Genomic DNA, 72089 nt, shown 5'->3' on the forward strand with positions numbered 1-72089 from the left:
GTTACTAGCCATGGTGATAAGGATAATCGGAGGTGAAAACTGAAATTTACCATTATGGAAGTGGAGATTTTGGTACAAGCAATGCTTGTAACACATGAAGTACTCCTCGGAATATCGTTCCATCTTTTCTTAATCTCCTCCACCGTTCTTATAATAATGCCTACACTCTAGAAGTAAAGGCTCTCGTTAGAACCTCGCCTTACCACTGTGGGGAGACCTTTTTAGGTGCATCTAAGAACCTTTTATTACATGGATTCTGTATTCTCTATTTGCAGACTTTCTTTTTTGTCATGTCATACAATTTGCAAACTGACTTTATCAGAAGGGTTAAAAAATGAGCTCTTTGCAAAATGTTTTTAAATGTTTCTTTGTCCTTGAAAACTATGTCTCCTTCTTGCTGCAGACAGGTCTCCCACACCACCTTGCCTTTTATACAGCCTACTGTCTGACTGCAGCAAATTAACTAGCTCTTAAAATAATCAAGCAAATATGAGGCCCACAATTACCAGCAGCTTTAAGAAATTAGACGGAATATTTAATAGACCTAATTTGCAAAATTTTAGCGGTTTCATTCAGAAACGCCCCTGAATTACATATGCATATACAGAATTACATATGCATTAAGTGCTAAAGAGCACAGACAATTTTTTTTTTTTTAAAGCAGGTGAGATCAATTACAATATAAACTTCAATATGGTACAAGTGATATCAAGAATTGGGTTTCTTTGTAATTTCTTATGGAAACACTGTGAAGCGCATACTGTGATTGGCTGCAAGATCCTTAGCAGTCTATAATAAAGCGTTCAATACTGCATATACTGGATGATTCATAAACAAAGCACCTTAGGTTTCAGTCATGGTAGGCAGGAGCATATGTGGGCTTAATTTGCAAGTCATAATGCAGCAGATGCTTTCCTTCAAAAGGAAGTATTACACAAGAGTATAGTTGCATAAATTTGTGTAAATTACTATGTGTCAAGCCAATGGCAAAGCTCATTTCAAGCTCTTGTTTCTGAATCACTGTGTACTATTTATACAGTAAACTATAAAGTTTTACATAGGGTTTGGCTAAATGTTTTTAAAGACATCAGCAACTTGATCTAATCATGAAACCTCTTCCCAAGGTACTGCAAGAAGAGATGAGACACGTGATCAAATGGCTGATGACAACCTACAGTACCACTTCTCACCGGGAACACTACTCTTTCTATTGACGAGCAATAGATTCAGACAATGTTCAGACTGTTGACATGCTTCCAGTATTCAATTCAAAGAGCTTGATTTGCAGCTGCACTGATTAAAGTCAATGTAGTGCTTAGCTTGTTTTAGGGGTGTTTTAACCTCGGGGTTGTGAGTGTACTCCAATCAACATTTTAATTGGATTTAGGTATTTATTGAAAAAGCTTCTATTTGCTTAAATCTTGCTTTGATGATAATCAGCACTACCAATAACTAATGCCAGACAGTTTTCAGCACACAATGATTCCAGGGGAGGTCCAAGCAGGAGTCTTAAAGTGTGTTGGCTCTGAATCTCTGAGGCTATTTTTTATATTGACTTTTTGATACCTGAATAACAACCACCCATTGGGAAATATGTAGGGGTACCTCATATTTTACATCCAATCCAATACGGGGTGACTGACAGCCATCTTGTGAATTTTCCCATTACCGCGATTTCCCCTTAGTCAATGGTTTCCCCCTTAGTCAATTATTACCCTTTGTATTGTGTAAGTGTGTGTTGAGTCGAGTTTGGAGAGAATCTGCTCAGAAATGTGTATCTAGTGACCCTTTTTAACTTATTAAAACAAATTAAAAAACAAAAAAGTAGGTGATTATTTTGTAGTGTGTATGTATGTGTATATATATGAGATATATGGTATGGCTTAATTTTTCATGTTTTGAATTGTCTCGTAAAATAAAGTCTTCGATTATTTAACTGCCATTGTCAGTAGCCGTAGCTGTAGTTTGTAGGCAAATAAATGAAAAATATTTTGAATGCATTTTTTTTTTCTTTTTTAACATGTATAGCGTGTGGTTGCATTAGACTGAACTCATATCATTTTAATGTGAGATGCTTATCTGGTGTTTCTGTTTCTCCATTTAAAATGATTTTGTTAAAATATTAGCTCCTTTTGCAAAACAAATTATAAAAACAATTGTTATTTGTGACAACAAAAAAAAGATTTAAATATTGCTTCATCAGAACCTGATCTTCTATAAAGCATGTGCACAGTAGGTTCATAACAGTTAAAATGTGATTGTTGAAAGCATAGCTCTAAATCAATTATCAGTAAGCTTTTAAAAGTGCCTTACCAAATGTTGGATAAATGAGGTTATTTTATTTGCAATGAATCTATGTTCAATAAATGGTGTTTTTCATTGTGTGGTCTGCCACACCCATGGCATGCATTCATTCTATCTGCATTTAGAATTGTTGTGAATTAATCAAAACTCCAAATCTTAAGTTGCACTGTTTGATGAAGTCCAGCTGAATCAGAACCTGCTTTTCTAGAAATAGCGAGACATCTTAACAAATAATATTTATGTATTTTAGCACATCAATGATATCAGAATGTTGTAAATCAACACACACTGTTATCTTGGGCAGGTGTTGTGATTCTTGGTCTCCCAGTCTGTGGCCTGTCATTGACAGAGTGTGTCTGGTTATATCGTTTCGCAAGGTTTGAAATTGCTGGCTGTGGGCACCCAAGATGGAGAGCCAGGGTATGCTGCCCTAGTCCAGCCTCCAACATGTGATTTTCTTTATTACTTTTATTCAAGCTTGCAATTCAACAGCTGAAATCACTCCATAACCTGTGTCCAATCAACTGTCTCACTAATTAGGTGATTAAGTGCATATACTTCAGTCATAGTCACTCAAGTTTGTCATGGTCAAGGATGAATGATCGAGTGTCCATCATTTATAACCTTTTTTTTCCGAAAAAATAAATGTGTTATAACAGTGATACGTTTCTTTTATACATATTACACACACACACACACACACACACACACACATACTGTATGTCTAATTTAACTTTTTTTACTTGTATATTTTAATTTAGTTCATTTAAAAACACAAACACGACAGGACATACAATTATCTTTGAACCTTAACCTTAATATTACAAGGATCTTATACACTGACTGTCAGAAAATGAATGGTGTCCTTCAGGTGATTGCTTGAGTGTTAACAGATTGTTCATGGTCTGGTTCTGAAGGTTTTTGTCATCTGGGCCACTGTCACACAGTGTTATTTATGTATTAATTTGGCTGTATTATCTTCAGGTTTCAGGATTTATCAAAGTGTCTGAAATGTGAATGTATCAATAAAGCATTTCATATCCTGTTAAGAACAGGTTCAACTCTATATCACTTAGTAGTGGGAGCTTTCGAGAATATTGCCCAAATAACATGTTATACATCACCCCTGGAAATTTGTGCCATCACAAATCTGTTAATTCTAACTGTGTCATCTCAGTTCTGGGTTTAAATTTATCACACTAGCTTGGCCTTTCACCCAGGGAAAAACATATTGTTCGAGTCATTGCCTTATGTTATCAGTGTCCTGCTCCCCCACCATGCACGCACACGCATATTTAACATATCTTAAAAGCATTTACTCCAATCTGTAACTAATATTTAAAAGGAGAAAAACACCTGCTAATTGTTTAAGACTGTAGCCAAACTATAATCTAATATAAGGTAATTGAGAACTGGAGTAAATTAACAAGTATGCCTTTTAGGGGTGTTGAGATCAGGGATAACACAGGTTTCTCCGAAATGCTTGGCAACCATACCTGATACCAGACCTAGCGGGACCACCATCTTGGGCAAGTTCAATCTTCTTGCCCATCCAGTCTTGTCATCACAATTATGCCAACTTGTGTCGTGGTTTTATATGAAACTTTAATACAATGAAGGACCTTGGGTAAAAGCCAAGACTGAACAGCATTTCTAGACTTACAAAGACATTCAGTTAGCCCTGTAAACTGCATTTACTCACTTTTTATTTAACAATTTAGAGCAGCTTTACCCAACAAGAGAAAAAATTGTATTCATTAGTAGGGCTGATGTACAAATAAATACACACACACACACACACACACACACACACAATAATGTGTATATCATTAAAATAGAATAAGTCAAAGGTACAGCAACAAGATCTGTGTGTTTTTTTTTTTTCACTGCTCACATTCATGTCTTGTATTCTTATTTCCAAATACAAATATGTTTAAAGGCAAGGGCTCTAATCTATGGATCTGTGATTCAATATAAATAACCCTTGACTGACACCCTGTGCAATGGAGTTTTGCTGGAAAGTTAAACACAGGGCCATGAGCTCATGTTATTGTAGCTTAGTAATAGCCTAAGTTACAATCAGCTATTTGAATCTCAATGTTCCTTACCAGACTGTGACACTTTTGTTGTTAGCTGTGACCATGCCCAGCTACACTAGATAAAGGTCAATGAAAATAACCTGCTTAAATAGTAGAGTAGGATAGGGTTACCTGTTGGCATGGGTTCACAGAAAACAGTAGTTCACAGAAAATAAGAGACTCAATAGATGGGGGTTGACATTGTACTTGTGCACACACATTAGTTTTTTCTAACACCTAAATATTAAAATGTTATATCTGAGTTGAATAGCATGTGTTGCCATTTAGAGTTAAAGTTTTCATTAAAAGATAATAAAAAGCAGGTTACAAGGAAACGTTGGCGTTGTTGATGTGGTTGTTATCTGCTAGAATCCCAAAGCCAAATAAAAGTTCCCAGGCCGGTGCTTTGTTTTTATTTTTTCTACTTTAATACCATGCACAAAACTGCCACTGCCTATTGTCAGAGTGAGGTTGAGACACACTTGCTCATATGTTTAATTCTAAAGCAGGAGTCTAGAGCTGCCCTATGTAAAAAGTGGGTGGATGTACAACAGCCTATAAATAGGTTTGTGCATAAAAAACTGTTGTAAATATTTGTATACTGTATATGGGGTTTTCACTGGCAGAAAAGTGACTAAAATTGTATGTTAATCTTCTACTCTCCCTCCTTTAACAACAGGTCCTAATTGGCAACATTCACAAAGAAGCCAGTTACACAACAGTAATGCAGTGTTGGAAGACCTGTGCTGAAACAACGAGGCTTCATGCACAGTGGGATGGAGTTATTTTATTTTCAAGTTGTGTGTGAATTACCAGTCAAAAAGAGTATAAAGCTGGAAGAGAGTAGTTCAAAACTGGAAGGGCTTGCTAACAAAGGCATTGTCCATGTGTAACAGGAAGACGCTTATTTTATTTGTTGCAGGGGCTTAAGTAAAATCTATATTGCCACTTTAGTATTGGGTTGTTAGAATGTCATTATGTGACGCACTTTAATTGTATACTTCTGAAATCAAGTCCAATGGGGTAATCAGCGGCTACAGGGATTGCCTCTTCAATTTGCTCCTCTTAATTTTAACCAGGTGTGCTGTTTTGTTAATTGCTGTGTTGTTTTTTTTTTTTTTTTATTTAATTCTTACGTTGTACTGCTTTATTGAAAATACATGTTTGTCCTTGTTAATCTCCTTGTTATTTCTCCCCTATTTAATTGTGGCAGAGACAGGAACAGCAAGGACGGGCTGAAGCGGAGCTTGCAGTATCTGTGTTAAGAAAGTGAGAATATTCATTCTTTTACTTTTGGGTAAATAGAGGTGTAGTTAAAGGGTACACAAGGACCTTTTTATTTTCTTGTGTTACATGTTCCCATGTGTTGCTACAACTGTTTACGTAAGGTGTGTGTTGTTTTATTTTTTGCATTCCCTGCCTCAAGATGGCTTCCCATATACCTGCATGGACCTCTCAGAACTACATTTCCCATCATCCTCCTGCTCACATATGTAACTGAGATGGATTTACCAGTGATCAGTGTAGTTCAAAGTTAATCTTTTTTGTAGTTATTTTGTGTGTTAGGGTTTATGCTGCGTCTCTAACCACCCACCCTTCTTGTTCCAGCTGAAATAAAGCCTGGGTTTTACATGTTTTTGTTCTTGTCTTGTTTTTTTTTTTTTTTTTTTATTGAGAGAATACTGTGACCCCACCTGATTGAATAAGGACCTGTGGTGTATTTTATAGAAGTATTTTTGACTGGGTTTGAACTCACAGTGACGTAGTTGGCTGCAATAACTTTTTATACAGTCCTAATTGGCCAGGTGTTACAACTTGCCGTAGTAGGCAGGATCAGGCTTAGGGTGTCACATTGCTGTTCTTTCAAAACCCAACAATGTTAGATTGTGCTCGTGATGGTAGTAATTCTGGGTCAAGGATATTTTTCCCTTGGATGGAGATTACAATTCTTCCAGCACGGGAAACAGTTGTGCTAAAGATGTCTTTATAAAGTTAAATGAGCTGTATGGAATCATGCCCCTGCTTCTGTTCGCTCCCTGTTATTTAATTGCAGGCAGAATCATTTGGATTTTGTTTCATTTTTCTGTCTTAAACAGCATGGCATGAAACTGAAGCCTGCCAAGTGCTGCTTGTTACAGAAATGACAACAGTATTTAGGTCATGTGATTTCAGAAAACGTCGTCTCTCTGGATCCAGAAAAGATAATGGCTGTACAGGAATGGAAGACTCCCACAGCTCTCAGAATTGCGGTCCTTCTTTGGTTTCATCGGCTATTACTGACGATTTATTCAGGCCTTTTCAAAAATTGCTGTGCCTTTACATCAGCTGCTTGGCAGGACCTCCCTCAAGGGAGCCAGTAGAAGACCTGTTTCCGTAAATGCTTGGAAAAGGATGGAAGAATGTGACTTAGTTGTTCAACAATTAATATAGGTACTCATAAATGCCTCTGTATTTGCATATGTTATTTATACAGATGCTAGTCACCAGGGGTTGGGGGCTGTCTTAGCTCTATTGCAAGATGGCCAAGGAAAAATAATTGCCTATGCAAGTTGGAGTCTTCAAGCAGCTGAGCGAAATGACTCTATAACTCTTTTACATTGGAGCTATTGGCGAAGTGGGCGATCACCGAGAAATTCCACGAGTAGCTGTAGGGTCCCAGTTTACGATCTTCATGGATAACAATCCCCTGGTACACCTGCAGATGGCTCACCTGGGAAGAGTGGAACAGAGTTGGGCAGCATGGTTAGCTGTTTATCAGTTTTAGGTGAAATATCGTCCCGGCTGCGCTAATGAGAATTCTGATGTCCCATGTGCCATTGAGTGAGGCTGGAGTTGAAGAGGATAGGGAGGCTTTGGAAGTCTCTGCTTTCAAGGACGTCCGGATAGAGGTGGTGCAGACTTGTCTCTCTGGGGTAGTCGGCCCAGGTAGGAGGAGGAGGCAATCCTGGATCAGAGTTTGGGCATGGAGGTGGGAATAGCTTGGTCAGCAGAGAGGTGGGTGGCTCTGCACCAGGAACACGGTTTTAAGACATGTCCATTTCTTTCTCCAGCCCAAAAAGCTTTGTCTCCAGAACGTCGCAGGGAAGACCCCATAGTGCTGCAGTTCTGGAAAGAGATAAAGCGACTCGTCCTAGTAGAATGACTGCCTTATTGATTATTTCAAGAGCCAAAGGAACAGCTTGCCCAATTTTGAAGCAGCAGTCATCTAACATGTGTGTGATCTATATGGGGCAAAAAGTCATACTACTCCTTACCACCCATCTAAGAAATATTGCCAAATTGAAAAGTATTCTTTCCTGACCAGATGCTGAGAAACTGATGCATGCTTTTGTATCTTTAAGGACTGTTGACTATTCTCTGGTACTTGTAGTCATGTTATTTCTCATCTGCAACTTGTACAAAATACTGCTGCTAGAGTTTTAACAGGGAGTAAGAGACAAAAACACATTGCTCCCATATTAGGATATTTGCACTGGCTTCCAGTCCAGTTTAGGATAGATTTTAAGGTGCTGCTTTTAACCTATAAAGCTTTAAATGGCCTTGCTCCATCTTATTAAATGATCTTCATAGCCCCTCTTATGTTCCTAGATGCTCACTGCGATAACAGGATGCCTTACTTACTTAATATTCCCCAAATTCTGAAAAAGAAACACAGGTACTAGAGCATTCAGCTATAAAGCCCCCAAATTATGAAAGGTCTTGATGTTTGCTGCCTTTTAAAACTGGGTTAAAAACAAATTTTTTATATTCTAGCTTATATATCTTAAAATGTTTTCTAACTCTTTCTTGCTTGTTTTATTGTTTTAATGTTTTATTGTTCAGTTTGTATTCTGTTCATTTTTACTGCTTATTGTAACATGTATTAATGTTTTTATCCTTGTAAAGTGCTTTGCGGTGTACTATTGTGAAAGGCACTAAAGTTTGATCAGAAACTATATTATTATTTTACAAAATAAAAATAAAATAAATAATAATTTTAAATTCTAGAAATAATTTTTACCAGGCATTAAGGACAGTGTTTCAAAATCATATTCATTACATGAATGTCTGGTAATGGCTGGTAATACACAACATGGACAAACTTGTATAGTTTATAATAAATATATCCAAGCAATTTCAAGCACAAAATGAGTAGCAAAGATAAAATAAATAAGGGAAGTCAGCTGAGACCTATAGATTCACATCAACAGGTTTATTTTTATTTAATTTGTTTGTAAAGTATGTCAGTTTAACAGACTACGCTCTTGTTCATAGTTCCTGCTTGCCACAGTGTGCTGAAGAATGTGCATGTTTGATGATAAGTTATTATATCTGTAAAGAGGGTAGGTTGAATGACTCCTTCCCTGAATGTTGCACTGTCTTGCTGTTGTGGCAGACCAGTGTTACTGGTATAGGGGCTCTAATTACTATGTTTCTTTAAAGGGTGCTGACAAGAAATTAATTAAAGGGAGATGAATCTTTTGTTGACATTACTTGTGGGTGAAAAGATAGGTCAGGCAGCCGAATGGATATCAGCAAGTTTGCACAGGGGAAAAAAGAGACCATACAATACTAAAACTGTCCATGGTTACTATATCTTTCATTAGGCAAAATGAAATACAATGAAATGCAAGACCTTCAACAGATGAGATAATGTGGTATGGAAGCTTGAGCTCATAATTAATCAACTTTTCCCCTCTTTACCAAAGAGATATGTCAGTATTCACTTAATCTCTAAATATAAGTTAGTAGTTTTAGCACCAGTAGAAGTCAACGCTTTTGCAGCGTTAATTGTGTCATCATACAAAGGGAGGGGTTAGGTTGGCCAGGGTGTCCTCGGCTCACTGCTCACCAGCGACCCCTGTAGACTGGCTGGGCGCCTGCGGACCAGCCTGTAAGCTGCCCGGAGCTGTGTGGTCCTCTGACACTGTAGCTCTGAGGTGGTTGCACAGGGGGCCTGCGAATGTTTATGTAGGATACTGTGTCTCAGTTCTTTCACTGCACTGTACTTGTCTTCACAGATACTACTTCAGGATTAGTTTAAAATAAATAAATTAATCAACACTAAAGGCATACAAGATCTTCATATGACCCACTTTTTTCAGTCTCAGTTAAATCATACATCAGAGCAATTAAGTTAGCTTACTTTGTTTGACAAAGAGTCACTTTTAAAGTTCACCAGATGTAGTACTGGGACTTCATGCATAATTATTTTTTGTCTGAAGAGGAGTTATGTAATTTCATGTCTTTGTATGTTTATTCGTATTTTTTATTTGTATAAAACTTTTTATTAACAATCATTTTGCATGTTGAGATTCTGTTCTCAACACAAATATACATCAGGCGATTTTGTTGTTCATATCAAAAAGATATTATGAAACCAGTACATTCCTTTCATTAATGAACAAATATGCTTTCTAAAATGCTTTGTGAGTGAATAGACCATTTGCTATCAACCTTTTGTTTACCTCACAAGACAAAGAGGTTAGCCACTTAACATCTACTGTATTATCACCAAGGGTTAATAAAAAGCATATTGATTTAGGTAATTATATCTATATCCAAGAATGAAATTCTGCCAGTATTATTATTATGGAGTAATTATTATTTTCTTTAGTGTGGTGGAGAAACTATCTGAATATTCGAAAGACCATTGCTGAACATGAATTTGAAGGCAAAAATCCTGGTCAGTGTTCACCATAAATTACATAGTTGATAAATATAAAAAAATTACTATGACAACGTATTTTGCCCCGCAATAATTTAAGGTAAATAATGCCAATACCAAGTTTCATGACAACTGGATAAGCAGTCCTCCAGATTTATGGAGAAATGTAAATTGGACATATCTACCTTCAGAAAAACCTACTTGGTATACAAGTTTTGTTTATTTTTATTTATTTTTTTTTTTTTTTGGGGGGGGGGGGGGTTCGATTTAATTTGCTTCTATGATATATAATATATATTAAATAATGTTCGGTATTTCAGATTGTAGTTGTTTACTGGTTATAAAAACTAAACATTAACCTTTAGTCCTATAAACAGTTGACCTATGGCAATTCTAACAAGATATGGGGGGGGTTCATATTTCCTAATGTACTTTATGTGCTTTTGAATGCTCACATCTAAATTACTTGCTTTGCTTTTATACTGTGCCTACGTACTGTACAACAAGCTTTACATTGTATAAAGGCACTCATTATAGTTCCCCTGTGGTATAAATGGTTACAGATCTATTCTATTATCCTTACTGGTAATGAGTTTGGTTTCTGGGGAGCTGTTTCACGGTTAGGTTTCTAAAAAGCTTGTAATTACCAATAATGAACACCTTATTCGGTACTGATACTTCCTCCCAATGGAGTTGGAGTTATCAACCCACAGTTTATCCTCCATTCACATTAAAACCTACCTTTTTTAAGAGCTGTCTTTCTCTGTTTTAGAAACAAGCAGCCAAAATAAAATCAAATAGCAGTATCTCACGTTTAAATTGCACCATTTGCCACCAAATTCTTAGAAATATCTGGGGCTGTAGTACCTTACAACAAAACAATCATTCACAATTAGGAAGACAAGCCTTTCATTAAATAAAACCAATTCTATATGCAATTATGTGGTTTGGAGTACAGTCAAATTGATCATTAAGAAGTGGAAGATATACCACAACACCCATAATCGGCTTAGAGCAGGCCGTCCTCCCAAATTGAGCAGCTGGGTAAGAAGGGCATTGGTCAGAGAAGCCACCAAGAGGCCAATGACAACTCTGAAAGACCTACAGCGTTCCATGGCTGAGATGGGAGAAACTGTCCATATATCAACACTAGCTGGGGTACTCCACAAATCTGGCCTGTATGGAAGAGTGGCAAGAAGGAAGCCATTTCTGAAAAAAGCCCATGTAAAATCCTGCTTGGTATTTGCAAAAAGTGACGTGGGAGACTCTGAAAAGATGTGGCAAAAGATTCTGTGGTCCGATGAAACAAAAATTGAACTATTTGGCCTAAATGCAAAGCGTTATGTCTGGTGCAAACCCAACACAGCACATCACCGAGGTAACACTATCCCTCTGTGAAGCATGGTGGTGAAGGTATCATGCTATGGGGATACTTTTCGTCGGCAGGGATGGTAAGAAGAATGGGCGAATATTGCACGATCCAGATGTGCAAACCTGGTAGAGACTTACCCCAAAAGACTCACAGCTGTAATTGCTGCCAAAGGTGGTTCTACCAAGTATTGACTTTGGGGGGGGAATACTTATCTAACATTAACTGTTGTTTCACAATGAAAATTCTCTTGTCTCTTCAAAGTGTTGAGTAGGTTGTATAAATCCAGGAAAAAAAAAAATTTAATGCATCAACATTTCAGGTTGTAATACAACAAACTGAAAATGTCTAAGGGGGTGAATACTTATTATAGGCACTGTATCTATCGATCCTTGCAGGCCCTTCACTTGTTCTGCATGCAGGATAGCTATCTTCTCCTCCACACTTCCTCTATTTCAGCTATTTGCTTAATAGGCTGTGGGTGTCATTTCCTTAAGGCTTGAGGATAAGTCGCACTCTGTATAGCTATATAACCTATACAAATATGCAAAGAATACAATACCTTCAGAAACCCTTGAGAGATAAATAATAAAAAAGTTTGAATATAGCATGCCTCCGGTCTAGAATAATGAGTAAGAGGTGAAGGGGGTTGGATAATAGCAATCCCTCACTTCTAAATATAGCACTACACCCCTGTTCATAATAATAAAAAATACTGATCAAATTCAAACATACATATTTTACTGTTTAGTAAATGTAGGTCTGGTAGTGTCAGAAGCCTGAAATGCTATGCTTGAGCAACACATGGATCATCAGTTTCAAATTCTATGTGAATTCCATTACATGCTACTTTAAAAGCTTTAACGTTATATAAGTTTTATACAGCTATTGGATGACACGGCCCAGGCTGGTTACCATCAAAAAAGAGACCCAGGAACAAAAACTGCAGTTCAAGCATTAAAGAGCACATGTATTTAACAAAACAAACACAAAAACAGTAACAAACAAACACAAGGGTCAAAATAAAGCGTCAAACAAAACAATATTGTATCCAAACACTGCCGTCAGGCTGCGCCTTCACCTTCATTGAAGTTACAAACAAAACAAGTCACACAAACAGACACACACACACAGGTTTGAATTCCCATATTTGTGGGTACTTCTCATTGACTCTCACTATATTTTTATTTACTATTTCAGTCAGACACAACTCCACACGGTGAAAGTCTGCAACAAACTAAATATTATTATTATTATTATTATTATTATTATTATTATTATTATTATTATTATTATTATTTATTATTTATTTATTTAAAATGCATATTTAGTTCTAAAAAGGCGTTTTACAAAGTGGGGATGTCCCCACAATATAGTTTTTTCGAGTTACTATCTTTGTGGGGACATTTTCTCAAATTTTGTCCGCACACGGATAGTACCCACCTACACCCACAATCAGTAATCAATATCTGAACAACAGGCAATTTGAAAATAGGAATCACGCAGTTTAATCAATAAACAGAAAATAAAAGGTTGCAAGACAAACAAGACACAGGACATGGCACTGGTAGTCAAAACAAAGAGATGAAACAAAACGGACTAACACTAAATAAACAGTGGACTAATAGACAAACAAACACGCTGAGTCAAGACAGGTCTAACTACATTATTTTACTTTGCTTATTCACCTTCTCCACACCAGTTCTCCACTCACCCAACACACAACCCCGAGTGAGTGAAAACATGCTGTTTTTATGCAGCTGTACCGAGACTCGATTGCTAATCAATCATTCAATTGGAGTCTTGGTACAACTGCACATGAATTAATAAATTGCAATTCTCCATGCTCGCATATTATTACATTTTATCTGCACGTGAAGTGCTGTGCAATCCTCGTGCCTAAATACAAATATACATTTTAAACACTTACGTTACACAGACCCATTTATATTCTGTGTACCAATGACTATACACTAATATTAACACACTACATGTAACCTACAACACAAATAAATAGCCCAGGGACGGGGCACTTTGCCACAACTAACAATAAAGAAGGCTGTGAATTTAGGCAAAGTGTAATTTATTCCTCCAGCCACAAGATGTAATTTTAAATGCACTGTTTGTTGTGTAATTACTGATTAAAATTACCCAGATTATTAGCAAATGTCTATGACTCATGCACACATATTTTACAAGGCTATGGGCACATATTGCATTATTGCTTTAACCTTACATCGCTGTGACACTGTTGGAAAACATGGATCGAGAATTGATTAGCAGTTTGCTACACATGTGGACTGGCAAAGCTATACTGGTGTTCTTTTCTGAAAAGAGACTAATATTGCAGATAGCAGACTGTTTGGTTCAAATTGCATGTACTGCTAACAATTGATAGAGACCTTGTGTCTACAAGCTTCTTGCCCAGCATTAACTGCAAGCTAACAAGATAACAATACTGTGGACCAGAAGGGGCCAGGTTCTAAGACTTTTGGAATGCAAAGCATAAAGGAGCTAAAAGGCTCCCAGGGACTGGCGTTGGACCCAAAGGTTCTCAAGGAGAATAAGAGATAACGTCACTGGACTCAAAGGGTCTCAGGCAAAACGGAAAGATATGAACAAGGAAGATGACAAAAACTAGATGTATGGACCTTTTGGGGCGCCAGGGGTCTGAAGAATGCACTGAGTTCAGAGGTTGTCACACAAGACTACACACACAGACACACACACACAAATAAATTAAATATATGGTAACAGAATAATGTGTTGTACCTTTGCTATTGGTTGTCAGAGAAAGAGAAGGTGGGCCATCTATACAGAAGGGTATTTAATGTCATGCAAACATTGTAATGATGAGTATTCTGTTTGTCCTGTACCTGGGACCAGACTCCCTGCATATTTCAATAAGCCTAACAACTGATTGAAGAAAAGGACTCTGTGAATTTTCTTTATTACGCGCCATCATTTTTTTTAAAGTTACATCAGACCCTATATCCGTTTAGATTTTTTTTAAATATAATTTCCTACAATTCAAAATGTTAACCATTGAATCTCCAAGGTCTCAAATATGTAATCCCATTCATTAGTCAAAAGACATGAATATTAACAAACATTGAAGTTTTTTCAATTGACCCAAACACAAAACTCTGCAGTACCAGTGTAGCACTCCTGCAAAATCTAATCTCAAACCAGCGTGAAAAATTAAAAATATATTAATATGACCAATAAAATACAGCAATGTCTAAAAGCTCTGAGAGGTGGCATTCAAAATATGCAAAGTGTTTCAAATCTGCAGTACAAAGTAAGTGTCTTGAATGGCTGTTATTACATTACTCTCGCAGTAAAATTATTGCCATCTCCAGCCTAGCCTTTATAAAAAAAATTTAAAAAGCGTGCTAGTAGAACCTACATAGCTTTAACAATTTCTGACAACACAACAGTGCAAGTCAGCAAAATGTATGATTTTTGGTTAGGCTCTTGGACGTGTTAGAAAAAATGTATTACTCTCGGGGTCTAGGTGGCACCCTTTCATATCTTGGAACCTCTGAATGCCTGTGTTTGAATCAAAATATTGAAATGTAGTGTTTGTGTTCTTGTCTACACATTTGAGACCTATATAATGAATGCATGTGCAGTGGAGAACATATGGAATTATTTGTTAACTACAATCAACAATCCACTGCAAACAGCTTGGCACATTCTGATTGAGAAACAGTTATATTTGGGAATGCAGGCTATATGTTATATTCATTATATTAATATTATTATTACGTTTGTATCCCTTGTAAGCACAGCTGAAAAAGTAAGAAAGTTTAAAGTCAATAACCACATTGACAATTACATTTTTAAGTACCTGGTAAGATAAGATAAAAGGAGTTTTCATGAAAGTGCTAAACAAAGGAACAGGGTTCAAGTGTATTCTGTGCTATTAGTGCTTCAGTGGTTATAGTAAAGTGTAGTAAACACAGAGAGCTCAGACCAAAATGCAACTGACAAGGCTGGATTACTCATATAGCGTTGGAAATCTCTGCCTCTTCAGTTTATTTCTTGCTGTGTTGCACTCCTGCTCTGAGGAAAGTGCTGACAACAAGTACTCTTGTCCTTGGAGTTCTCTGTTTATTTATTTTTTTCATCATTTGATTAGACAGGATGCCTGCATGGAAACAAGGTTAGAATGAAGAGAATAGAAAAAATGAATAGAATTATATTTAGGTAATAGTGTTAAAGTCTATCTATTTTTGTATATAACGAGAGAGGAGCTTGTCGAAAATCAGATTATCTACTGTTGTTCAACCAAGGCCTCAGACTATAATTCATGCCTTAGTTCCATATGGTTAAGACTGTTTCTATTTTGTATGGCAACATTCAATCAAATATTCAAGAGTGCCATGCGGTGTCTCTGTATGTTTGATATGTTTGATAACCTCAATAGATCTTGACAGAAAATTACTATTTAAGCTGAAATGTTGATTATGTTTGTTTATTCCAAAAATAAATGGGTAACACTTTCAAATAATGGCAACAAATTCATAATGAATTCCAACTAAATACTGCCAGAATCACACCTGAACATCTTATGCATTTCCATTCAGTTCTGAGGTATTTCATTTTGAATTGAGCCCTGTTAATTCCTGTGGCTTGAATTACCCATATTCGTTCCATGTTCCTTTGTAACAAATGTAACAAAAAATAAGGGCCATATTTTCAAAACGTTTACTCCTGACTAACTTTTTTAACAGAGAAATAAATCAATAATGTTACCAGGTGAGAAACAAACCACTTGTGGTTGCTTAGGAGACTTTGTGTTACATTATATAGTTGTTTGTTTCTAGCTTTGTTTCTAGGTGTTTTTCTCCATGCAAAAAATAGGAGTTAATTAAAGACTGGAGTAAATGCTTTGAAAATATAGCCCATTGTTTCTTATAGTTTTTCCTTATACTTTATGATGGAGTGTTTGATGTCATTGGCAGTTTCATATTGCAAATTATGGACTATGACAATTCAACCCCTCACAAGCAACACAGTGAAATCTGTATAAAACAAGGGACATTTATCAAGCATGAGCAGCCCTGCTTTCCATTGATGTTAGATCAACACAGGCAGAATAATAGACAGATGAAACCCTCAGAATGAGTCCATTACACCTGAGCTTACTATGCTCCACTTCTTTGCTGCTAGCAAAACCATTTTTATCACAGTGTTCAAGATGATATGATATGATATGACTCCACATATACCAGGACAGTTTAAGACAGTTCAGGCTTTTCAGTTCATATCACAATGCGTTTTACCTGTCTCAGATACCTTTCACAACAGGACAACACTTACAAGAATCCATTGGGGTGTGAGTTGAAAAGCCTGAATGTCCTAGTGTAAAGAGTTATGCCTTTCTGACCCGGAAACCAAAAAGTCACATGACCCCAGTATGACGGCCATCTTAGGTCAGAGGTCAACAACGTGAAGGGTACCATAATATATATATATATATATATATATATATATATATATATATATATATATATATATATATATATATATATTTATGGTTGCACTCATAATACATTTAAAACATAGATAGAAAATATATTCCTGATTATATTGGGTTAATTTTATTTTTTTAAGTTTGTTATTTTACAATGTTTGTTTATTCTTATGGACATATTCTCATGAATGTTTTAATAACTTTTTTGTTAATGCTTTCTGTGTAGAGTTGATTGTTTTTTAGTGGAATATAAAGCTGATTAAACTTCTCATAGTCTCATAACCCCCCTGAGGATGAGATATCTTCTGCAGGGATTCAGGGTAGAATTCTTAATGGAGGTTTGGTCGTGAGTTACTTTCTACGAAGAAATGCGGTGCCAGGGTTTTTTTTTTTTTTTATGTATATAGTTAATAGTTTCAATTCCCTTGCCTACCCCGTTACCAGGTCCATTGTTATGGGACTCATTGTATTTTCTATGAAAATTCCAGCTATGTGTGTGATTGTGAACCAGTACATTGTTGCATACTGTTTTTCCTATCACATGGGTAATTTGTAGGTCGTTTTGCAGTATAAACGGAAATGCGTCTGTCTATAAAATGTACACTGTTCAGGAATAAGAATGTACTAACACTCAAATATCAAAAAAAGGGAAGCTGTTGTTGCTAGAGAAATTTGTAGAGTAAAACTAAAATAAACCCAGGCAAGTACCTCAATATTATGCCTTCATCTGTATTACTGTTTAACACTTGTGAAGGTTGTGAGTAATTGTTTATTTGTCTTCTAGTTTTACCTCTGTCCAAACTGAGTTTCTTTAGCTTGGAGTGCTTTGTTTTATACTGTTTTGACATTTGTTATCAGGTACAGAAGTCATTTACCTTTGTTGACTTATGGCAGTATTGTTAATATACAGGTTAGGTCCTTGTGAAAACAGTGAAGACCTCTAGGGAATGGCGTACCAGTAGTCTTGTTGTTATCTGGCTTGTTTGATTTGTTGTCAAGGTCAATAGAAACTAGTCTATCCTGAAGAGCTGATTTAAGTTTTTTTTTTTCTCTTTCAAATGAACCCAGGATTTTAATCTGTTTGGCACATCAAGTTGAAAGGGTTAGTAGTCATGTTTAAATACAATATGGGTGTGGAGGAAACAATTAAAGCTTAATCTTCAGCTCATGACGTGTTGTGGTTCTCATTGGCAATGTTTACAACTAAAACCTATGATAACAGCACTATTATTCCTAAAAATTAAATCCACTTGGCCCAGTCCCCCCTTTTTTTTTTTTTTTTTTTTTTTTTTAGTATGATTTCAGTGTCGTGCCAGTTGAACTTATTGTATGGAAATGAAGGATGGTTATGCTAATATTTTGAATGTCACGCATAATGTACTATTAAACGTGCACCATTTTATAAACAGTGTTACAATGACATCGTACAAGTTTAGAGTGATAGAACAGAGGCGTTCCGATTTCACGTACGTCAATCATGGTCACGCAGGGACAAAGGGGAATAAAGCAGGTAAAATATAGAAATAATCTTGCAACCAGGAGGTCCCTGGTTCAAAAACCAGCTCACTCATTGACTATATGACCCAGAACAAGTCACTTAACCTCCTTGTCCTCTGTCTTTCGGGTGAGATGCTGTTGGAAGTGACTCTGCAGCTGATGCTAGTTCACACACCCTCGTCTCTGTAAGTCACTATGGATAAAGGCTACTGCGAAATAAACAACTAATAATAACAATAATCAGAAAGTGTTTTCACCATGTCCTGAAGTGTCACTGTCCCTGCATTTCTCTCTCTTGCTGTCACTCCGGACATCTGAGAGTCCATGTAAACATCCACTGCACTGATCGCAACAGTTTTAGAAGAAAGGTTTAGCCTCCTCCTCCTCAGCCCACAATGTCGCTTCCTCTTGTACTGCTAAGAAAGTCATTTGAGGCTTCTCGCTCACCATTCTTTTTAAGGCTTTTCTCAGGGACATATCTCTACTCCCCTGCACAAACTGGTCAGGTAAAACATTTTATTCAAACAGCTCTTCTGTCGAGCATCTCTGTACACTACAAAGCAGCTGTGATAGTACATGCGAATACTCTGGTTTCACTAATTTGTTTAATTCCTTGACAGCCCTAATATAAACTAAATATTTGAATAAGCAATCAATCATTGGTTCACCAAATAGTATTCACTTAGTACAATAGTACATTCTCCAGACATTGCTCCACATCTGATTCTGTAGCTATACTGTAGCAACACTACATTTCATGGTTTAACTTGTTGAGATTAAAAAGACCTAAGCTTTTAGTACATTGTTTTGGCTTTTAATTCAGGGTTGGGAGGGGTTTGCTTTTTGTCTATAATGCCTTCTTTTCCTATAATCTAAAGCAAAACATGAATCCTCCTTGGGGGTACATGTAACAGTAAAAAGGTTCAGTAAAACAGTCCTCTGCACACATTACATTATCTATTTTTATTTTTTAAACAAACAAAAAAGCAAGTAACCTGTCTTCTTGCATTTGATTAATTTGCCTACCCATTCTATTACAAGACTCTACACCTTCATCAACATGTTGCTGTCCTCATTAAAGCAATACACAACTACTCTGTTTCTGTGTATGTCTGCAAAAAGACAAACAACTCAAGGGAGCAAGTCCAGGTAGTTTAAGCGTGGAAGGTGCTAAGAAGGAGCACATGGCTAATTAATTAGCCTTTCATGCTTTTCAACTCATATTCAGACCCCCAGGGGACACGAAACCAACACACAATGCATCAAAATTCTCTATCTGAGAGGTCTAAATGACAGCAGGTTTTTAGAATTCAATTGAGTGCATGCAACTTTAATGGATGATTTTTTTTTTTCTTTTCGTTAGTCATTATAAGTTGATAACTCAGAGGGAGCGTAGTTTTGGTTTGTTTTAATCATGGGAACTAGCATGATACCAAAAACAATCAAGTACTGTGCTCTCCCTCAGATAACCAATTAAATTGATACTTTCAGTCAAATCAGCCCTGCAGTGTAGAAACACTCAAAGTCTGGAACCAGTTAAAAATCAATGAAAGTATTATGCCTGGAAATGAAAAAAAAAAAGGGCTTTAAGGGATTAAAGCCTATGTAACATATTCTGACATGCAAGGCAGTTCTGAGAGGTGTTTCACAAAAGCTACTTTTTTACATAACCAAAATTTGTGAGAGAGAATTTGTGAAAACAAGGTCTGTCAATGCTTGTTTACATGCCTTCAAACACTCCAGTGGTCTTAAGATTTCCATGGAGGTTTAAAATGCACTGCACCATGTTCACATGTTACCCATCAGTACAAAATCAGTCACATAGTACCTAGTCCAAAAATAGGTTTGTGAAATAGTGGAGATATCAGACTTAGAAGTTTGGAATGTACAAACAGGATTACTTTGGCAACCAAGAACCTTATCAACCCTCTTATAGTCTGTCAGATTTGCTGTCTAGCGACAAATACTAACCTCCAGGTTTATATAGTGCAGAAACATAGTTAGTGATTCCATTTGCATAACAAACGATTCAGTCCTGTCATTTACATAAAAGAGGTAAAACTATAAGAAGCAAGGCAAAAGATCCCAAAGGGTCCAACCTGGTACAGGCATGACTTCATTTTGGGCAGAGTGAGTCATACAGTCCAGGGAGCGATTGTTTGCTTCCTTGCTGTGCCAAGTTGCTGATCTTAGCTGGATATCCCTAAGAGAGCATTATCAATGGCCTGGGCTGGGGAGGTGAAATTAGTAGTGACTGTTTCACCTCAACATGATACTGTAGCATCTACCGGCTAGGCACACTGTGAGCTTGAGCAAACACCTTCAGGGTTGGCCTTTATGCTCCTGGGGCTTGTACATCATCAACATCAGCTGTCAGGCTCCTGGGTATAAGGTAGCAACTGGCTTTGGGGTAGGATTGTAAAACCACCACCGACCGTCAATTTTCCAAAGCTATATTCATTTGCATGAGACAGATGCAGAGTTAGTGACCAAAAGCATATTTATTAGACTAGGACGACTCAGCTTACAAAAACATAGTTCAGTGTGCAGAATAAACTTCCAAGTCTAATAATATGTTTTCCACCCTATAACAAGGGGAGCCATATGGTTCCCAATTCAGGTTGGGCCTACTATTTAGCATTTTTTACACCTGCTGGTTATTTCTTTCACATCGTTACACTACTGGCCTGGTGAGCTCAAGCATACTGTACAGCTGCAGGGCTGGTTTTTGTCCTCCACAGGCCGGTAGCCCACTGACATCCTCTATCTCGAGTTCCAGGGTGTAAGGAGGCAAATGGCTTGGCTGCGGGATCAGAAGATGTCCAGTGAGCTTCAGTTCTCCTGAGCCCTGTGGTGAATTGCTGTGGGAGGGAAGATAATTGGACATTCTAAATTGAGGAAAAAATCTCTATTAAAATAACTGATCACTAAAAAAAAAAAAAAAAACAGGTGTGTAGGCAACGCTGCTGCTTTCAGTTGTGTCTTGTCTGAATTGCACATTTTAAATAAAATAAATGTTTTCAATCTTACCTGTCATGCTCTTCCATTTGCTATATACAACAGCCTATAATATTATACTAGAAACTACTGTCCCGTTATCTTAATCAACTGTTCCATTATTATGTAGTAAAAAAACTGCTTACATCAGCTTACAGCAAAAGCAAAGGAGCCACCAAGTCTGGGCAGCTATTACAATCTGCTTATTACAGCCCTTTTTTTTTTTTTTTTTTTACTAAGTATACTCTCCTAGTGATATGTATTAATTAGTTCCCATTGTGTCCTGCTGTTAGCCAGCTGGATTGGACTAAAACAAAAGGTCAGATAGGATGAGTCCACAGTTGAGCAGCAACAGGAAGAACACACGTCTTAGCTCATATTGCTTTTCTGTAATCTTCTTGTGGACCATGGGTTTTATTTGGGCAAAAACATCTGATAAATAACCTGTTTTTAAATAAAAAAAAAAAAATCAAAAAAAAATCCTTTTTTTTATATTAAAATAAACTAAAAAAAAAAAAAAATGAAATAAAAATGTGTGTGACAGCAGCTCATATTGCTTTTCTGTAATCTTCTTGTGGACCATGGGTTTTATTTGGGCAAAAACATCTGATTTGAAAGAGTTGGAAGAAATCTCTGGTAATCTTAATTGGCAAAACATGTGGTATAGTACAATAGCATTCAGGAAAATCCCCTCTTGTTCACCTGATTTAATCCCAGCAGGTAATTTAACCTTCTGTCCCCAAAGACCCAGACATGCTCTGAAAAGACACAGGCACAAGATAGAAAAACACAGTTCAACAAAATGCTATAAGAAGCAAAAGCCAAATAATTTACAATGAATTACAGTCAATTGTGCATGATCTGGAAAAAAAACCTATAAGGTAAAACAGTTCCTCCAAGTTTGAGTTAATTATTGCACTGGAATCGACCATACAGAGTGGATATTTTGTCTGTAATCTTTAAGGAACACCAGTACTGTATGTCTTTGCAGTCAGAAGAGGAAGAGTCTCAGTTGAAAGAAACAGGATAATCCTACAGGCTTGTCATTGAGTAATGAAGGTGCACAAAGAGTTATAACTGGTTTTGTGCTGTATCTGTGCTGTAGCTTGTGGAGACCTGCCTAAAGGATTTTCCTACAAGACTAATACAATCTTAAACTATGCTGATGAAGATCTAAATCAGTTTAACAGGTGTCAAACTGAAATACAATTAATGAGAAAACATGTGAGCAAAACTGTGGTAATTATTTATGTAGGCATGTCCATATTATCATACAAAAACATTTGAGAATATCTGACTTATGACAAACAGAAGCCTGGGAAAGTAATTTACACTTAATTCAACAATATACAATAAGCATAATCGATTCCAATAACTGCTTGTTGTGTTGTACATATTCCTGCCGTATCTTTTCGACATAATCAGGATTGTATATTAATTTCAGTTATATGAAACTGTCATGGAGTTTTTATGGACATTATTAATACTGGAGTGCATTAACATCTCTGGACAGTGGTGATGATGTCATATTCATGGCAAGACCTCAACGTGATATGAAAACAGCTGCTCAAAATGGATTTAGGACTGAGGACATGTAAAACAAACATTTTTTAAAAATGGGGGCAATGTTAAAAAAAAGTAAAGTTGTAAACCTAGCAGTAAGTTCTATAACACTTTAAAGGTACGTTTCACACTTTCTTATATGAAAGATACATACATGGTCAACATATTTTTTTTCAATGGCAATTCACTAAGCAACATTTTTTAATGCTGTTGCCAGGGGAACTGGGCTGCACTGCACCAGCTATGTGTAAGTTAATTCCTAAGTTAGAACGTAAAGTCTCTAATAAGTCTACATAAAATAGCCCATTGAACACATAGTATGTCCTGAGGGCCTGGTTTGTCAAATCACTTGATTCATACTCTTCAAGTCTAATGAAAACCCTAATAATAAACAGCTAAAGGCTACAATCTTTGTATTACAAATCCCTAAATTAGATTATGAGGTGCTTATCTTTGATTTGGTAGCTTTTCCTTTCTGAAGAAATCATCCAATTGACAATTTGTAGTAAAAAGCTTTACTGTTCCAGTGGAATCGCTCATGCAGAGTGGAAAGTTTGGCTGTATGCACAATGAGCAGCTATGACCATAGCAGTTTAAACAGGAAGAGTTTCAGATGAAAGGAACAAGATAATCCTACAGGCTTGTCATTATGTACCAGAGGTGAACAAAGAGGTATAACTGATTGTCTTTAGCTATATCTGTTAAAAACCACTGTGATCAGCACAGGCCATGAACCTGAGGTTCCCGCAACACCGATACAATCTTGTGTGATCCTGCCACTGCCACGTGTTAAACTGAAATGAAACAATGACAATAAATGATTGTAAAACAAAACACCGATACTCACCCAGCCCAGACCCTGGGAATATGTTTAAAACAAAACAAACCCCAAAAAACATACATCTCCAATGCATTTGCATTAGCCTACAGTAAAGTATAGGGATACTTAATTATGGAACACTTAATCATGTAGTATAAGAAAATAAAACCTATATCTTATGTTATATACTCATATTTTTTTACTGTTTCCCCTTAATCCAGTAAGTTTTTTTTTTCTAATATGAATTATCATCACTTAAATTGTGTACGTTTTCCTATAAAAAAGAAGGGAAACATTATGATAAAAGTATATTTTTTTGTAGCAATTACTGTAAGTAGTAATTATGAAACCACATATTATTTTTTTTTAGTACTGTAATTTCCTGACAGTGACATGAACCGTTATAAAAGTTTACCATGATAGGTTTACATGGTCATTTAGTTGTTTTCCCATCCATTGCCATAGTTTGCCATGCTTTTTAAAATGCTTTAACATACTTCTCTGTGATTTTCAATGCTTAACTTAAGCTTTACCATGCTTTAGTACACTGCTATGCTTTTACTGTGCTTTACTACCCTTTGCAATGAGTTTACTATGGTAAACTTTTATAAGGCCAGTGACACACGAAAGGTATAGACATTATTATTCATAAGAAAAGTCTTTTTTTTTTTTGTATTACTTAACATTTATTTGACATGTTCCTAGTTTAATATTATTTATTTACAAAACCTCTGCCCTTGACAACATAATTTTTATTACAATATGTAGATAACAATATTTTTAAACTACTTCTTAAACACTTTTATTGGTTAGAAGTATTGCAGTCTTTTAACAGTTTGGCAAAAGCATCAACACTTATTTTGTTATAAATGCAGCCTGCATAGTTTTTACCTTGTCTACAGTATTTCTGCCACTTTAGCATTGAAGGCTGGTTTCACAAACCTAGGTTATCACTAATCTTGGTCTACGCTTAGCTCAACATTAGTGCTAATCTGGGTCTGTGAAAGCCAGACTTCTGAGGGATTACGGGTTTTACTTGGGTTGTTGCTCAATTGTGAATTCAGGCAGGGTGGAAGCTATGTGGTCAGCAACACATGCAAATTAACCAAGTTATTTTGTCAAAATATGCGTATACTAATATCTTTGGGGGGGGGGGGGGGCTTTTAGCATAACACATTGCTTCACTTTTAACAAAACAAAGTAAAACATTAACTTACAACAATCCAGGTCTCCGAGCAATGTCACATTTTAAAGTTACCCGACAATCCTTCTGTCCAGCCATTACCCCCTGGCTGTAGAGGTGGAATCGTTGTACTTTGTAGGATGTTTTGCTACATGGCTGCATTCATTCAATCTTTAATCACATGAATGTCTCTTGATCAAACCGTATTCAACTGTAGGTATAAGGTTTTCTTCATTGAAGGCTTTCCCATTTTCTTTCAAAACATACTGTGGTCCATTTTTGGAGGAAAATCTCTGTATTCAGGTCTTTTGTGCACTATAGCGTGTTGCTTCGAAATGTTTCTTCAAATACTTGGCTGTTAATCTTGGATTTTTCTTTTTTTTTTTTTTACACCGCTCAAATGATGCTCCTACATGATATGCCAGTAACTGTATGCCCACTTTCAAGTGTTTCAGTTGAATTTGCTCTGTGGTACTTCTTGATTATTACTCTTATCATGGATTTTGGTATTCAATACTAGTCTGCAGCCATTTCCTTTATTGTAGTCTGACAAATGCTTGTTCCCCTAACATGAATCCAGTTAAATACAATTACAAACTAGATTCTGTTTGGAACCATGTGTTTACAACTTTTGCACATAATTAAATCATTAAACTTGTGTAAAAACAACACACAAACACCACTATATGTTAGTTTGGCATAAAACTGGTCTCCTTTCAGTTTCACTGTACCATTTTAAATAGCAGTACTGTATTAAGCACTGATGGCTAGTTAAAAGTGTATACAAGTGTAAAAAATCTGTTAAAAGTGTATATTTCTGTTTTGAGTGGAATATCTTGGTTTTCTGTTAATATCAGAAGTTGTACTTAATTATACTTCATATACATGCTGTATGTTTATGGGACCGAACTCTTTGGGCGATAGCTATGACCAAATGTTTTGCATCACCTAGAATTTTAGGATTGAGACAATTAAAAAAATAAAAAAGAATAACCCACACGCCACGCACACACAAACATAATTTAGTTGTTTTATTTAACATTGTGTAATCAAAGAAACTACATAATGAATTTGTAAAAGTCTACCGGAAGCCAGAATAGTAGTACAGCATTTCATGTTAGTTTGAAATGTCACATTTTTCAATTTATCATTTTTTTGTTAAATATATTGAAATCTACAAAGCGATATGCAATTGACTATGTTAACGTAACATTATTCAGCAGGTTTCATTCGACTTTATAAAGCAAAATTAGTTCATTCTATAGGGTGATGCAAAACTGCTCTACATAGCTGTAGTACTGATGCTGTGGAGACTAGGAGAACAAATTATAAATCGCCAGATAAGAAAATAACACTTAAAAGGTTTTATGGTTTCACCCTGTAGAAAATACTGCCTATTGACAGATGGTGTGGGTTTAATCCTAGTACAAAACAAAAACATCCCTAGACCCAACTATAGCCTTGAGGAAGGTAGGCCTAACACTTGTGTAATGTGCTGGTTTGATTTTGTTTTGTTGTGATGAACATTGTTCAGTATGATCAGTACGTCATTTCTTTATACAAGTTTTTAAAATGTTTTTACTAGTGTACATTTTAGCTGTACACTATCACTTATACCTGTATCTCTCCCCCGACACACTCGCTATAAAATGTTCATAAATAAAAAATACCAGCATCAAATATGCTGCAACACAAAGGAGAGCACCTTCAAATTTGTATTACTCACCCACTGTTTATAACTGCTGTACAAAATTAAATACTGTATTCAAAATGGACACATCAAAAACATCAACAGCTGTTCTAAAGTACTAAACAAACACATTGCACCAAAATAAATAAATACATAAAAATAAGAATGACTTCAATAAAGCTTTAATTTTTTCTGTAATAACACAGTTTCCAGCTGTGGCTTATGCATTCAGCTTCAGAATACAATATAGAACAGTCAAGAATTCATATCTACAAAACAATAATTTCATGAAAAAACACAATGAAGTTCGTCCAGCATTTTTTTTTCTTTATACACTGCTCGGCAAAAAAAAAAATTAAAAAAAGCTGCCTACATAACAGCAAGTCAGGCTTCACTTGAGCAGTGATTGGAATGGTATCAACCAAACTTCATGAATACACTGTAAATAAAGTATCTACACCTATACATATTTGACAAGACAACATTTTTTTTCTTCTTTTCTTAAAGAATGGCGGATCACAACTAGACTTTTTTTGTTGTTCTTTGCTTTCATAATGAGTTCAGTCCACTTCATCTTCATATTATCCGATTCGGTGAGAACAGCCACAAGATTGAGAACACTGAAGCCTTTATTCACATTATTAGCGGCCCTTCAAACATATTAAATGTCTGTCATAAGGCTAATAAAACAGTTAGGACTTGGTCCATAGATATACTAGCAACTATAGCCTAGCCACCTGCATGTGCACATTATACTGGAGTTAAAATGGTAAGAACCTTTTAAATCTACAATTTTATATATACAGTGTACTCATGTTCTAAGGATTAAAAACAACCTGCAAAACTGCACACATTTTTACACATATACTCATAAACACACACCTTACATGAGAACCTTCTCTTTAACTATGTGTTAGTTTGATTGGGTTATTTATTTTGAAACTGAGGGTGGGTTGCTTCGTTTGAAAGCGGATTGCCCCAAATGAACTCAATGTGTGCAACACAAGCTCACAGGTTCAGTAGTGTCTAAGAAGTCAGTGTCTAGAAGAAGTGTCTAGAATGTACATGCATTGAATGCTTATACAGCTGCTTCACACTTAAGGTAACTGCAGCCAGGCTGAAATTGTATCAAGTCTTTAAAAACATAATTAAGGCTCAACTGACACTGTAGGACCAATATTTTCAGGATGCTGCAAAAGGCTCCAGTCTTACCCTCAACCTTGTTCACCCTCGTATACATAATGTATAAAACAAAGTCCAGTTCCCCACTGTATAGCATTACAATCTATTCAGCAATCAATAAAATACAAGGATAAACAGGTGTCACAGGAGAAAACATGTTTACAGTGTTCCAATTCCCCCCCCCCCCCCCCCCCCCCCCCCTTCCCTCTCCCAACATCACAAGGAAGAATACAAAATTACACTAACACTATTCACAAAGGCGGCAAATAACAGCAGACCTCATCTGATAGTCGATAATGCAAGAGTTCTGTAAAGGTGAGAAAGAACCCACCCTCCAAAGTGTACTATTATGGCATCTACTATGGCATGTGCTTCAAATCTTACTTTAAACAGCTAGTCAATATTTACTAATTTACATGCAATATTACATTCATTTGAAGTCTTCCTGAACTACGGTATATTTTGTACGAAAATATTGAAATGATCTCCTAAAATGAAATGCTACGTATCAAAACAGGTTTCATTCAGAGCCTCTTTCTTGTTTATATATCTATATTTATTTAGCCAAAGCTATAATACAGCAAGTAACTAACTGTGGACAGCGAAGAGCCAATGACTTCTTGTTCACCATTTTCTTTATTTCTGTGTTTTTATCCCAGCCATCAACTCAGGGTTAACTATTTTGAATGACATTAAAAGCACCTTACTAATATCCCCACAAGATACTTCAAAAAGACAACCAAACACAGAAACAGATTCATTTTCCTGAAGAGCTTGACTGCTTGGCAAAATACCCAAATATACTTATTAACCCATCAACACCCCCACCCCCAGGCCTAAAACTAATTTATTCAGAATAGGAACGATACCACTTTATTCTGAAAAGGTTAAATAAAAACAACAGTTTGAACCCCTCTAGGTTACAAGGGGGATACACAAGTAACTTAGCTCACAGTAAAGACCAAAATGGTTCAAACTGCAATTCATTTGAAATTTTAAAATGCGCTCCTTTCGTTTAGATCCTGTCTGAGGCATAACCTAATTAAAACAACTTAACAGGACTGAAGAAGTTGGGAACAAACAGAGATACATGGAAAAGAATATGAAAGCCCTGTAGGCCGCAGGTATTGTAAGTGCCCCACTCCCTAATTTAGACTAGATTTTGTATTACATTAAATAGCTCCTCAAAAAGAAGCCTCTGTAAAATGTGGAATTTCAGTGTACTTGACTCTTACAAAGCCAAGTATTGCCTGCAGATATATGTAAACCCCTACCCCCCCCCCCCCCCCCCCCCCCCAAAGTTCCTTTTTCCTTGGTTGTCCTGTCCCCCCCAACTACCTTTTTAGGGGTGATGAAACTACATTTACAGTCTTAAAAAAGCTAGCTGCAAGTGCCACACAAATAAATAATAAACACTTTTTACACAGACAAGTAAAAACTATCAAAGGTTGAATTATTTAAAAGTTTCCAGGGTCCCCCCACCCCCCCAATACAAACAATGTATATTTTTTTGCATTTGTTGTATTTTTTCTTTTACATAGTCCCAGGTTTTTATCGCAGTTATACGTCAAGGATTTCCTCAGCTGTGCCTCCGCAGCGTAACCTGTAGCGCCCCGTCCTCCAGCTGATTGTAGGGTCCCACAAGGCTGATAAAAAGATGTGTATCGTCATGGATTCTCTGATGAACCACGCCACGGCATAGTCAAGTTTGGAAAAGCACGGAGATCCCCCCTATAGAAGAAGAAATAAAGAAATACAGGTTCTCAACAACAAAATAGGCTAATGCCAACTTAACGATACAACAATGATTTATTTCCTGGAAACGACCTCATGGTGCTGTACAAGTTAAATCCTAATAAAATGCATTGTAGATGGGCTGAGGTTCCATAAAAATATTAAGAAGAGCAACCCTTATTCAATTAAAGTGTGAACATTATGTATAACTTTACTTCATCCACATTGACCACAAAGTTGACTCAGAAATAATTTTTATATATTAGACAACATGATTTTTTCTAATCCAGTAATACCTTAGTGGCTATGGCGTTTTGTTGTTGTTGTAAATTTACTAGATTAATGCATGAACCTGATATTTTAAATGCAGCAAAGAAAGCAGCGGCCCTTATTTGCTCATTTGCAAAAAACTTAAATAATACTTTAAGTTTAAAAGATTAGTCTATGCTAATGGCAGCCATTTCTAGGCTTTTTTGTAACCAGAAGATCAGCTGGCCAATCAGAAGTGATAGGGGTGGGCCGTAAACACTTTTGAAATGTCTGTGTGTAGGTGCTAGACTTCCGCAATTCAGTTTGCAGAAACTTGCGTGGCTCTAAAAACATAAGCAGAGTGTCTTTCTAGCAACAAAACAAACATAGGAAAAATTAATAAAAACTACGACGGGCAAAGTATAACAGCAAAACTTGTTGTTCCTCACACAAATCTTATTGTCCCGGGCGCTGGGCAACACAAATTACATACCCCTGCATCCTATTTACAAGAAGCTAGTTTTTGGGGTTTTTTTTCCAGTTTTCATCCAGTATCAAAAAATAATAATTAAATTAATATTCAATTGCTTTAATGTATAACTCCATTTTGATTATATTTACTAGGCATAATATGCAAAACAACTGCTATCCAACTAACTCAAAACACTGCTGGAAGAGACTATTTTCAATATTCCTTCCTTGGTAGCAAAGATTCTCCATCTACTTACATTCTAACATGTTTTATCTTAATTATATATCAGTAGGCATTCTGATTAAGTACAATTCTAAAGGCTGGACAGAGAGCATTACATTAGAAAATGACAACGTGTGCACTGAAGCCTATTTTTAAGGTAGTGGGGGGGGGCTCTATAACAGAAAGGCCTCAGGCCTCCACAGTTTTCTGAAATTACTGTAAGGGTCAAATGATCTGCAGTACCTGAACATAAGCAGAATCGAGTCAATGAAAACTCGGTACTACAGTAGAGTGATACGGGTCACGAGCAACTAACTGCAGTTTCAATACAGCAGACCACTGTTTTCACAATACACTTTTTTTATTTAAATCTAGCCAATCAACATTTTACATTGTCTTCACAACCCCAGAACAGTTTTAACCTCCTTTTTGGTTTGTGCAATTGATTCCCTTCCTGTGTAGTTTCATCTGTACATATCACATTGTTTTCTTCACTCATGTATTTTACAGTAAGTTAATTCAGAAAAACTGAAGAATAAAATTCAACCCAAGAACCAAAAGTTCAAACAGAAGAATGGGGAGGAGGGGCAGCGATAATAATGTTAGTAAAAGGTAAGACATGGATTTTAAAATCCTCCTTTAAGCTAAAAGGGGTAAAAATACCTACTTTACTAGTCTAGTTTCACAGTCACAGAATGAGAATCTTAGGAATACAATTATAAGTGTTCCCTACAGAGCTATAGAGAAAAGCACTAAGTCCAGCGTCAGCATTTACACATTTTGCTGAGGAGTGTCTTGTTCGCAGCTAGACTTGCAAGCTTGCTGGAAGCAGAAGCCAGGCGCTGCCAAGCTTAAAGATGAAGCTGTTGTAATGACATAGGTTTCCTTACCTGGACTCCTCGGAGTTGGATGTAATCTGATATAAACCAGGCTAGGCAATGACACATGAAAAACACCATGATGTCCCATCTGAAAATATAATGAGCTGCCCAGCCGATTATTAGGCTAGCCACAAAGCACTCCGAGATTGGCTCGCAGATAATCGTGGCTGGAAGCATGTTAATTCGTAGTTTGGCCCATCTGAAACCAAAAGAAAAAAGTTTGGAAAAGGCAACAAACACATTGAACTCGTTTTGTCATACTGATGTTACCTTTAGACGACCACATTACAAAAACATGGAAATGAAAATGGATAAACAGGTGTGTGGACAAAATGTTACACAGCTGACAGATTTATTTATGTAGCCAAGCTGCATATGGACGGTGCTTCAATATTCAGTTGCAGCAGATACAAGCTACCAACAAATTAGGAAAGTTCATTTCTTTTAACCTCTTACAGATTTTTGGATTGTACATTCAATGTTTTATTTAATTTATTTTATCCAATCCAGGAGGCTTTACAAAATGTGTACTTTTTATTAAAATCCTGGCAGAAATAATATACAATTGTTTTCAACGTAAAATTCATGTTTTCACATGTTCACATACAAAAATATTGCATAAAAGCAAACGATAATTACTATTATTAATTTTTTTAGCAGACGCCCTTATCCTGGGCGACCTACAATTGTTAAGATAATGTACGCTAGTACACTATAACAGTCAATCCAACAGGCACTTAATACTATAAAAAGAAAAAAAAAAAAAACTTACCTGATCATTCGCGATTGGAACTGAGAAATTGAGTAAGAACCAGAGTTCTGCATTGCTACTTGTGTTGCCATGGAAAACTTCCACCCCCTAGAAGTAGGCAGAAAAAATAAATAAATCATTCAGTCATTCACTTTGGAATCAGACAGATGCAGCTTTAATATACTGTTTGGCTAATCAGGGACTGTGAAATCATTTTCAGCTACTCCAGAATACCCTCTTAAGTGCCTAATAAGTGTTTTCACAGAACACTGATGCTCAGGTACAACAACAGAGCTCAAACTACCTCAAACTGTATGACGCACAGTATTTTCAGTCTATCTGTATTTACTATGTAAAATATGACAAAGATATCTGTACTAAAAGTGTTTAGTATCTTTAATATTTGTTGCATCTTGTGACGATCAATTTAAAACAAATTATCAATGTTAATTTGTGCTTTCACTTGCATAAATTTGGCTTTGTGCGTGTGACTATGAACTTCAGAGCTTCAGATGGAATTAACCTTTTTTAAAACAGATCATAATATTTTAATGTATCTTTGATGAGGGTCACTACATAGCTGGAACAAAAAAGGTTATTGTGTTAGATTTTAAATAGGGGCAATTACTACTTGTTAACAACCAATGCTCCACCATAGACACAACTATCACTAAGGCTGTAAGAAAATCGCAGGCCGTGAATTTGTTCCTGAAACAACAACTTAACACAGACTACAACTGTTTATAGTTGCTGCAACTTTTAATGTGACTATAAATGTTTCTATTATTTATATGTCATTTCATTGCAAAAAGCTGAAAACTGAACTGAACCAGAAAAGGAAAGATCACTCTCAAATTGTCTTTTGCTAGTGGGGAATTGGTATGCCCTGTCATCCTCTTTAGCCAATCAGTGATCTAACCATAGCAACAGGAAAGAAGACTATGGGCATTGATTCAAATACTGTACTGTCACTGCTCTTAAACTGAAGGTTTATTCCTGTAGTGGTGGTTCAGTTTTGTGAGTGAGCTTGTACTGTTCTGCAAGTACTATATGTTATGCGTCATTATTGTTAGCTACAACTCTTCACTTGTAATGAAACACAGCGTAAAACATTTTATTTGAAATGGTGATAAACAGGAAGTCTTAAGAACTTATGTCTCTGGTTATCTATTTGTATTTTTTTTCTTTCAACAAATGAACAAAAATCCACCTTGAAAGCAAGTACAGTATATATACTGCAAACTGTTTATATGTATGACTACGCTAAAACCGCAACTTTAATACACAGTGGCCGCAACTTCTTGATAGATTAAAAAAAAAAAACAGGCTTTTTACAGGCTTTCCTGTCACTTATTTACAGAACACCAGAAAAACTGGACATATGCAACAATGTGTGACATACAGAGAGTCAAACAGACTGACAGGCAACCTTCATATAAATCAGAGATTATGATTTGAAAAAAAATAAATAAAAAAATGTGCTTAAGGTTCTAGCAAGTTTCATCATAATTAGATGCAACACACAGCAGGGGCTAAAAAGTTTGAAATTTCTGCCCATTGCTTCATAAGTGACCTACTCAAATATGAATCTTTGAATAATAGTAACACATCATTGTGGATAGCGGAGTGGAACCATAAGGAGTTCTACTAAAGGGATTTAAAATAACATAGCTGTTAAACTCTTCCTACCTGTCAGCAATGGCTTTGGCCATAAAGTAATCTTCTGCGATGTACTGTGCGAAAGCAATGAGGCCCCCTGCTTGATCGAGCACATCCTTCCTCATCAAGCAAGACATTCCGGTTACACATTTAATGCCAGTAACATTAGCCGAGATATAGGAACGTGGGTGAGATGTGCCGAAATACACCTGGAACAAAGAAAACCGCTTTAGTTTCTTCATTTAAACCATAGCTACCCATTTTTAGTCACTTCAGTGTTCCAGATGAATGTAAAGATACAACAGACATATTTATAAAGAATTGGCATGCCAGTGTTTTATTTATTTATTTATTTTTTTAAATGCAATTACTGCCACACCAACTTGTATTAAATTTAGCCTGATGTGTGAATCGGGAACTGGCAGGTTTTCTGTTATTGAAGGATTATCAAATTCATTATATAAACTTTACAGATGAACTTTAGCTGGAAAAATAGAAAGCAGGAAGTCGTTCTATTTTGAATGATACAAGTGTAAAGACTTTGCTGAGCTAAACATTTCAACAAGGAACCGTGGACCGGATGTGCTTTGTTGAATAGAAACTGAGATAAACATAGCTAAAGAGAAATCTTATTGAAGGTCCCAGAGCGAGAACCAGAGCGAAATTCTGTTTTGGTATCAATCAACAATAAAATAAAGCCAGCAAAATTCTTGCCTTGCAAAACTCTTGGCAGGGACCCTGGAAACTACATTAATTGAGACACCTAGATATTAATTGATCAAACCTCTATTACTGTTAATCATTTAGCAGACACTTTAATCCTAACCAACTTACAGAGACTAGAGGGGTGAACTATGAATCAAACATCTGCTGCTGCAGTCAGTTGCAACAGGACCTCGGTTTTACTTCTCTATAAGCAATAATCTTCGTTATATATGTTTAACACATTACTTAGCAGCATTTGATTCAATTAATTTGTAAAGGAATTTGCAAAATGCCCTGGCTACAACCAGGAAACACTTAGGGACAGGGTCTGCACTTCAGGGACGTGGTTATGAATGACACCCCTCCTTTGCATAAAGTACATGTATAATGTAAGCCTTTTTGTTAAAATGAAATTGACCGAACAAGTCAATTACTAAAAAGCTTGGAACAGTCAGCATGGACAAACCCTATGTGTGTGGTGTTGTGTAAACAGAGGTAGGTTTTTAAATTTGTGAAAGACAACATTTTATTGATTGTCACAGAAAGAGAACAGTCAACTTCTGCATTGTCGCTTTGTGGCCTTATTTGTATTGTTCCTACTGTACACGGATTCAAAAGTAACAGAGAAACACCTGCATATTCAGTTCTTTGTAATGAATTTCAAAATAATGCACGTATAACCTCACATACACCTTTGAAATACAGGTAAAATGCTTCTTGGTTGCCGTGTAGCTACCTGGAATGGCTAAACTTGATCTAAAACCACCATTACCTGTTCTAAAGTGGCTGCAAAGCCTTGTCTGTCTGCTACATATGGGAGCCCGTGGACTAGACCCACTTTTTCTGTCATCTGATTGGCCATGTCTGTCAAAGTGTCTGGTTTCACTGCAAAATAGTAAAAACTTTTTAAAAAGTCTGTTTGTAAGTACAGATTAAACACTGAATACAGCTGGACACCCTGTTGCAGCAGTTTGATCTCCAGTTTTCACTAAAACTACAATGCAATGGGAGTCATATTTCCAGCCCTGTTCATATACCCCCACCCCCTACTGCATTTGCAAAGGCAAGACTTATCAGAAATATCTTTTTTGCCCATTACTCAGAACACTCCTCTTGATGAGCTAAATTGTTTTAGAACTATTTTCTTATTTTTTTTAAAAATATTTAATTTGTTTACAAAAATAGATTTTAAACCACTAAAAAAAAAAAAAAAAAAAACATTTACTAAGACATTATTAATCAGTCTTACCTCGAATACCACTGTCACAGATCCAAACCAGGTCATACTTGGCTACTTCATATCCTGGCATTAAGTTGTTTATTTTTGGGTTAATGCCAACTTTTTTACCACCTGTAAAATAAAAGCTGAGGTTACTACTGGCCACGGCAAAGATGAATACATGTTTATTGACAGCAGGTTTCTATCCTTTATAAATGGAATGCACAGGTCATGCAGAACATAACCACAACAGGACTATGTGATGGACTGTAAAAAGACAACAAGGCTTTAATTATTTAGAAATCAGAATGCAAATTGATTTTCAATACTTTGCAAACTGGATTCGAGAGAAATGCTCTTTACTTTCCTATAATGGAAGGCTGGGTGCTCTGTTTATAGACCTTCATGTTTAATTCTGCATTATATAGAGCTGTGCAATGCTTGGCCTTATGAAAAAGCAACTGAATGTCAACCCTATGTTGTCTTTTCTTTTAACACCAGATAGACAAGAGCACTTGTGGTGTTTACCATTTATTGCTTCATTAAATTCAATTAAATGTGAACATTCATCAAGTTCAAACAATTACAGGATTGAATGCGGTTTCAAATAATCTTGATAGCTCTGAAAATATAAGATTTCTATAGTGGGAGGTAGTTTTTTGTTTGTTTAATTTACTATTCTTTTTAGAACTGAAGATTGTTTTTTTTTTTTAACCATTAGATTTTGCAAGCATATACAGTATATATAGTTTTCCTATATATATTCTGTTCCTGATTACTGCCTGTGGTAAAGGCACATTTTCATTGACTGGCCAAGAGCTTAAGAGTGAGTAGCAGGGTTCCGAAAAATATAGCATTATATGTCCCCAGTTTCCCCACAACTGTTTAAGTAACACACCTGTAATTTTTAACATCCTGGATAACTTTATACAATTATAATTTTAAAGTCTGGTTTCAAAGCTCTTTTTGTTTACAGGTACGATATTGAAACAGCTGTAGCAACAAGTGGGGATGTGCAACGCCACATTTTTTTGAAACCCTGACACATTCTTAGTTACATGGTTCCTGCAGGTTAGAGAATGGATTTGAAAGCATTGACTATCACTCTTAATACATTCTCCTCCCCCCCCCCCCCCCCGGACGTTGAATCTGCTTAAGGAGTTACGCTAAATAACACTGCTTTTCATTCCAGTTTGTGACAGATTACCGACAGGGAAGGAGATATTATTAGATGTATGTAGTTTTGTCTTTGACTTAAACCATGTGTTGCATGTACTAATCCTAACCTGTCTAAACTGTCTTGTAACAGTGAACACTCCACAAACATTTCTGATACAGGTGAATGCAGATCTGCCGTTATGCTGCCATACATCGACTTAGAAATGAAAAGCTTAACAATAGTCCACTTTCTGACATGTAAAATAAAATAGGGGTGTTCACTCTACCAAGTCTTCCAGCTAGTGACTAACACTACACACTCACTAACACCACATACATGTTTTGTACAGAAAGCAAGAAGGGCAAATGTCATCAAGTTGTTACCTATAAATAGCCTGGCATCCACATTTGGGTATTTGCCCAGCAGCTTTTTACATACATCGATGGCTGGATCATCATGGTCTTGGACACAAAGGAGCACTTCATACTGGTAAAAACAGAACAAGGATACAAGATATTAATCTCAGCCTAGCATAGTAGACAGAGTTTGACAGCCTGAAACTTGCAGATGAGAAAATACAAATCTGTTTTCTGCAGACCAAGCTTATTGACTGTTGTCTTCTTTGAAGACCGAACCCCTTCAATCTGGTGTATCAGTCAACTACAAATGAAAATGTAAATCTTAAAAGGTTTATCTTCCCTTACCATAGCATTCTGACCAAGTCCATTCATTTTGGAAGTTTTCCCAACCATCACATTTAGCAAACATCACATACAGTAGCTCTGGTGGCACCATCTCAATCTTGTGTTTGTTTTTTTTTGTTTTTTAACTCGGGAAAGTGAACCAGGAGTTTTGTATATGTATTTTTGAGCAGTGCGAGTGGTCATACTATAATCTTTCACAGCGGCGTCACATCAAACTGTGACGGTCACTTCACCTACAAATCTTGCATTGTAATGTGAGAATGTTAAGATCATACTTTTGATTGGGAAAATATAAAACATTGCTTTATAGTCACAATCCCCATATGCAAACCTCCATAGGATAAGCTCCAGCAGCTTTTGTGGTCTTACAGTCTAGGGGAAAATTGTTGGGATTGAAGACACTGGGGTGAGGATTACGTATGGACTAGAACATGTAGGCATACGACACACTTTCTTGTTGGACTGTGTAACTGGTCAGATCTTTAAGTAAGCACGTCCTGTAGCACTCACCTTCAAACCTTGTTTTTATTTTTTATAATTAACCTGAACAGAGTACTGTAAAACCCTACAACTTTCATAATGACAAAATATTGACAATAGTTTAATTTTGGTATTTTGCCCAAAACATGTGTTATTGACAGTTCCGTTTGTTTTTCCACAAAAGACAATTCTAATTAAAACTTGGCTTGATCTACAGTACCAAATGCAGTTTTCAAAAGTTACATGTATTACTGTACAGGTACAGTGCCTATAGGAAGTAGTCACCCCCATGGACATTTTCACAGTTTGTTGTGTTACAACCTGAAATCTTGACGCATTTAAATGGGGAGTTATTTTAGAACATGCATACAATCCCTCTGTAATGTAACATCTACATCTGTTGAAATTGCTAAAAATGTGTTTTTGCTGTCAAGTCAATGTGCAATGTTGCACCAGCAATGTGAGCACAATCTACAAGATCAGCTGTTAGGTAGTTTGGTATGGTCAGGAAGTTTGTTTGATCACACTACCATAATAGCAAAAGCGTCAAACAATCAAGTACAGTATGAACCGCCTTCGCAGTTGGAAGCCTGCATTATGAGTCCGAACAGAGCCAAAAATTTCTTCAGAAAGATTTTCCACAGTATGGACCCCACATCAGTGCTTTGATGGAAACTTTGTTGATCAGGCGCTGCCATTTTAAAAAACATTTATAACCTCCCTGTTAAACTACAGCACTGTAGATGTTACATTACAGAGGGATTCTATGCATGTTCTAAAATAACTCTTTCGTCAAGCACCAGATTGCTAGCCCTACGAAATTAAATTACAGAACAGGAGTGTAATCGGCAGGCCTTGAAATATTTAGTAATTCCTCTATACTCACAGTAACAGCTGCCACTTGCACAGAAACAGGAACTGTGACAAGTCTTTGCTTAAGACACACCAGATAATATACACAATGATTGCTTTTTCTTTTTTATTAGCATTGATACAACTAACTAGCTACAAGTTTGTCAGGGTTAGATGCCAAAAACAGCCTAGAGTCTCAAGTCCATCAAAGCTGGTCATGCTTTATATGTGCCTTTGTTCACTCTGGGATTTCTAACTCGCATTCATATTGTAAGAGGAAGCAAACTAGCAAAGATGGGCCATTCCTGAACTGAACTGCTTTGTTATTTCCCCTAAAACATCAGTTCAGTTTTAATGTAAAATCATCTACAGTACTAGAATTTGTATAAGTTAGTATCAAACCTGCGTAGGCGGCATCCGCGTTTTAGTTTACAAAAAAATATTACTACATCATAGCATAGGAAGTTTAAAGACATGTATGTACGTCACTTTGTGTTTTTACAATTTCTTGTTCTTTGCAATGAACTGCAGAAAGTGAATATACCGTACCTGAAATAATAAAAATGCAGTAATTTCAGCACACAGAAATTGTTTTATAGGATTCTTATACATTGTGCGCTTACCAGCCCTCCCACCTCCCACCTCCCCTCTGCAGCCTGTTACACAACGCCATCATCAGCACAAGCAACAGAAACGAAATCTATCAAGCACTTCAATGAAAACCATCATTCTTTTCAGATCCTAGTTATTAGGCTGGGACCTGCCCTGAACCTCTGAAGGGTAGAACAATGAGAAACACTGTCATTTCAATTGTTTCACGGTAGGTTAGCAAGCAGAGAGGCTAGTCATGAAAACAATACACTTGGAGATGTAATACCCTCAACATAATAAGCTTAAAACAGCTTCAAAACTGGTTAATCAAATTAGGGGCTATTAGTGTCACAAATGATAGAAGGCAGATGTCACAATATAAGCTGCTTATATCTTGTTTGTTTGTTTTTTTTTATAGAAACTGCAATGTACTACACAGAGGGCTAAAAAAAAACTACTAGTGTACATGATGTGCTTAACACTGCCAATTGTGATGACATTTGCTGCGTTTTTGTACCCTAGAACAAAGTAGTAAAAAACAAACACACACAAACACACGTGTTGGTGTTCACACCTCCTTTTAAGGATTTAAACAATGGCTGTATGTAGCTCTGACACCACTTAGATCAGTGGTGCTCAACCTTCCACCCCCTTGCAACCCACTACACCTCCCTGCTCCAAGAATAGCTGTGCAAATATAAAGACAGGGTAGTGCATTGGATATAATAAACTGAAAATTAGATTAACCAGATTAGAAATGAGTGAATACAAAGAACTGCCGAAACAAGTCAGTCATTGAAATGTGCTGTCAAATCAGTGGGAAAGTTGTGTTAGCTTACGTTTCACCGATTCTCTGTGCTTCGTTTTCTTGGGCATTGCCCAGGAATTTGGATGTCACAGAAGTAGCTGGCATGAGCCGCTGGATAGAGAGGTCGTTGGAAGCTGTGGAACTGCACTTTTACACGCCGGCAGGTGTTGTTGAAAACTAGATATGATCCTCTGAACACGCAAGTTGTTGAGTACTGAAAATACACAATACACTGAAAAGTCAACACAGCTCTAGTTTGCTCTCACTCACTCAGACACATAGCGCTTTAACTTCTGGTAGTCTGCATCCTAGCACACAGTGGTACTGCATAATACGACAGATGTAAACATGACAAACTTGAACAGTGTCTGCTCTCATCTCACCTGCACGTAGTTGTAGCAGTAAGCATGTAGTTCTAAGCCTATTTGCGTTTATATGATAAGTACAATTATGTTAGACTCCGGCTCAATGTGAGCTGCCCTTGTTTGTATGCATTTTTATGCATTGCGTCATTCAAGTTTCTGATTTTTCATTATATAATATCACCCGCTGGACTGCAACCCCAGCGGAAATAGCCGCGAACCTCACGTGCTCAGACTTTCTTCCTAGCACCATTTCTGCTTTCTCACTTTCTGTGCAGGTCCCCTCAGAGAACTGAAACGTGTTGCTAATACCAGAATCTCTCTCAATACGTACTCAACCATAACCTCTAGTTCTACTGAAAGCAAAAATCCTGATAAAGCACTTTGATAATCTTGTTTGTCCATTTAGCCTCATTATTGTTAAATGTCTTTAAGCAGGGTAATTGTCTTACTTTGAGTGTTGTCTTCACAACTATACTGCAGAGTATCACTTCTCACAAAATTCAGTTTTACAAAAGTTTCTTGTTTTTTTTTTATTTTTTATAAAAAAAATATAATAATATTAGAATATATATATATTATATATATAATATATATATATATATATATTTGTTTTTAGTGTTAAAAAAAGTGACTTTTGGACAGACTCCACCTGACAGCCATAATAGATCTTGACCTAACTATTACCTTTTAAAGATGTCTTAATAAAAAGAAAATCTTTGTATGCAGTAATACGGTCCCTGAACTATTTCTAAAGAGAGACAAGGTAGGGGTCCTTGAGTGGCTCACCGTGTGGTGTGCAGGTTGAGTCATTCATACACAGTCAGGGGATCCACATTGTGCAAAGCTGCCAACCTTTTCTGGGAATTCCCAGAAAACGTGCAGTCAGAGGGAGGTATACTGTTCTGAAAGGCAGTGCATCAAGTCACAGGCACCAGATTTAAGTTTAGATACAACAAACAATTATTTTTCTCTGATATTGTTTCATACACTGTGGATACTCATGACTCAATACAAGAATAACTTCCCTGGTCTGGATTGGCTGCAGACAGATTATAAAAGGAACTGACCCCAGTATACAAAGGAATTGGCAGTATACAAACAAAATGCAGATATAAAAGTACACCCACACACATGCACACGCACACTCACATACAAATACGCACCACACACATACTGTTTACATAGGCACTGTACTTAAGATGACTAAAGACAAAGGGTTGTTATTTTTAGAAGTATCTAAATTCCCTTTTTAAGAAGTTCCAAGACAAACTGAAATGCATGTTCAAACTTATGTACCGTACAAATATCTTCTTCAAGTTGATGTCACGCTTTGCATGTCATCCCAAAACACAGACATACGTTCTTCTGTGTAGGTTAGGCAAGAGTAACAGTCTGGGGAGGGGGGTATTTTTGCGCTAAATGTAACGATATATTGTTAAGTATAGGTAAAGTAAAGGAGCGCTGGTGTGTCCAGGCATTTAGGGTGCTAAAAGACATGGTGCAAATATAGATACACAGTATAAAAATGTAGGCATTAAATGAATGGGCGAATTCTGCATCTGCTTTCACTTTGAAACTTTTTACTCTGTCTCCTACGCACACCAGCTGTATAGTTAGCGCATCAATCTGAGTGGCTCTCATGGTGACACGTTCTGGCAAAACTGAGCTACAACAGTATTACGTTGAAAATCTTAAAGAGTGTACACAATCTATGTTAATAACTTTTACCCTTATCCAGGGTACTACATAAACATCAATGTGATTCCTATAGTAGTTCATGCTAACCTCCTAAAGAAGTGTTATGTCAGTTTGTGCTAATGTGTATTAATAAAATGAATAAGAAATATCCAAAGCCATTTGTGTATGTAATTTGTACACCAAAGTGTTTTTCCATTTCAACATTACTCTTTTGCATTTGAAGTAGTTTCCATGTTTTCCATTTCATACACTTATAACTTGATAGGTATGTACTGGACTTTTACTTACATTGTTCAAGTAAATGCCAATACATTATTGTTATTTGTATTTATTTTAAATCAAGCAACAAAACTGTTTAAAAACAAAAATATTAAAAAGAAAAATAATCACATTAATGTTTACAGAAAATGCAAGAGAAACGAACTTCTGAACTGTAAAATTAACAGTGTTTGAAATTATTAATGCACTTGCATATTGTCAGACTGCAGTTAGAGAAACGGCGACATGGGAAGGTATGTAGACTTGGAATCCTAAAAATAAATGCAAGGGCTGGTTGGTTCCTATTTTGAGAAACTTAAAATGCGTGCTTTTGTTTTTCTATAAAATGCAAAACATGAAAAAATAGAACACAAAATACAGCTTGTGTACTTAGCTTTCCTGTATTCAAATTTACCACCAATTAACACTGCGTCTTATGTCTAATTTAGAAATTGTGTCACATTTTTCTTTTCTGTCTCACTTGGTATTATGATGTCTATATACTGTGACTGTTTTTGGCCTGTTTTTGGGCCTCAAATATAATTTCTCTGTTTCATTGGTTTCTGGGTTTGTCTTTCACCCACTTTGTGTAATAAATTATTGCAAAACCAAACAGAGTTTGCTTACTTTGAAATTTACTGTGTGCCAAGACAAGTTTGTGGTTTTAAAATTCTAATATAACTAAATTATTTTAGAATTACTTTTCATAGACACAAGTAACTTTTACTTGCTCTTTAAATCTCAATGCCTAAAATCATGAGAAAAATGAACAAAGTTACACTTCTTTTGAATTTTGGGTCCCTATTAAGGTACATATTTAGGCCCAGTATATGCAGTTTTTGACCTCTACAAAACCCTGAAATGTTTCGTTGGGGGGGGGGGGGGTGTTGCCATCTGCACCTGCGCTGGGGGAGGACCCCCATATCCCCCTTGCCTTCTAACTTAAGATTTCTTGCCTCCTACTTTAAATGAAAATGAAAAGACTGGCTTTAAATTAACATCCTCCAGCACTGGAGTACTACAGTACATGTGATTACAGCTGGGAGAACTAGGCAGGGACTCAAAGCAAGACCTAGTGCACTGAACTGTGCCGTTGGGTACAGAGTACCTATCCAAAAGGATCATCATCCTCAACATCATCCAAGAACAGCTGCTAAAATCAGAAAACTGGAGCAGAACGTCTCAGTGCTACTAGAATTTCTACACTACACAGTAGAACCTGTATATCAGACCCGAATAGGGGTGAGATCCCCTGCAAAGGCGATAATGTTGCTTGTTGTACGTATGCAGGGGGTCTGTCTGTACATCCCTCCATCTGTGCATTTCTCTTAAACACTTATCCAGTTTTCATTAAACTTGGTATTAACATTGTTTAACTTAAGTAATTGAGAATATCAGATTCTGGTGATAAAGGGGCTTGTCTGCATCCGTCTGCCTGTTCATCCATTCTTCAATATGTCACACTTTCGCATAGGCCCCTTATATCTGGAGAATCTCTTATCAAACTGATTAAACTTTTCATTAGCAATTCTTATTCTGTGCAGCCTGTATATGGCATGGTTATAAACTTCATCATACTAACAAATCTAATTTTGAATACAGTTGTGGCAGGCATGTATGTTACACTACCGTCCTAGTAAGTACTGGAACAGATAAATACATGCCCAGTTAACAACCGTTGCATAATTTCCTAAATTTCATATAAATAAAAATAACAAACCTTGTAATATTTTATGCACCAACTGGTGAAGGCCAATACAGTTTGCAGGAATATAGCACCTATAATAAGAAGATATTCCAAATCTGGGTGTTACGACATAAAAATAAGATATACAGGCTACTTTAACTACAACTACAAATATAAATCCCAATAAGACATAGCACACAGATGATTCTTCAACTGCCTTAACTTGCAAATTATTTTCAAGAGCAAATCTGGCAGCGATTCCACAGATAAGCATAGCTTGCAAGTTAACGTTCATACTGTAAGCTACCTATCCTCTCCTTGAAAGTACTGGTTGAACCAGTTGGATACATGGAGGTTGAACTCTCAATCCAAGTTAGTTCCCTCAGACACAAAGGGTCACATTTATCAATATCATTACGACAAAGTGCAATTTGCACATTTTTTGCGAAACCAGTTTTACCCAAAAATGTGGTGCACATTGTAGAGCTATGGAATTTGTGACAATTGATTTTGACAAAACTACTGTAGAAATTGTTGTGTATAGTTAACAATTACTGTATTTGAACCTCTAATGTACTGCCAGATCTGTAAAATGGCCAAATTGTCTATAGCACATTAGCAGCTGCAGATTCTAAAGTGGAAAAGGATAAAAGTAGCATGGCTGACTATTATAGAGCATAATAAGACCTAAACCAAGAACTTAATTAACCTCGAAACTAAGCCAGAATCAGTCTCCTGGCTCCAAAAGGGAAATAGTTAAAGTGCTGTGCTGGCCTGTGGTGGATGGGTGGAAAGAGCATTTACTGCCACATGCTTGGATTTGATGCAAACACAAAGAACACTCTCAGTCTGAAGGTCTTATTTCAAGCTCTCTTCCTCTCTCAGGGAGCTAACCAGTTATGTTTCTGGACTGTAACCCTGCTAATATAAGATTAAAAGAACACACAGTAACTGTAGCCAGAATCATTTTAATTGAATTCCAAATTTCTTCCAACAAGAGCGAGAGGTGCCATTAATAACTCATTTTGGGGCGCACACCATAACCTAACAAGCAAATCGACAGGATATATTGTAGGAACCGGGGCATGGATTAGCATTACTAGATGTGTGCAAGGATTATATCCAACTCTCCTCAGAAACATGTACAGTACAAAACTCACATACTGCACAGTACATTAAAACAGAGGAACAGCATAAAGATACTACACGGATATATATCAGTTAAATATATTGTATTTTACGCTACTGCACTGTATACCGAGATCAGCCTGCAGTACTATTTGCAGGTAAATAAAATGAACAGAGTAGCAAATCAGTTTCTTTTGTGGTGCATATCCTGGTGTTTCACATAAAGTGACTCCAAAAACAACACTAAATTTCGAAGTAAAAAACTATTTCTATTAAAATGGTATAACTTTTTTCACCAAAACTGTAGTGCAGACTACTGTACTAAAATGGTGTGTTTGCTGTATATGAAGGCAAGGTGTTTAGTATATTGTACAGTATGACACTTGAAAGCTTATTCAGCAATAGCAAATGATAACAAAAAGCATCACTGGTTATAGTGGTAATAAGCAGAGTTTCTGTGAGGCTGATGAAGACAGCTCTGTACTCAAGAACCAAAGCCAGTTCTTAGACATCTACAGTTGCACTCCGTTACAGTAGAACACAATACAATGTTACAAAAAGTTTGAGAAATAAAAATCTTCTCATTCACGAGGCCATTTAAAATGTGGGCTTCATTTTAGTTTATTTGCTTGGTCTTGTGCAGCCACTATATAAATAATTGGACCATTTGCAAGATTTGTCAGGTACTGAACAGTAAGCCAAAAAAACAATACAGTGGCACAAAAAAAAAAAAAAAAAAAAGGATTTGCTATTCTTATTGTCCTGTCTCAATAAAAAATAGAAAAAAAACAGATTCTATACATACTCTGGGATAATCCAACTCGAAGAAGGTTTCTAGGTTGCTGATGAGGTTGGGGTCCACTCCTTTCAAGGGCTTCAGCAATGAGACGCCTGCAAGCTTGCTGTAGGGCTGTTTGTCAGAGGCTTTCTTGTTGAGATGAAGACGTCTGCAAAGAGGTTGGTACACCACAGCTTTAATATACTTTACAACAGTAAACAGTCATATAGGCTTGTCTGCAACACTTCAAATCGGAAAGAGAAATTAAAAGAATCATTCCAACAAAACATAATTCATGCCAACACAAAAAAAAAAAAAAAAAAAAAAAAAAAAAAGTTGTTTCTAATGAAGAAAGTTTCTGAAGAGTCTTCAGGTGCTTTACTTACTATTACAGCAACAAGAGTCTTACTGGAAAAAAAAAAAAAATCATATTCTTATTACTGACTGGCGGACTATTGTACACTGGCAATAACAATGGGCCTGATCACCCTTGTTTATCTCTTGTAACCAAACACCTCTCGGCTTAAAAAGACAACGGCTATTTTTCTAGCAGACCCGACAATCAAGGCAGAAACATCCTGCTTCATGGACTGAAAGGGCAGCACCTTCCCCCTCATCCCAGTAGGGTACTGGGAAAGGTAATATGGTACACCACAGCATGCAGCCCTCAAATTACATTCACAACCACCCAACCAGCAAAAGTACAGAACCACAATACTAGTCCAGGGGAATGACATATGTCCCTCAAAGCACTCACAATAGATAGGAGAGGAATTATACACATGCCCTAGATTGTCTACAGAACCTTGGTTACATCACACAGGGAAGTCCATTCAATACAACACAGGCAGTTAAAACCTAATTATTTGTGACACACTAGAGAAAAGTGAGTTTGTAAATCTATAAAGGCATGTTCTCCTGCTACAACAAAGTTATAGAAAGGCTGCCATAGTAGCAGCTCATCTGATTTCTATTTCCAAGGCAAATCACACAGCTCGCTGACCCCCCCCCCCCGCATCCTGCTTCGTGCACCATTGGTCAAGAGTTCCGCGTCGAGTTCGACAAATACTGTATATTATTTACCTGATGTGTTGTGCATATTCCAAGCTCTAGGGTTATAAAAGGGGAAATTCCAACAATATTTCTCCTAACCCTTTTTGTACAACATGCTAAACAATCCTGGTGCATTGCCATGGTAACAGGTGTGTCTTTAATGTTTCTGTAATTTGGGCTACTCTGTCTGTGCTGTAGCTTGAGAGAACAAGTATGGGCTTGACCTATTAAAATGCAAGCATTGCCGTTCCAAGAACACCCAGGAGAATGGACCAAAGGACCCGCTGATCAATCGATCATGCCTCAAAGTCTCAGAGATCCTTTCCAGTTTAAATGTAGCTCTAACTGATTGCATGACTCGGAAATGAGCACGTACTGTACATTTGCATGCAGTACATTGTAGAATAGGATATTTTTCTAGTTTTACTATTTAGTGTAGCTCAGCCCCTTAATCCTAACAACCCAATAAACATTCAAAAGGAAATCCAAATGCTGAGTTAAGCTTTATGCTTTAGCTTTAAGCTTGTTTCGCAGCCAATGTAATCTTAAATATTGCATTTCATTATCAGACCAGTGCAAGACAATATAAGTACATTCTCTCTCATTGGACAGAGTCTGTGTTATTGAAGGGAAGGCTTTGGGTGTCAAGGTCCATATAATCCCATCTCATTTAAAAGGCATTTTAAAAGCTTTCACTCTGGTAATAAATTCTGCACTACCACCCAATAAGAGTAATAAAATTAAATGCTGAAACAAGTTTAAATGAAACTCCAATTGGCTTTTAAGGCAACATAAGATGTACTGGATGTTTTACAAGTCTATCAAGTCATCCAAACTTAATCCTTCTATTACTGTACTCCCTTGTAAACAAAGTAATTAGTGACAACATAATGTTCTGTCACTGTTTGCATTTTAAATTAAGGCAATATTCTGAAAAGCAACTTATAACTTATTTAAAAGATATTTTAAAAGATTTATTCAGTGATGGGAGAAAATAAAAAACTTGTCCAGCAGTTAGTTCATGACACTTTAAAAGCATTATTTGTCAGTGGGGAAGTTTGTGATCAGAAATCAAGCAGATACAGAGAATGGCTTAGGACCCCCCTCTATATATTTAAATTATGTTAATGTCATACAAAGAATGATATTTTGACCCACACTGACGCTTTACAATAGTCTTAATGATTACTTGAATTTACAGTATGGATCACATGGGCTGTTTTAATACTTAGGATTCACAATCTAAAATGTTGTGCCTTAATGCTAAATACTGCAAACTGATGGTAAAGTTGGCATGGTCCAACTCACTATGGTACAGAAAGTTTGAGGTGACAGTACTATAACAGGTGTCTGTTCAGCTATAGCTACAGTACACGTCTGTCCACAATTGTTTTCCACTTTCATGTTCAAAAGCTCCTCTGAAATGAACCCAGCACACTACCGACAAGAGCTGTGGTTCAAAGAAGCTGTGGGGGGGGGGGGGGGGGGGGGGGGGGGGACCCAACTTGGAACATGGGCCAAAGATTGGTCAAATAAATATATACTAAACCGTGAGCAAAAATAACTTTTAAAAATCTATTACACTTGATGTTACAGTTTGAGATGTGTATACATTTTAGATGACACTAGGCTATTCAGTAAATTGTAACAAAAGATACACTCAGTATTTACCAGGGTAATTGGTAACACCGGGAAAGGGGATGCAGCAAGTCAGAATGCAAATACTAATGTAATAAGAAGGTCTCAAATTACTCCAGTGGTGGTAAATAATAGTTGAGCCAGTCTCTCTAATGTGTGTGTCATTTAAATCCACATTGCAGAACTTAAAAGTGAACAGGCTAATTAGGACAAACATACAGTACCGTCCGAGTCCAACCCATCCCATTTTGTTAACAAAACAGGGTGCATATGGTACTGATCAGCAGTTCAGACTATAGGTTTACAAAAAACCACAAACACCAGTATTATTTGTTTATTTAGCAGGCGCCAATCCAAGGTGACTTACACAGACTAGGGTGTGTGAACTATGCATCAACTGCAGAGTCACTTACAACAACATCTCACCCAAAAAGACGGAGCATAAGGAGGTTAAGTGACTTGCTCAGGGTCACACAGTGAGACTGAGCCAGGATTTGAACCGGGGACCACCTGGTTAAAAGCCCTTTTCTTTAAACCACCAGACCACACAGCCTCCCACAGTGTTAGAATGATTTTATAAAAGCAACGTTTGATTTTTAAATATTTTTCTTCCGTCTCCTGCTCTGTATGTGTACGGCTGTATTCAAAAGAAAAATAAATGGCCATCATTAACTTAAGCAGAAAATAAAATGTGTTTTCAGTATACTTAAACTTTAAAAATCCTTTAAAAACCAGGTTTGCAGCTCTCCTATTTTTACTACTCTTATTTTTCAGCCTGCAGTACTGTACAGTATGCACTGACTCCCCACATCTTCCGAGAAATGTTCAGTTACTGCACCACAGGAGAATTTCTAAATGCTCTGGGAATGCTCTACCTACATGCTCTCCCTCTCTGAAGCTTGCGTGTGACGTAAGCACACTGCAGATTCTGTCATGCTGGGCAAACAACGCTGTAGCCATCACTTCTGGACTGCGGCAGTCCCACATTGCAGGAAATTTCTCAATGGAGGAAAACACAGCAGCAGTGAATTTGGAAAGGATTCAAAAAGCCTACATCACTTTACTCAGAGGTCATAAAAGTAAAATACAAACCAAGAGTTCAGTGTGCTATGGTTTTTCACTAATACTAACAATTGACATTTACAATAGGAAGCAAGCAAGAAGATGGATTGTTATTACAGGTTGTAGGCACTGATCAGTCACTGACACATTTTAAAGGAACTTGGATACTTTTGGGACTGGCCAATATTAAATTATGCTTATCTTTCATTTTAAATTGATTAATATTCATGTTATAACATGGAAAATCAAATCTATCCCTTGCAGTCAAATATCTCTAAAGAAACCCACAACTTAATTAAATAAGGATTATATATAATTATTATTGTTAACTTACTGTGGGTGCAATTTAAAAATCCAACCATCTAGCTGTCTGATCCATTACGTTTCTTTTCCCCATAATCCTTAAACTTCAATTTAAAACATGTATTCATAAATTCTGGAACCAGTTACACACTTTAAATATTACAATTCCCTATTGATTAGCAACAGAATCTTGGGATTTCCCATAGGAATTGAGAGGGTAGTCTACAGTGGGTCTACAGTAACAGTTGAGAAATAGGAGAACAAGAAATTCCAGCTCAGAATCAACGGGATCATCAAGTTAAGCACAATCTCCCCGAGCCTTAGACCCCATTCACACTTGCGATTTAAAGCAGCCCAGGGCTGCCTCAGGGCAGTATTCTCATATGTGCACACTCCAAAAAAAAGAATAGGCAGCCCAGGGAGAACCTAGATTTAGGCTGATGTTTTGATGTGGCCTAGGGTCTGCAATCCAGGACCAGGGCCGGCTTTTACATATGAACGCAAAGCAGACTTAGAGGCCGCCTTTTTGTATCACATGACCAATTTGTTTATGTCGCTCAGTACTCCCATATTACCAATGCACGCAAAAGGTAAACAGAAAGGTGAATGCTCTGCTAGCCAAGATGACACTGGATCATATTGAAAGGTAATTACTCCTACATCATACAACTTTAATTATACAAATATGAAATTAAAAAAAAAAAAATCTAGCGGGTTAACGTTCAGGTTGTTTCTTTCACACAATATGAGCTGCAGTGCATTCACAACTAAGTTTAATTTGTCACAATTACCTGTTCTTCCTGTTATTTAGTAATTAAGCGATACTTAGTAACCAAGCGAGAAATATAAAAACTGTAGGTTTGTGGATCTCAATAATGATCAATAATTCAGCAACTTGGCCACCACTGTTTATTTTGCACGCAACGATACTAATAGCTAAAGAAGTGTGTGTCTTTACATTAAAATGATGACCATTTCCTTAGTTGCTTGCTTTTACATACACATAAAACACTGTTCTCATCCACAACTATTAAGATTGTCCGTACCATTGTCAAAACAGTCAATAATACATACATACATAAGAACATAAGAAAGTTTACAAACGAGAGGAGGCCATTCGGCCCATCTTGCTCGTTTGGTTGTTAGTAGCTTATTGATCCCAAAATCTCATCAAGCAGCTTCTTGAAGGATCCCAGGGTGTCAGCTTTCAACAACATTACTGGGGAGTTGATTCCAGACCCTCACAATTCTCTGTGTAAAAAAGTGTCTCCTATTTTCTGTTCTGAATGCCCCTTTTTCTAAACTCCATTTGTGACCCCTGGTCCTTGTTTCTTTTTTCAGGCTGAAAAAGTCCCTTGGGTTCCACGACACTGTCAATACCTTTTAGAATTTTGAATGCTTGAATTAGGTCGCCACGTAGTCTTCTTTGTTCAAGACTGAACAGATTCAATTCTTTTAGCCTGTCTGCATATGACATGCCTTTTAAGGCCCGGAATAATTCTGGTCGCTCTTCTTTGCACTCTTTCTAGAGCAGCAATATCTTTTTTATAGCGAGGTGACCAGAACTGAACACAATATTCAAGATGAGGTCTTACAAGTGCATTGTACAGTTTTAACATTACTTCCCTTGATTTAAATTCAACACTTTTCACAATGTATCCGAGCATCTTGTTAGCCTTTTTTATAGCTTCCCCACATTGTCTAGATGAAGACATTTCTGAGTCAACAAAAACTCCTAGGTCTTTTTCATAGATTCCTTCTCCAATTTCAGTATCTCCCATATGATATTTATAATGTACATTTTTATTTCCTGCGTGCAGTACCTTACACTTTTCTCTATTAAATGTCATTTGCCATGTGTCTGCCCAGTTCTGAATCTTGTCTAGATCATTTTGAATGACCTTTGCTGCTGCAACAGTGTTTGCCACTCCTCCTACTTTTGTGTCGTCTGCAAATTTAACAAGTTTGCTTACTATACCAGAATCTAAATCATTAATGTAGATTAGGAATAGCAGAGGACCTAATACTGATCCCTGTGGTACACCGCTGGTTACCACACTCCATTCTGAGGTTTTTCCTCTAATCAGTACTTTCTGTTTTCTACATGTTAACCACTCCCTAATCCATGTACATGTGTTTCCTTGAATCCCAACTGCGTTCAGTTTGAGAATTAATCTTTTGTGCGGGACTTTGTCAAAAGCTTTCTGGAAATCTAAATAAAACCATATCATATGCTTTGCAATTATCCATTATCGATGTTGCATCCTCAAAAAAATCAAGCAAGTTAGTTAGGCACGATCTCCCTTTCCTAAAACCATGTTGACTGTCTCCCAGTACCCTGTTACCATATAGGTAATTTTCCATTTTGGTTTCTTATTATAGTTTCCATAAGTTTGCATATAATAGAAGTCAGGCTTACTGGTCTGTAGTTACCTGGTTCAGTTTTGTTTCCCTTTTTGTGGATCGGTATTACGTTTGCAATTTTCCAGTCTGTCGGTACAACCCCTGTGTCAAGAGACTGCTGCATGATCTTGGTTAGCGGTTTGTAAATTACTTCTTTCATTTCTTTGAGTACTACTGGGAGGATCTCATCCGGCCCAGGGGATTTGTTTATTTTAAGAGCTCCTAGTCCCTTTAACACTTCTGCCTCAGTTATGCTAAAGTTATTTAAAACTGGATAGGAACTGGATGACATGTGGGGCATGTTGTCAGTATCTTCCTTTGTAAAAACTTGTGAAAAGTAATCATTTAACATATTTGCTATTTTTTTTTCTTCATCTACGATTTTGCCATTTGTATCTCTTAAACATTTAATCTCCTCTTTGAATGTTCTCTTGCTGTTGTAATATTGGAAAAACATTTTGGAATTGGTTTTAGCTCCCTTAGCAATGTTCATTTCTATTTCTCTCTTGGCCTTTCTAACTTCCTTTTTGACTTGCATTTGCAGTTCTGTGTACTCTTTCTGTGTACTTTCTTTTTGGTCCTTTTTTAATGCTCTGTAAAGTGCCTTTTTTCGCTGAATATTTTTTTTAATTGATCTATTAAACCATTTTGGCAATTTAGTTTTACATTTAGATTTGTCTACTTTAGGGATATAATTGTTTTGCGCCTCTAGTACTACATTTTTGAAGAACAACCATCCTTCTTCTGTGGGTGTTTTCTCTATTTTACTCCAATCTACTTCTGTTAGTCTCTGTTTCATACCTTCATAGTTTGTCTTTTCTAAAATTGTAAACCTTAGCTTTAGTCTTTACTTTTGAGGATTTAAAAAACACTTCAAATGAGACCATGTTGTGGTCTGAGTTTGCCAGTGGTTCTCTGACCTCTGTTTTAGTTATTCTATCTTCGTTATTTGAAAAGACTAAATCAAGGCATGCCTCCCCTCTAGTGGGTGCCTTCACAAATTGTGTTAGGAAGCAGTCATTTGTCATTTCCACCATTTCAATTTCATCCTTCGTGCTACCCACCGGGTTTTCCCATTTTATTTGGGGGAAGTTGAAATTTGCTACACACATACACAAACGCACACCATAAAACTGCTACTGTGCTGCACTGAAAACTATATGAATAAGAAACATCTGCTACAAATCAAGGATTATTGTATAAACCAGTAGCTCTTCCATTCTGAGTGCAGGCGATCGTTCCAAACAAAAAAAAAAAAAAAAAAAAAAAAATTTGAACAGGGCTGCAGACCTAAATATGTGGAGGCCCTGGGCCAGCACAGTAGATCCACCAACATTAACAATAAAAAATAAATGAATTTTAAAAAAGTATATATAGGCATATAGTGTACAGCATGTTACAAAACAAGGCAATATCCACCCAACAAAATGTGGCCTTTTGGCGTGACTCTTACAGGACATTTTTATATAGGCCTAATTAAATAAGAAAAATGAAACCGTACAGCTCATCTTAGTTTCCATCTGGAACAGTACAGAAAATGTTGGAAGGTATTAACAAGTTGTATTTCCTGAATGGTATTTATTTATGTATTTATTTATGTATTTATTGAATTTCCCTGCACAGCTTAGATCAGGATCAAACAGGGAGAACCACAGATTACTCTATGGTTTATGGACTACTGGAGTGTTTGATTTATTTTATTTTATTTTTTTAAACTGGACTCTTCACCATATGTGAAAGCGTGTAGGCTGATTAATATCTACACAAACGTGGTTGCTGTTGTTTTTTTTTTTTTTGTTTTTTTTTTTTAAAAATTCTACCTGTTGATTGGTTTTTAGACTTTGAACAGTTGTGTACCAAATGTGTTTTGTTTTTTTTTTGTTTTTTTGTTTTTTGTTTTTTTTTTAAATGGACAACTAACCAAAAATCTTTGAACAGTTGTGTACCAAATGTGAAGACAATAATTCATAGTGCAGTATACAGTAGAAACCTAAAGTGGCCACATTTGACAACAATATAACAGCCTCCCTCCCTGAGAAGATGAATAACACAGCAATACACACTTCATATTTTCACAGGCACCAAACAAGTTAAAATAAAAATGCAACTGAAGGTAAGGGGCATTCAGAACAGAAAGCAGGAGACCACTTTTTTACACAGACATTGTGAGGGTCTTCAAACTCCCCAGTAATGTTGTTGAAGCTGACACCCTGGGATCCTTCAAGAACTGCTTGATGAGATTTTGGGATCAATAAGCTACTTGGGCCGAATGGCCTCCTCTCGTTTGTAAACTTTCTTATGTTCTTATGTTCTTAATTCCATAAAGGACGTTTTAGATTCTTCCTCCTTGAACCTTACCATGTTGCTCTGTAAGGCACACAGCATAATCAAGCATGGTACTGTAGTTCTATAGGGGAATTTGAAAAGCCATGATAAATGCTGCACCAGGTTTAGATCAGATTAAATGCAAATAGCCCATAGTAGTGTATTTTTTCTCTCATCTCACAGTATTTCCCACACTCCGGCGCCCCTGATGCACACCAATCGATGCTTCATAACATAAAAGCACAAGATATATCTTGTTACATCGGAGCCGTATTCAAAGTAACATTCTACTTTATTCTTTTTCCCTTACCAAGGTACAGCACCTAAAAAAAGAAACGGCCAATTCGTCTACTGTATTTATTTACTGCTGGCCGAAGCAGTAAGTTACAGAGAGCAGTCTCCAAGAAGGTTACGGGGCTAAACTGTTTTTACAGTCGGTATAAACTACATAAATCATACTAAAACAGATTAACATGTTCCTAATTCCACCGTTTAGGATTTGTGCCAGAGGGAAAAAAAATACAAAATTAGGTTAACCTATAACTACTGTACCGTAAGTGACCAGTCTATCACCAACAGACAGAAAACAAAAAAACAAAAATCAGTAACCTGAGAACAGACACTGGGACACACCCATTTATATTAAACAACTACAGTATTAAGCTGCAACAGCAAATCGGCGAATACATACATTTAAAAAAAAAATGACGAATCGTGTTAAAACACCCACTTGGGTCAAACATCGTATTTTATCTTGTACATTAAAATTGGTGGACCGTTACGATAATGTTGGTGCCTGTGCTCCTAACTATTCATTGTTACATTAATTAAAGCGCTGGATCCTTCTGTCACGATATTGTCATGTGACATGATCCCTGATCATGTATCTCTGGGCACTGCACTGACAATCTTGGAGCAACGATGGTGGTACTGTAGTTTCAATCTCACTTTGCTAATATTATGCTTGTAATCTGGAAATGGCAATAACTGTCCCCATTACTAAAAACAAAATGCTTGCACTTGATAATTATGCAGCTAAATACCCACTATTAACACCGTCACTTAAACGACCACATTAAATTATAATGTATCAATTGTCACAATTTATTTTCAGGCACTAACAAGACCGCTCACCATTAGTACGGCAGCTCAGTGAGGTTCAGGCACATAATGACAATGAACATAACTCAGTTTTCTTATTTAAATTACAGCAATATTTTAACAGTTCAAACATATATGATAGTGTATTGTCCTTGTTTCCTCGATGGAAAATTGTGGTGCGGTGTTTACTAAAAAATAAAAAAAAGATAGTACTCCCCAGAAATGGTTTTTAGCCCACTGTTCAATTCGTATGAGAAAAAAACACACGACATAGCTTACTGTTAATATTTAAAATATCTTATCAAACTAACAATAAACAACAAAAACTACCGGTACACAGTGCACCAAGTTACACATTAGTCCACCTACTGTACTAGTACAAACTATTCTGAATACGGTACACCAGACATCAGATGTTTTTCTGGTCCCTGTTTATTATTTTATTGTGTGTGTGTGTGATATATATATATATATATATATATATATATATATATATATATATATATATATATATAATATATAATATTTCGTCTTGCTGTATGTTGTATTAATATTCAGGTTACCAAGGTGGATATAAATCAAATCGTACTGATGTACACGACTGGTGACATCTAGGCCTAACGTAAACGGCGTCTAGTATTTTACAATGGCAAACTCGAGTGCCCAACTACACAACACAACTGAGGTGGAAAGCACAGCAAGCAGAAAATACAATGTTAAAGAAAGGCCCTGACTTACACATAAATGATGGACATGAAGTGCATAAACCACAGCACGAGAAAAAGGATGAATCCGAAGATGGCGAGCCCCTGCATGGCAAGTTCTAGTAGGGCCATGTCTGTCTGGTAAGCACTCCGATCTGTACTTTCCACAGGAACTCTGTGAGGCGACTGAAAAAACAGACCATTCAGCAGAAACACAGCCCCAACAAAACGCAGAACACGAGGCGGGGCCACCTTTGAATAGGGGACGGACCAGAGCGATGACGTACCACTTTTAAGAACATAAGAACATAAGAAAGTTTACAAACGAGAGGAGGCCATTCGGCCTATCTTCCTTGTTTGGTTGTTAGTAGCTTATTGATCCCAAAATCTCATCAGGCAGCTTCTTGAAGGATCCCAGGGTGTCAGCTTCAACAACATTACTGGGGAGTTGATTCCAGACCCTCACAATTCTCTATGTAAAAAAGTGTCTCCTATTTTCTGTTCTGAATGCCCCTTTTTCTAAACTCCATTTGTGACCCCTGGTCCTTGTTGCTTTTTTCAGGCTGAAAAAGTCCCTTGGGTCGACACTGTCAATACCTTTTAGGTATTCAGGCCTCAGTCATCCAGAGAGAGAAATACTGCACCGCTTGTCATAAATACTATGTGTAACCGTAAGTGCAGGGTGACAATGTGAGTGGCAAAAATTAGCATTAATGAAAACGACGACGACGGCAAAGAACACATGACACGAGTTTCTGTTATTGCTGTAAATACCAGGTACTTTAACATGCCATAGTTGCAGTGTTTTAACGTGCTAGATCATTTTTACCAATGCTTTACACCCGTCTGTGCGGCGCCACTGCGTTCTGACAAAATAACGGGAACAGCACGTCATATGTCCGCATAGAGTATGCAGCAACAGAATATTGCAGACCCTAACTGCAGAATTACGCAAAAGAAAATGTCAAATTCAGATGTATTCATTATTTAGTGTTTATTGTTTATGTTAGCAACCATTTATTACAGTTGATATCTAATAATTGTACAAAATGCATATACATTTTAAAATAACATTTACTGTATTTGGAACAACACCTGGAACTCAGAGCACAATATGTGGTAATTAATATTTATTTTGATAATAGAAAAGCATTGATACAATACTAATACAGTATGTCTCTAGGCTAGAAGGACATGTTGATTTTCAACAGGCTTTGCAATATAAAGCAGTACATGGGGAAACAATGTTAGTTTTTCAAACACATATTTCCAACTGACGTTTAAGTGCATGTTTTTATTCAGAAACTATAGTAATTAAATTCACAACTTCAGTCATTCACACAATCTATGAAAAAAATAAAACAAAATAATAAACAAACTAGTAATTAGTAACACATTAGTAACAAATAACTTAAGTGTTTGTGACTGGTGAATAAGCAAATGGCTTCTTGTTCTTTGGGGTTTATTGGTGCCGTCTTCGTCCCCCTCAACCTAAACTATCTACAGTTTTGGAAGTTAAGTCTATGTAATGGTATATTTGGAAGTGTGTATGTCGACTTAGAAAAGGAGAGCACAATATAACGAGAAAGGAAAATATACAGAAAACAACTGTAAAAACAGTAGCCTCATACTAGTGGGGCTTCGTGAATGCAGCAGCTAACTACATCGAGAGTAGTAACTTTATGGACTGTAATATTATTAAAATTATTACTCTGCAAAAAATATATTGTTGGATTTTTTTTATATGGAAAATAAGAAAAACTACGTACATCTGTGGTCAAAAGTATTGCATCAGAATTTAAGGATTGAGACACAATAAAAAATAAAACTATATCAACATAATTTGTGTCTCTTTTTTTGGACAAAATTATATTGCAAATGTCTACCAGAAGCAATAATACTAGTACTGTTAGATTCCGACATGTCACATTTTTTAATTGTCGTCAGTTTTTCTGTAAGCATTTGAAAAACTACAATATATATATATTAATCAGTAAGTTGCAGTCGACTTTATGAAGAGATGAAACTTGCTAAGGACCTTTAGCTGAAATGACTACAGCATAATCTCGGTGCATGGAGAGAAGTTGTCTGCAGTGTCTGTAACACCGTCTTAGTGTCACATTTACATTTTAAAGTAGCCTTTATCTAAAGAACCACTTTTCCAATTTTTAAGTTATAAAAAATCTGATGCCTGTCAGTATGTTAAACTTATATTTTTGCAGTAGATACAGTAGTAAGGGTATAATATTGGTCATAGTGATCTTTTTTATGTAACTGGTGACACACTTTGAATTTACAGCTGTGGAGTAGAATAACTTGGTCTGGTTGTGTTTGTTACCCACTAATACTGGTCTATTACGTGCTAAATACATTGCTCTGGGGAATAACCCAGATAGATACGTTAGAAAAAAACTGAAAGAAAAAAAAAAACAGACATATTAGCTTGGAACCATTACAATGCTTGCTCATGTTTCCATATTCCACTGGTATTGGCTTTAAAATTAATTAAATGTCTTGTGAAAAAGTGTTTTTTTTTTTTTCCAAACTGTGTTCAGTATCAGTATCACTTCATGTAACACTAAAGCAGAATAATGATTTTGTTTGTACAGTGTGTTATCCTTTTAATGCTATAGATAACAAAGCTGAGGATGCTGTCATGTAGTGAGGAACAACTTTTTACCAACAGGGTTTCCTCAGTGTGAAGGAATTTATATGACTCTCTGTGGCAAAATAGGTCTGGTCATCCCAGTCACAGGAAGCACTATTGCAATTTGTGGCCAGGTGGTGATTCCGACTCCCAGTTGATTTATATTGTAAACTGTGGTCAGAAAATATATGAAACTCTCCTGAAGCCAAACAAAGGGTTGAGATTACCTGAGACAGCAAGAGTTGAGCCATATTGGGGTAAATTAGAGTGTGGCAATAGACAAGCTCATTTCTACAAATATGCCTGTGGCAGGGTACTCCCCACCCAGTGCATATTGTGATTTATATTTTATATATGACGGTGAAAAGCCAGTGTTATTGTATATTATTATTTGGCAGGACAAGCAAGGTGCCATCCGCCGTTATTTGTTATTGTTTTGTGTGTTTTAAATACCTCGTGAGAATGCGTGATTGTCAGCTACTGCTTGTTAACTGCTGACAGTCACGCACATTATGAAACTTGTGCATACTATGGCAGAGGAGTAATAAGATAATTAATAGCTAATTAACCCCTCGGCCATAATATAAAAGACCAGCAGTTTGGCTGCACAGGTAGAGGTAAAAAAAAATAAACAAAACAAAACAAAACAACACAGCAAATTCTATAAAATAACAATTGCTACTCGTGTTGGAATTACTAGCACAATACTTGTTGTTTCAGTATTGTTTGTTTTGGCCCACGTGCCCTTTGGTTTTGTGTCAGTTTTTTATTTAAATAAGCGTTTATTTGTTTATTTAATAAAAAGATGAGCGCCTTAGCGTCTCAGTTTTGCCCCACAGTTGCCCTGTGTTGTTGCATTTCCTGGCCTGATATCACCTCTACAGCCATCCTTGTCACAATGCCCTATGCTAGTTCCACAATAGCACATATTTCATTTTTGGTCATCAATTGTAGGCAGAATTGCCATCTTAAAAACCGTTGTCCTTTGGTATAATATGTTGAGATGATTAATTATATGACAAATTAATTTCACCTGAATAGATTTGCTCATTGCACCACTTAGATTCCTTACTGTCTGTGTTCCTGTACTGTACTAGCTGTTGATGTTCATACATTACTGTCATCACAGGACCAGAAAGATGGACCCTGAAGAGTGTGTTGTAATACCAAATGAAAGAAATGTTTAATTAGAAGAATTTCTGAGTGTCTTTGGAAGCACCTCCCGGTAGCGCCACTGATATCTGCTCCTTATCAAAGTATGCTGGATCTTCTTTCCAGGTAACTGCGTGTTTAAAATGTGTGTGTGACAGGGCAAAAGCTGTACAATTAAAAAAAAAAAAAAGTACTTACATTTTGTTTCAGTCTTCAGGGGTTGGGCTAAAACACATCACTGAAGAAATACAAGAGCGAAGTGTGGTCAGTTTATTGGTTTATTGATTTCCAGTTTAACATGGTCACATGTGTAGGACCATAATACAGGTAAAAATAGTTTTTACTAGCATCTTTATGTCCAGGACCTTGATATTGTAATTAAGAAGGGAGTTGGAGCCTAGCTGGTGCCGTCTCTATGACAAAGTGAGGCCCCTGTTCTTTTGGGTTAAATTTATTTATAATTGCAATGACCTTCAGAATTGTAACAAGAAGATGAGAAAGAGAATAGGGCTAGTTAAGTACCTATAGCAATAAATGATAAAGTGAGGCCACCTGCACAACCAAGAGTGATTCCTTAAGAGTCTTATATGCTGGTGTCCGAATTTAATCTGTTGTAAGTAATTTCAAGGTTAGGAAAGAGTTTTTCTTCAGAGTTTATTTTAGTGAGTCAGAGAAATGAACAACAGTGTATGACAACTGGAACTGTCAGCTGCAAATAACATTGAGAAAGCCCCCTGAATGATTCAATAAACTTGGAAGGAAACTCAGATAGTGTTTAAAGGACTGTACAGAGCTCCATTAACTGGATAGCCATGTGAAGAAATGAAAAATTAACAAGAATTAAGTAATAGACTGGGCTGACCAGGAAAGAATAGTTCTACAGGAAAAGAGGTATCCAGCAAAGGGAATTATTCTCATGGAATAAGCCTGTACAATGGGCCATGCCCTTGCCCTGCTACTGCATCAACTCTGTGAAATACATGGAATATTCCCAATTTAACTAAGCAATAGAAAGATTTACATAAACTGTACGTTCGAAATTGAATCAATGTATATTTGCAGGAAAGTTGATAGCTGTAAAATGTAAGAGGTGTGGACAAGAGTGCTTTTCTAACAAAAGGGGCTGGTTTAACATTTGATGAGAGCAATTTAATAAACTAAACAGAATAACATAGTGAGCTATTGAATTGCTTGAACAAATGTAGAGATGTTAAAATATGTTTGTGCCGTGGCTCATATTAAAGGATATATCATTTTAACCACAGATTGATAAATAACTGATTGTGATTTCACAATATCCCATTAATTACAATTCACTGAATAGTCATTTATTGACTGATTCATGTTTACTCAAACAGTTGTCCTGCTTGCATATTCATATCATTTGTTCTGCTGACTTAAGAGTATTATTAGTTCTTATAGAAAGACAAATTACAGACAGTTAATGTATTCTAGCTTTTACATATAATTGATACTTACACTGAGACAGATATTAACTGACTATGATTGCTTACTGAGATTAATGTGCTAGTTTATGCTATTTTGATATTTAACCTTCTTTTGTACATTTATAACATTGATAAAATATTTTATAGTGCAATAGTTTCCATTGCGATCTGGAACTCGTTTGAGGGACGTTTGTAACTAAGAGTGCTAACTGAGTTAAACCATTACCCGTGCTAATGAATGAGTTATCTTAAACACCAATTCTTCCTACACATGTATAAAATCACCTGGATCTGACAGCAGTTCAGTTCAGGGAGGAACTCTTTGGAAAAAAGCCCCTCAAAAAGCCTTGCAGCAAAGAATGTGTTTGAGGGATTTTTTTGCCCATCCTGCTTTTAACCAGCCTTTCCAAACATGCATTCGTAGACATGCTGATAAATACATTTTATTGGAGACATTTCAGTTTTGGCAACATATCATACTTTTCATGTACATACTGTATGTTCACATATATATTATATGCATACATTTAATGGCAAGAGCCGTTATGGGTATCAAATGTATGACTAGCTCACAGAAACCAAAATTATAGCTCAATGTGGAATAAACAAATCAAAACAATTATTTTGCATAAAGAACTTGGTGTAAATTATGTGTACACATAAGTGTTATACCCTTAGTGGCCATTTCCCATATAACACAAGTTTGTCTCTTGGCCCGTCAGAGCTCACTAAATAGACTGCTGTTGAGACAGAACAATGCAGCTCGAATTCTGACTCACACTAAAACCAGTCAACACGTTACTCCAGTTCTTAGGTCCCTGCATTGGCTATCGGTTTAGTTTTGTACTGATTTTAAAAATGTATGCTCAATTATTGGACCCATTTATTTGAGTGTGCTTCCTACTCCCTATGTGCATTAGATCAACAAAATTAGATTGACAAACAAGCTGCATTGCTGGGCTGTCAGCTCTGGAATTCACTCCCCATTATAAATCAGGTGTTTAGAGGCAGTGTATATTTTTAAGGTTAGGCTAAAGACATCTTTGTGAAGAGGCTTTTGTTTAAACCTACTTATGTAGAAACAACCCTTGTACAGCGTCCTTGGATGCCTGTACACAAAAGACACTAACTATGTAAGTGTAGCTGGTGCGGTATGGTATGTGGCTGCATTAGTAATGATATGAGGGCATGTCTGGACACATTGTGAGTGTATTTTTTGATTGGGCATACCCTGGTCCAGCATACTTCAAGGACCAAACATTGCAAGGATAAAATACACAAGATAAAAGTAAAAGAATATGTCACAGCTGTGAATAACTGAAGTTAAACAACTTCATTGTCTTACAGTACACAATTCCCAATGTTTTTGAGCCATGTATTTACTCTCCAGTAAATATCTAAGGTTCTAATGCTCAGGATTTGCTGATATGAAAGACACGGCTGACTGAGGGTAGAATAAATGTGTGGAGGGTCACATTTTGGAATTACAAAATCATTGGTCATACTATAATCACAGTTATTGTCCAAATATTTTAAAATACACAGTGTTTACCTTTTCGTTTTGCAAAAGTCACTGAAACAATCTTTAATTCTGTAAGTTATATCCTAACCTGTGGATATTAGTCCATGTGACAAAACAAGGCCAACCCAATTTGAGACAATTCACTAGAGTTGTCAGTCTCTGGTACATTGTAATTAACATGACACGCTTGACTCTCCATTACTTTCTCATGACCAGCTAAAACTATTCTCTAAACAGCTTAGAACCACCACTCATTGCATAAGTTGGTGGCTTCATTTTTTCACATTTTTGCTCACCAGGGCACACATGGTGCGTTTGTGGTCCTGGATAATAATATACCTCTTTGTTGAATACTCTGTTACAGAATTAAACAGTTCTACATAGTTCTATACATTTTTTACATTGTCTGCATTATAAAATGTAATTCCTATTTTCCAAAGAAAAAACAATATTCCATGAAAACTACTGGAATTACTTCCACACTGACTGACAAATCCCATTAACGATTCATCTAATGTATTACACTTCTAATGTTGCAGGAAAATGTGAATCCATAAAGTTAGGCATCTGGGCATGAGTAAGACATCCCTGGTGACGTTTAATTGTTTCTAACGGTGAAACACACCTAGCTGTTCCTTGCAATATCAAAATGACCCAACAAGATTATTATTACACTTATTTTTGTCTAATTAGGTCTTAATTTCAGTAATAACTAGATGGATCTTGAGTACTTGCTGTGTGAATGTCTAAATCAAGTATTATCAGTGGTACCAGAGTTCTGATAGTAAACTGCAATTACTGTACAATACCAAATGGTTTAAAGTCATTAAACAATATGCCTACTCTGCAGTGTATGTTCATGGTGTTTCTGAAAAGCACTGTTTGGTTAGTTGTTAAACAAACATAGTTTTCAGAAAACTGATATGGGCTTGGGTACTTTGTATGGTGGCAGGCTTGTTTCACTGCTGTTTGCTAGCATTTCCCTTTACCTGTGAAACCTGCACTTTCCCTTACCCATGCCCTCATTTATTTGTATATTTCTATATACCTCAAGTACAGCAAACTCCATACGCTCAGTATAAACTCCAGCTTACCAATAAGACCACTGTCCATTAGTTCCTTTCAATGTGAAGAGAATTTGAAGAACTTTACTTAATTAAGAGATTTACAATCTCTTGGTCTTCTTAATGCAGTTATTGAACCACAAATACTGTGCTCACAGAAGTGTGGGAGTAAGCTTTGACAATAACATATTGACATTGGCAGCGTGCTATGTTGCCAAATATCTGTCAAGTAATTTTTTTTATTTTTTTAGATACTAAATTGAAAGCAGGCACTTAACAACCACCTCCATAGCTGCTGATTATTGAGGTGAACAATTAAAGAACGTTTCATTTTGGGGTGTCATTATGAGAAACACATTACACGGCTTAAATTCTGCTGAAAGGGTCTGGTGCTCCATGTGGTTTCATTATTATAATTTTTTACATTTTACATTAGCATGTTATACATTTGCAGTTAAATCATAGTAAACTATATTTAAAACACCTACTGTACAAGTGTGGTAAATATCAGTGAAATATGGTAAAGATTTGTAGCTAAGTATAATTCATTGTAGAGTATAAGCATGGGTAAAGGAAATTCCTGTATAAATATAGTGTGGTCAACATTAACACTGTAGCTTTAAATATCTTCTTAAGATTTCAAACCATTCAATCCCAAGCACCTCACTCAAGCTCACTGGTGACCTATTTGTTTCACTCAATAGAGGTGAGATGGTTCGGAGTGGTGTTCACTGATTTGACTTAGTGAAGCATGACTAAATCCTTTGATTTGTCAAGCATGACTTGTTGATGTCTAAGCTGGCTGTTAAATTGGTTTTTAAAACAATGAATTCCTACCAACCCTAAAGATCTAAAAACAACATCTAAAAATCCAATATACACAAATTCTGATTCATGATTAACAGTCACACCTCAGTTACTAACAACTTTTCTACCTGGACAAATGCAGTGCATGACGGATGCAATGTATAGTAGTGTTACTTCTTTATTGACATACATTATGAATGTGAACCAGGATGGCTCATTGTTTGCTTGAAAAATGAAATAGAAAACTGTACATGTGTGTTAATTGGTAGATCATTTGACAGTGTATGTGTTTTCTATTTTTTATTTAGCCACTGTACATCAGATAACAATACAAAAACAAATGATTTGAAGTAAAATACTGCACTACACAGTAAGAGTAAGATTAACTGATAATGCATTTTTTTAGACACACTTGCTTAGAGTTGCTGAGCACCAATTAAAGCTAATACACCTGTATGTTGGATTAAGGTCAATAGCCTCCAATGTATTTGTTTCTTATACGATAAGCCATGAGAGCGTGAGCCTTACCTGTTTGTTAAAAACAGACTCATTATGCATGATAACCAATTATGTTTCATTAAAACTCTTGGGAACATGACAGTTTCTGACCTTTTGCTGTACAGTTTGAAAACAAAAGCTGGAGATTTGAGACCAACGGCTAAGTATACATTTACATTGTACGTTTCATGCTTACCATATATTTACAATATATTACTATATATATTCCAACTAAAAAGGTCTGGCTTGACAGAGCTGTATCAACAGTGGCTTACTATAGGTTTGAAGGAACTCATTTTATTTTATTTTGAGTAACATGAAAACCTCTTAAAGTGCAGCTTGGCATGAGTTGAAATATCACAGTTATCTTAGTTATTTCTTACTGATGTATTTCTTATAGACTAAGGGCAGAGTGTTGCAGCGAGACTTAGAGAGAACCTAGAGAGAAGAGAGCACTTTTCAGGCTCCGTTTCATAAGATGTGACAGAGACAAAATGACATCTCCCTCCCGACCTGTGAGGGCACTTTGTAAAGGGAAATAAGTGCCCTGGACTAGATGGCTAGACAATTAATTCCCAGGGTTAGGCGGAAGTTGGTCATCCAGAAAGGAGAAAGAGCTCTGGTACACTAAATCCTTGACCCGGAAGGGAAACGATGTGGCAGCCGTGGATTGGAGGAGCTGTTGCACTCACTAACCAAGGGGTCATGGTAGATGGTACAAAAGGGGACGGAGCGAGGTGATCTGTTCCTTTTTGTAATGGTTAACGTGAACTGTTGCTATTGTGTTTTGTTTGTTTCTTGTTCTGTCTGAAAATACTGTTTGTTATTATTTAGACAGCTGAAATATGATCAAGAGCTGTCGCCAAAGGCCAGCACTAAAACCCAGACAACACTTCACCTTGTTTGCACAATAAACTGTATGTGCACTATAAGCACTAGAGCACTGGTTTGTGTTTGTGTTACATGTGGGTGTAAAAGTGGGAATGTTATTATTTTCGGGACCAACACGCAGATTACTGTAAAGCAATACACGCCGCTGTATTGCTTATCATATTTACTGTGTGTTTTGTGTCATCTGACACTTAGATTTAAAATAAAACACCATTGCACCTGGATTATCATTGACCGTCTGCACACCTGCACACTGGTAACCACTTTGCCACATAAGAAAATCAGATTTTGTTGCCCTTTTAGTATATACTACAGAGGGCTCTCCAAGAAAACTCTAATAGCACCAATTGATTACACAACATACCAAACCTTAATATATAATGTATAGCGTTTTAGTTAATCATTTTAAAACATATTCTTGATAATAAAGTGTTATCTACAGTCTCACGTGGTACAATATTAATGTCACAAGATAATTGTGGCATGTGGTTGGAAGAGATTAAGTACATCCCTTGTTTCGTAATCATAGAATACATATATACGTAAAAAGCAAACAGTTTAAAGGACAACTTGCAAAAGAAAATGTTAGTTTATGCTCCCTTGATTACAAGATTATATTCATAATAGTCGTAAGACTAATAGTTAAAAGTGCTAATTTCTATATCCCAAAATAGTTATGTGTTTTATGTGTAATTATTTTAGACTTAGTTTTCTTAAAATGCCTGCTCTCTTTAGACAAAATAAGATAAATAAGTTGAATGGGTATCGTAAATGGTTGTTTGAATGGTTATCATGAACACAAAATAACTAAAACTAAGGTCAGGTTGGGCAACTGCCTTCACTGATCCTTATATGTTCTTTTAATTTTAAATTTCTCTCTCGCTCCTCGCTTGCTCTCATTCCTCCTCTGAACACACCCACCCTTGTACCACCCACACCCACAGGACCCTCGTTTTTAGTTTTGTTGCTTGTGCTTGGTTGCTCTCATTGTTCAATGGTTTGCATTTCAGAATCAGCTAGGTTTGTTTCTTGATTTTTAATTATGCCTGTGCAGTTTCCCCGAATGTAAACCCATCTAAACCAATTTTTAATTGTTTCCTCTTTCAAAGATCTTTGAAAAGAAAAATTAACTTTGGCAGTAGAAAGGAATGACATTTGTGTTCTGTAGCCACCTCCCTCCGTTCAACTTTGAGTGGATGAAATATGGCAATGCTTACAGGCACTTCTATCAAACGTAATGGTTTTTCCATCTAAAAATACCAATACAATCTGTTTTGTGTGATACAGGTAACATTTGAGTAGTTTTCTAAATAAAAGACCTGAAACAGAAATGAATGTGACTGCATTAGAATGACTTACCATTTATTGATGGCTCAAGCAAGACTATGTTTTACCTCTGTATTAGGTTCTATGCTGTGTGATTGCGCAAGGGACAATCATTACTCATGGAATTATTAAATATTGGTGGCAGTTTACAACCGAATTACATTAGATTTAAGAAAAAAACTTTCAAAAAGCATTCATTGATCATTAATTAGTATTTATGCTTGTAGGCCTTGGCCAGGCCGAAACTGATAATCAATTGGTTGTTGGTACCTGTGCCTCATCATCTGGACCAATCAAAACATTATTGTTACAAAGGTAGCATTTCTGATGATACCTACAGGAAATCATGGACCAGAGGTACTGTATAGTGGCACAAATGCATTCGATTTTGATTTTAAATAACTATATAACTAATTTAAATCTCGGGGTTGTGCAATACTTAATAACCTTTAAGTTCTATCTAGACTGAAATATCCACTGCACATTTAAATGTATTGTGCCAGTGTCCACATTACAATGCAAAGCATCCTGGTTTGCTTTACACAGAAATCTATCAGACTCCTTGTCCACATAGATTCATTTAAATGATGTATTAACTCACTCTCAGCTTGTTTAGGGAATCAGGGGCTGGCCTGGGACTGATTCAGTTCTGCCTGAGCTGATACATTCCCAGGAACTGGAAACTGCTCTAAATTGCAAAAAGGTGATATAACTTATATTTGTCATTCACTTGCTGCTATGTAACACACTGCACCCCTCTCCTGTGCAAAGCTTGGTAAAAATGTCCCTTGATTTAAAGGATTTAAGTACTTCATTGACTTTATTGTTAACTTTTTTTTCACCAGATGCTTTTACATTTGTTTTAGTTTAGTCAGTCAGATAGTTCTCTAGATTTCACTCGCCATTAATCTTTGCATATTATCATAGTTTGAACCATACATCCTACCAGACAAATATTAATATAACCAGGCAGACCTTTTTTAACTCTTGTAAACAACTTATGTTTGGAAATCTTGGTAAGCTGAAGATAAGTTATGTGCCAGAAGACTTTGACCCATTACAAATAACACATTTGTTGTGTGTGTGTGTGTGTTTAGGTTGTGTGTGTGTTTAGGTTGTGTTGTCTACACTTGCAATTAGTTATCAGTGGCTCAATTCTAAACGACTGGAAGACGCATGGCTACCCAGATGACTTTAAGGAAAAGTAAAATCTATGATGATATTTTCTACATTTTTACCACTTTTTTAAACTTTTAAATTGCATTCCCTGCCTCAAGATGGCTTCCCATGTACCCGCATGAACCTCTCAGAACTACATTTTCCATCGGGAAATGTAGTTCTGAGAGGTACATGGGAAGCCACCTTGAGGCAGCGAATGCAATTTAAAAGTTTTAAAAAGTGGTCAATGTGAAAACAAAACAAAAAAAAAACAATACATACACCTTACGTAAACAGTTGTAGCAACAGACACAATAAAATAAAAAGGTCCTTATGTACCCTTTTAAGAAGTCTACACTAAAATACAAATAAACTAACACTAATAAGATCTAAATTCACACATGCCTAAACAGTTGCAAAGGTCAAGCTTCTGTATAAATATAAGTCCAAGTTATTTACAAGGCTTGAACTAAGAGATAACCCCTAATATGTTGCACAATTATTCCACATTCACGCTCAAATCGAAGTGCAATTTATTACAATGTAAAGCACAGTACTGTAAGATCACATACTGTACATCTACAGTGTACAACACAGAAAAAACACAAAGCTCATTTATTGGTAATGCTGTGATCTTAATTGTTCTGTTAAGGGTTTGTCAGAGTAATGCATTAATAATGGTATCCCAATGGCATTTTTTAAATTGCTAAATTAATTTGCTTGAGAGCATTTTGGGAATACAAGGGAGGCATCTTTTTATCATTGAACTGCACATTGTATGCGATAGATCAACAGTCACTGTACAGCTATGGCCAAAAGTTTTGCATCACCCTATAGATCTAACTTTGCTTAATAAAGTCAAATGAAACCTGATGAATAATGTTAACATATTGAATTGCATAGCGCTTTGTAATTTTCTATATACTGACAAATACAGAAATGTGACAATTTGAAATCTAACATTAAACACTAATTTACTATTATGGCTTCCGGTAGTTTTGGCCATAGATGTACATTATAATTACCGTGAAGCCTGTAAACTAATTTGGACCATGAGGCGTTTGTTCATATTGTTAATCAAACATTACAAAATAAGAAACCTGCACAAATTATTAAAATTCAACCGCCATGAGGTTCCCGAGTGACTCATCCAGTTAAAGCACTGCCACTGGGATAACAGGATGAGTCACATAGCTTGGCCGGCGCCAGTTTGCGCCCATGCTGTGCAAAGAGGCCGAACTTTGCTGGGGACTCTGAAGGGGGCGTCACATTGGCTCTGATGTTCTCGCCATGGTGGGTGGGGGAACCGGCAGGGATTCCTTCTCCTCAGCATGTAACAGCGAACCCAACTATGTACTCTACTTTAAATATCTGATATTGTGAAATGGTTCGCACATTTTCTCAATATGATGAATGGGCAGAAGTCAGTTTCATACAACTCAACTGGTTACCAGAGGGCTGTTCAGATAACAAAGGCGTTTGCTAAACTTTAGTTTGGATAATCATGATTTTGTTGTACAGTTATGGTCAATAGTTTTGTAGCCTAGAATAAAAAAAAATAAAAAAAAACTTAACTGCTCTGGCTTTTCCATACCACAATACAGGCAATAATCTTTAGACTACACTATGTAACACAATTTTTGTTCCTGGGTAGTAAGTGTTATTTCCTAATTGCTTATGCCTCAAAAGTATAGAAAATGGCTATTATTCCCCACAAACTTTGCTTTTGTGACCAGGACAGTGATATTTCAAAATATAACTATTTCCAATGGGAAAATGGGCAAATGTGTGTCTTTTTGTTCACATAAAGTCAGAAAAAAACAACATATGAATCCAAATTAACAAGTATTTATACTAAAGTAATACAAAGATGACTACAAAAGATTTAGAAGTGAGTAGTTTTTCGAGATTTACAATTATACTGTAAATACAGTATAATTGTAAATCTCGAAATACTACTCACTTCTAAATCTTTTAAGCAATTAGGAAATAACACTTACTACCCAGGAACAAAAAAAAAAAAAATGTGTTACACAGTGCTATCAGTGCAGTATAGCAGCCATTTTGAAAAGAGCTTTGAAACGGACTTTAAAGGTATAAGTGTAAAAAGTTGTCAATGTTAATGAAAAGAAAAATTACAGGCACATTATTTAAACAGCTGTGTAACATGTGGGGACGTTTAACGTTGTATTTTGCAGAACCCCGCTACCTACTCTTTAACATCATGTAATCAAAAAACTACAAATGATATCCAAAAGTCTATCGGAAGCCATGAGACGTAAAACCGAGTTCCTATTGTAAGTGACTCAGCAGTTGTTGATGATGTATAGTTCACTCCCTAGTCACTTTGGATAAAAGCGTCTACTAAAAAAATAATAATAATAATAATAATAATAATAATAATAATAATAATAATAGTAAAGTATTTCTTGTTAACATTTTTCATTTTGTCAGTTTTTCATTAAGTACGTATATAGAAAACTACAAAGCAGTATATAATTCAATATGTTAACAGTCTGCAGGTTTCATTCGACTTTATTAAGCAAAATTGCATCGCTGTAGTAACAGTAGGGAACATGACTGATGCATTTATGATGAATTTTAGTCATGACATGAGCAAACAATATTTTATGCTGTGGATCCTATCAATAAAGTTTTAATTAAAAAGTCGCTTCAAATTAGATATAATTAGATATTAGCCAGATGACTTAGTTCAGTGATCACTTAGTTCATCTGGAACGGACCTGTCCAGCGTTGTTAATGCCAGTGCTTCCG

General features: G+C 36.4%; 2 protein-coding genes across 2 annotated transcripts in view; one reads left to right on the plus strand and one right to left on the minus strand.

Annotated features, from left to right (window-relative positions):
- LOC121315854 (sushi domain-containing protein 1-like) overlaps positions 1-2379 on the plus strand; it is a 36917-nt gene extending 34538 nt beyond the window's left edge. Inside the window, exon 14 of the mRNA XM_041250403.1 lies at positions 1125-2379. Within this exon, the coding sequence (XP_041106337.1) occupies positions 1125-1143 (19 nt within the window). The 3' untranslated portion in view covers positions 1144-2379. The remainder of the gene's footprint in view (positions 1-1124) is intronic.
- A 26731-nt stretch (positions 2380-29110) lies between these two features.
- LOC121314728 (ceramide glucosyltransferase) lies at positions 29111-57025 on the minus strand. Its single transcript, XM_041248322.1, has 9 exons — positions 56836-57025; positions 46240-46381; positions 37247-37349; positions 35735-35836; positions 35258-35370; positions 33811-33989; positions 32143-32229; positions 31380-31569; positions 29111-29543 (listed from the first exon to the last, which is right to left on the minus strand). Exons 1-9 carry the CDS (start codon positions 56931-56933, stop codon positions 29373-29375), a joined length of 1185 nt encoding a protein of 394 aa, XP_041104256.1. The 5' UTR covers positions 56934-57025; the 3' UTR covers positions 29111-29372.
- Positions 57026-72089: the final 15064 nt, after the last annotated feature.

This window comes from Polyodon spathula, chromosome 1 (assembly GCF_017654505.1).
Source record: "Polyodon spathula isolate WHYD16114869_AA chromosome 1, ASM1765450v1, whole genome shotgun sequence".
Classification (NCBI taxonomy): Eukaryota; Metazoa; Chordata; class Actinopteri; order Acipenseriformes; family Polyodontidae; genus Polyodon; species Polyodon spathula.

Bases quoted from the DNA above. Each gene is read 5' to 3' on its own strand.
- LOC121314728 (XM_041248322.1), bottom strand. From the start codon at position 56,933: ATGGCCCTACTAGAACTTGCCATGCAGGGGCTCGCCATCTTCGGATTC. The intron at 37,350-46,239 runs GTATGTATAGAA...TGTTTTTACCAG, and splicing joins TCGAGTTGGATTATCCCAGA to TATGAAGTGCTCCTTTGTGT. The intron at 35,837-37,246 runs GTAACAACTTGA...TTTATTTTACAG, and splicing joins GGATGCCAGGCTATTTATAG to GTGGTAAAAAAGTTGGCATT.